The sequence below is a fragment of the Primulina huaijiensis genome, chromosome 2, assembly GCF_012295235.1.
Source record: "Primulina huaijiensis isolate GDHJ02 chromosome 2, ASM1229523v2, whole genome shotgun sequence".
Lineage (NCBI taxonomy): Eukaryota > Viridiplantae > Streptophyta > Magnoliopsida > Lamiales > Gesneriaceae > Primulina > Primulina huaijiensis.
In genome coordinates, this window is record NC_133307.1 from 27,042,923 (window position 1) to 27,103,870 (window position 60,948).

The 60,948-nt window shown below is 33.9% G+C and overlaps 11 protein-coding genes across 13 annotated transcripts; 7 read left to right on the plus strand and 4 right to left on the minus strand.

The window, feature by feature from the left end:
* Window positions 1-1,021: 1,021 nt before the first annotated feature.
* Window positions 1,022-2,871, plus strand: LOC140971148 (exocyst complex component EXO70H1-like). Its single transcript, XM_073433248.1, has one exon. The coding sequence runs from the start codon at window positions 1,231-1,233 to the stop codon at window positions 2,716-2,718; it is 1,488 nt and encodes a 495-aa protein (XP_073289349.1). The 5' UTR covers window positions 1,022-1,230; the 3' UTR covers window positions 2,719-2,871.
* A 1,655-nt stretch (window positions 2,872-4,526) lies between these two features.
* Window positions 4,527-6,702, minus strand: LOC140971149 (probable pectate lyase 4). The gene is made up of 5 exons (XM_073433249.1): window positions 6,493-6,702; window positions 5,461-5,812; window positions 5,167-5,377; window positions 4,944-5,012; window positions 4,527-4,862 (listed from the first exon to the last, which is right to left on the minus strand). Exons 1-5 carry the CDS (start codon window positions 6,620-6,622, stop codon window positions 4,629-4,631), a joined length of 996 nt encoding a protein of 331 aa, XP_073289350.1. The 5' UTR covers window positions 6,623-6,702; the 3' UTR covers window positions 4,527-4,628.
* Window positions 6,703-7,675: 973 nt separating this feature from the next.
* Window positions 7,676-14,736, minus strand: LOC140971150 (phosphatidate phosphatase PAH1-like). Of its 2 annotated transcripts, none has more exons than XM_073433251.1 (11): window positions 14,471-14,736; window positions 12,662-14,218; window positions 11,663-12,255; window positions 11,508-11,581; window positions 11,067-11,151; window positions 9,985-10,071; window positions 9,108-9,180; window positions 8,590-8,633; window positions 8,390-8,518; window positions 8,186-8,284; window positions 7,676-8,068 (listed from the first exon to the last, which is right to left on the minus strand). In XM_073433251.1, exons 2-11 carry the CDS (start codon window positions 14,091-14,093, stop codon window positions 8,009-8,011), a joined length of 2,676 nt encoding a protein of 891 aa, XP_073289352.1. In that variant the 5' UTR covers window positions 14,094-14,218; window positions 14,471-14,736; the 3' UTR covers window positions 7,676-8,008. The 2 variants fall into 2 exon arrangements, with proteins under 2 accessions (XP_073289352.1, XP_073289351.1); XM_073433250.1 differs by having other exon boundaries at window positions 12,662-14,259.
* Window positions 14,737-18,608: 3,872 nt separating this feature from the next.
* On the minus strand, window positions 18,609-19,052 carry LOC140958043 (uncharacterized). The gene has a single exon (XM_073415445.1). It carries the CDS (start codon window positions 19,050-19,052, stop codon window positions 18,609-18,611), a length of 444 nt encoding a protein of 147 aa, XP_073271546.1.
* A 2,421-nt stretch (window positions 19,053-21,473) lies between these two features.
* Window positions 21,474-21,911, plus strand: LOC140958049 (uncharacterized). Its single transcript, XM_073415450.1, has one exon. It carries the CDS (start codon window positions 21,474-21,476, stop codon window positions 21,909-21,911), a length of 438 nt encoding a protein of 145 aa, XP_073271551.1.
* A 4,381-nt stretch (window positions 21,912-26,292) lies between these two features.
* Window positions 26,293-28,826, plus strand: LOC140971151 (ABC transporter G family member 6-like). The gene has a single exon (XM_073433252.1). The coding sequence runs from the start codon at window positions 26,391-26,393 to the stop codon at window positions 28,617-28,619; it is 2,229 nt and encodes a 742-aa protein (XP_073289353.1). The 5' UTR covers window positions 26,293-26,390; the 3' UTR covers window positions 28,620-28,826.
* A 1,548-nt stretch (window positions 28,827-30,374) lies between these two features.
* LOC140971153 (uncharacterized) lies at window positions 30,375-32,619 on the minus strand. Of its 2 annotated transcripts, none has more exons than XM_073433254.1 (4): window positions 32,313-32,619; window positions 31,696-31,871; window positions 30,867-31,062; window positions 30,375-30,756 (listed from the first exon to the last, which is right to left on the minus strand). In XM_073433254.1, the coding sequence occupies exons 1-4, from the start codon at window positions 32,371-32,373 to the stop codon at window positions 30,530-30,532; spliced, it is 660 nt and encodes a 219-aa protein (XP_073289355.1). In that variant the 5' UTR covers window positions 32,374-32,619; the 3' UTR covers window positions 30,375-30,529. The 2 variants fall into 2 exon arrangements, with proteins under 2 accessions (XP_073289355.1, XP_073289354.1); XM_073433253.1 differs by having other exon boundaries at window positions 30,375-30,762; window positions 32,313-32,614.
* A 2,957-nt stretch (window positions 32,620-35,576) lies between these two features.
* Window positions 35,577-37,686, plus strand: LOC140971155 (uncharacterized). Its single transcript, XM_073433257.1, has 6 exons — window positions 35,577-35,859; window positions 36,302-36,437; window positions 36,831-36,915; window positions 37,000-37,047; window positions 37,165-37,265; window positions 37,391-37,686. Exons 1-6 carry the CDS (start codon window positions 35,691-35,693, stop codon window positions 37,521-37,523), a joined length of 672 nt encoding a protein of 223 aa, XP_073289358.1. The 5' UTR covers window positions 35,577-35,690; the 3' UTR covers window positions 37,524-37,686.
* Window positions 37,687-39,669: 1,983 nt separating this feature from the next.
* On the plus strand, window positions 39,670-42,439 carry LOC140971154 (probable protein phosphatase 2C 38). Its single transcript, XM_073433255.1, has 5 exons — window positions 39,670-39,876; window positions 39,968-40,813; window positions 40,955-41,322; window positions 41,615-41,851; window positions 41,966-42,439. Exons 2-5 carry the CDS (start codon window positions 40,516-40,518, stop codon window positions 42,200-42,202), a joined length of 1,140 nt encoding a protein of 379 aa, XP_073289356.1. The 5' UTR covers window positions 39,670-39,876; window positions 39,968-40,515; the 3' UTR covers window positions 42,203-42,439.
* A 2,589-nt stretch (window positions 42,440-45,028) lies between these two features.
* On the plus strand, window positions 45,029-48,732 carry LOC140971156 (glutathione S-transferase L1-like). Its single transcript, XM_073433258.1, has 10 exons — window positions 45,029-45,214; window positions 45,410-45,481; window positions 46,218-46,278; window positions 46,409-46,495; window positions 47,222-47,320; window positions 47,419-47,524; window positions 47,624-47,700; window positions 47,831-47,938; window positions 48,329-48,409; window positions 48,519-48,732. Exons 1-10 carry the CDS (start codon window positions 45,123-45,125, stop codon window positions 48,528-48,530), a joined length of 795 nt encoding a protein of 264 aa, XP_073289359.1. The 5' UTR covers window positions 45,029-45,122; the 3' UTR covers window positions 48,531-48,732.
* A 2,098-nt stretch (window positions 48,733-50,830) lies between these two features.
* On the plus strand, window positions 50,831-59,724 carry LOC140971157 (uncharacterized). The gene is made up of 18 exons (XM_073433259.1): window positions 50,831-51,046; window positions 51,785-51,854; window positions 52,276-52,944; window positions 53,036-53,221; window positions 53,661-53,774; window positions 54,338-54,396; window positions 55,791-55,857; window positions 55,934-55,985; window positions 56,072-56,164; window positions 56,268-56,351; window positions 56,428-56,843; window positions 57,076-57,137; window positions 57,333-57,402; window positions 57,577-57,657; window positions 57,748-57,849; window positions 58,494-58,618; window positions 58,708-58,795; window positions 59,272-59,724. The coding sequence occupies exons 1-18, from the start codon at window positions 51,000-51,002 to the stop codon at window positions 59,368-59,370; spliced, it is 2,484 nt and encodes an 827-aa protein (XP_073289360.1). The 5' UTR covers window positions 50,831-50,999; the 3' UTR covers window positions 59,371-59,724.
* Window positions 59,725-60,948: the final 1,224 nt, after the last annotated feature.

Below are 60,948 nucleotides of genomic sequence, written 5' to 3' on the forward strand. Positions count from 1 at the left end.
CGAATCATAACAGTGTATTACAAAATCAGATTCATCAAACAGTACTTATCAGAATTATGAGAGGACTCAGCAGATTCAAAGAACGTCGAGACCAGAAGAACATATCGTACATCGATCGAGATTTTATAATACATAATATAGCATTTTTCGAAAATGATTTGACACACATACAAGCATGTCATACTTATAGAAATTTTAAATTAGAAAGAAATACATAGCAAAAACCCACTTACCGAATTCGAAGGTGTAGTTTTCGAAATTGCCAAGTCCTGAAGTACAACTCCCGTTGAATTTCGGTCAGACGGTGACCGAAACCTTGCAGTATTTTGCCTAGATTTATGAAGCAAATCCAGCAGCATTTCGACGTATCTTCTGATCACTCGGACTGCACGAAGCCTTCCCCCTTTTTCTTCTTGCCTTAGACGTCGAAATGGAGAGTAGAGGAGAGAAGAGGAGAGGGATGAATTTTTGTGATGATTTTAGGTGTGGTCTCTTCAACATACAATGGTGTATTTATAGGTGAGATTTTGCCCTTTGAACTTCCTCATGGCCAACCCCTTGCATTCCAAGCAAGTATTAATTGTGTTCATTCATTCATCCATGCACACCAAGAGTCACTTTGGTATATCAAGGGTCATCTCTTTCATAATAAATTCATCCATGCACACCAAGAGTCACTTTGGTATATCAAGGGACATTTCATGCATAATGAATTTGTCTCATCCCTTTGATTGTATTCGAAAATTTCGGGTTCTCACAATATTAGCCAAATAAATCATATTGGATAAATTTTGTGTGAGATACTCGCTTGAAAATATATTGATAGAAAGAATGAAATCCATGATGTTTGATTAAATGCTCACATGTTTTGTCAATTCGAACACATCTTGAAAGAAAATTTGGATTCACTATTTTATACTAAGAGTTTCTCCAGGACACTCTAACTTAAAGTAAATAACAAAAACAAATTGAAATTCTGAACTTTAGATAATTGTTATATGATTGATTATTCATATTTATTTGATTATCGTTATAACAGATTTCCCACACGTACTATGATAATATGATATCTGTATTTGTCTTTTTAATACATAATAATGTACATAGATATTACACTCGTATCTTAGAAGTCAACAAGTTTGAAATTATTGCCTCTCTCCTGTATAAATACGTCGTCCGCGCACTAGCAATTCCATCAAATTCCATTTGCCACTTCCAGCTCAAGCTTCCATGGCGACAAAAACCGTGAGAACCTTACTATTTTCACCAAAATCTTTCTCTTCATCATCCTCCAACTCTCCATCTTCTACTTTGCGATACGGGTTCTCGCCATCTCGCCCGAGTTTCCACGAATCAGTCATGGAGCGGACTCTGGATATGGCGGAACCGTTCATCATGAAATGGAACACTGAGACACCAATAGTCTCAGGGAATGTTACTTCTCTGTTCCACGGCAACAGACGAGAGGCCAGAGATTTCCTCAAATGCGTCAACAATCTGCATCGGGAAATGCAGTTCTTGAATATAGAGAATTCCAGTTCCGAGAGGCTAACCCGCGCCCAGAATTTGATGCAAACTGCCATGAAGAGGCTGCAGAAGGAGTTCTACCAGATTTTATCCACGAATCGTGCTTCTCTCGACCCAGAATCCGTCTCGGCTCGATCTTCTTCCAGCAGCTCTATCGCATCCAGCTTGTCGGATTTCGAAGACAGTTACAGCGATGATGAAATCAGAGCTGCGGAGTTCTCGGAAGTTGAAGATGTCGCTGGTTTGGCAATGGAGGATCTGAGATTGATCGCCGAGTGCATGATTTCGTCTGGTTATGTGAGGGAATGCTTGAAAATATACATAATCATTCGGCAATCTGTTGTTGATGAAGGAATTTACAGGCTCGGAGTGGAGAAATTTACCCCTTCGCAAATTCATAAAATGGATCGGGAAGGTTTGGATATGAGAATCAACAATTGGCTCAATGCATTGAAAGTTTCTGTGAAGACCCTCTTCAACGGGGAGAGGATCCTCTGCGATCACGTCTTTGCCATCTCCGATTCGATCCGAGAATCGTGCTTCGCGGAGATCGCAAAAGGAGGAGCCATGATTCTGTTCGAGTTCCCAGAAAACATTGCGAAAAAGAGCAAAAGAAGTCCGGAGCAGATCTTCCGCCCACTCGAAATGTATGCCGCCATCTCCGATCACTGGGCGGAAATCGACTCGATCTTCTCCTCCAATCCGACGGCCAGCATCAAATCCCAGGCGATGACGTCGCTCATCCATCTCGCCGAATTCGTGCGCTCCTCATTCGACGACTTCGAGTCCGCAATATCGAAGGATTCATCCAAACCGCCGATCTCCTGCGCCGGGATTCACAGTCTGACGACCCAAGTGTTAAATCACTTGTCACTCCTCTCCGATTACAGCAACGTTCTGGCGGATATCTTCGCAGATTCTGCGAAGAGCTCGTTGCCGGGCTTTCAGGTCGGATTTCCCAACGAATCTCCGGCGGTTTCTCAGAGAGTAGCGAGGCTCATTTTAGCCCTCCTCTGCAAGCTAGATGCCAAAGCAAAGCAACGCAAAAGTGCGAATCTTGCTAACTTGTTCCTAGCCAAGAATCTCCAATACGTCGTCGAAAAAGTCCGGAGCTCCAATCTTAAATATCTTCTGGGAGAAGAGTGGTTGATAAAGCACGACTCTATGGTGAAACAGTTCTTGCCAAAGTAGCGATTTTCGGTAATTCACAACATTAGTATATCATGATTCATGCATCGATAGATTTTGTCTTTTAGTTGGATAAATAAATTTTACATAATATAAATATTTATATCACTTTTATGTATCAAATCAAATATAAATATCACACTTCAATTTGTGTTATGTACTATATTTTCTTTCATAAAATATATGAAGTAGATTGCTGATCAAACCTGCGGACTTGTCAGAAATATCTGATCGAACTCAAGTTTGTATTGTAAACATTTCATTATCAAAGAAATTTATTCTCAATTTTAGATAAAACCAAGTGTGTAGGATTATCCAAGTGTGTTTTTTTAAGAGATTGTTTTTGTTAATAAAAAAAATATTGGAAATTGAATTATCCACTCAAGAACTGCGCGAGTTGCTCGGTAATACAAAATTGTGCTTAAAACGAAGGCTAGGAACTTAACTACGCCAAAATCGTTGTGTTCCGAACATTCATGCAAAGTATGATAAATAAAACAAATGATAATGAAGTTCACATTATATTGATACCTTAATGATAATAAATTTCCAATATTTATTTGATATTAAAAATTCATGCTTACTTGGTTTTGAATTAATTAAATTTTGAGCAACAAATTTTAAATTTTGTCGAGTTTGAACTTTTCAATACTCATATTAATATTTAAATAAATTTAAATTCATATTCATAAAAAATTCAATACATCAATCAACAAAACTATTTATAAAATAAATTTGATAAAAATTACCATCTGTATACTATACATTGTTATATATATTTTTACTTTCTAATATTTCTATGTAATATATTTTAGTCTTGAAATTATGTTGGGATGGAGTAATTGTTAATGCTGGGAGAATAATCGACACGTGGAGCTGAGCTTTTGTACAATTTAAAATATTTGAGTTATACTGTTATCATTAGCTATAATTTTTGATAAAACGATATGCGTTACAAATTAGTTTACGAAGTGATATTTAACCATAAAATTTACCGTCATTACTAATTATGTCGTGATGATTTTTGATGCTAGCTACTAAGGAATTAATGTTAATTATGTCATGCTAATTTATAACGTTAGCTAACTACTAAGGTTATCTCCAACGCTTCGCTAAAAAACTCAATTTATCTCAGCTTTTCATTCTCCAACAGGGCACTATGTTTTTGCACTGAAATATGCCTCTTTCCTTGCACCAAATTTGGCTCAAGGCAATGTCCTGCCCAAATTTGGTATAATCAATTTTTTTAATACTGTTATTTGTTTTTAATAATTATAAAAAATGTATAGATAATAATTTAATACTTATTTTATTGTTTTAATAATTAAATATTTAAACATAGAAATTCAAATATAATTATTCATTTAATTTTATAATTAAATGTTTAATTATGAATTTATTTTAATTTTTATTTATTTATATAATTAAAGAATGAGTTGATTTAATTATTTATAAATAATATAATATCTATTACACTTGCAATAATTACTATAACAATACAATTCATAAACTAAATAATATAATAATTTAATACAAATACAAATAATTAATAGTAAAAAAATATTGAATAAAAGATAAAAATTAATATATGTAAAATAAAAAAAATATTTCGAAAAATTTGAAGTTAGAATTTGAGATGAATGTTGTATTTGGTATAAAAATCATACAATTCTAGTGTAAAACTTAAACCAAAATAAATTTTATGGTCGACGTAAGAGATTTAAAACATTAATTTAAACTGTTTAGGACCAAATGCGTTTTAGTATTAAGTACACGGACTTCTTCGCTAAAAACCCGATTTCTCGTGGTGATATTCAACATACGTGAGCATCATTCATTTGATGCATATAGCTAGAACCGATCGAGGACATTGTATACAATAATATACACACGTTTTACAACACATATCAAACTCAGGAACATGGTGTATCAACAGGTAAAGGGATGCGTTGCCACCCTGTGCAGTGTTGAAGAAAATGTTTGAGATCTTCTGTGGGAGCTTCCGCGGTCCAGGTCTGGTAGTGCTCGCAGGGACGAAACACGCAAGTTTCGGTCGGAAGGGGCTTTAAGCCAGACTGAGTTCCACAAACAAACAAGTCGCCTTCGGAAATGATCCACCCACTGCATTCGTCTGCCTTGTCCGTTGCCTGCGGAGGCCCACGAAGAGAGGGGGTTAAACTAAACATTAGTCACATTCCCAAATACACCACTTAAAGAAAACACCATACCTTCTCCGTGAGATATTTAAAGGCCACCTTCTTTTGTCCAGCTTCATATATGTTGCGTTGTGAGTATATCTAAAACCAACAAAAATGTAAAGAGACGCTAACTACGGAACCATAAGTTCAAATCCACCGTCTCCCTCGAATCACACTCAAAATACCAATAAATATATTTCAACTTAAAAAAAAAAAACTCAAGCGAAACAAAAAGATATGACACAATCATCACCTGTGAGTCAACACTTGCACAAACAGCATAAATTCCCCAACATCTGCTATAGTTATTGTACAAGTGTACTCTCCCGAATCGAACCCTTGGGTGCCTCTGCCGAGTCCCATCAAAGAAACAATGGTGAATTGTAACCCTCATACATCTGTCACAAGTGTTGGAAGGATCCGCCCCGATAAGTATCGTTTTATCATGATTCGAGAAGTGGCACCTGAATTCAAAGAGTTAAAACTTCAAGAATGCAAAGAAAGAAAAACAAGGATCAATTTTCAGCGTATACGAGCAGTGGCCAACCGAGAAACTGTAATATCGGTGCTTTCGAGTGTGATATCTATCAGTCCGTCAGAGTAATCGCTGAGGCTGCAACGATCTATCCATATGTGCTTGGATTTTGGCTTGATCTGAATCGCATCCACATCGTGTCCTCTGCCACCTTCGAGGATTAGATTGCATATTATCACATGCTCACACTCCTTTAATCTTAGGCCCTTTTCAGTGAGTTTAATCTTCTGGCCGCGCCCATCGATTGTTTTGTAGGATGATACACTTAAAGTTGAGGCGAGTTTGATGGTTCCCGAAATTTCAAAGATGATCCATAAAGGTTCTTTTTTGCGGCACCCATCACGTAGTGAACCTGGTCCATCATCTGAAAATCCACACAAAAGGGTTCATAAATCCGCCGTGCTGTGCGCTAGAAGTGCGTGCAAATCGGCTATGAATCACGTAAAGGCGGACACTAGAGCGATGGAGCAGGGCCTTGCATTAGTCAAAATGCACTATTAAACCATCAGAGTTTCTGATTTTGTCCCCAATTATGCGCACACGAGGTCGATAAAACTAGCTCGTTTATCAATCTAAAGCATATTTATGGGAACTTTTGAATTCTCTTTGGATATTGGTCAAAACATCAATCCTTCGGACAATATATTAATAGTATACAAACAGGTATATCAAAGTAAATACTTCAGAATCAGCAGCCTCAAGAATCTGAATTTTAAAATCTGACAAACGTGTAACAGCAAAAGTAAATAATCTAATAAAGATACTTCAAAATTGGCAAATCCTGTTAAACCATCAACGAGCTAAAACGAACTCGACAGGATAAAGTAATAAATAAATCATGCAATTCTTCATATCGGTTTTTGGGATGAAAGTTAAAGTTATTTCAGTCCAGTAAAAATCTCAGAGTTCGAAAGTAAAGTATTTAAAAGTACATTTCCTATGTGATTAACCGATCGAATGAGAAAATCTAACTAGCAGCTCTATCCAAGAAAGGAAAAATCCAATCTTTTGCAAGAAGAAATTAATAACGTAATTACATCTTACCGGCGAGGGTGGTGACACGATAAACGGCACCGTTCTGCCCTCCGACTGCGGAGCGGCCGAAGCCCTCTGCTTGTCCAGATAAAGCCCGCAAGCTGGAGTCGACATGGCCATAAGGCAAATTCAACCCCATGTTGAGTTATCCAAATGGGGTGGAGTTTTTTTATTGTGGAACATCCTGAGTACATACATACGCACACACATACATACACATATATACATATATTGAAATTGACCATACATGTAACGGCCGTTGGTAATTGATAACGTATTTATTAATGATTTTTAATGGTTTTAATTCGTGGAAGGCATGAAACCGACCGACACCTTTTTGCCAATGCAAGAAACAGGCTCCAAATGTACGGAGAAGAATTAGTTTGGGCAGGGCAGACAAATATCAATGAACTTTGGTCTTATCTTTATTTCAAGATTGCATGTCCGGAGTCACTGCATGTATATTTGTACACGTATTTCGCGACAAGAAACTCGAACCTCGTTTGGGAAAAAAAAATCTTCAACAATTTCTATCCTATTATTATTATTATTATTATTTATTTAGGCATTAGTTTGATTAAGTACTCAATTCTATGATATTATGTACACTTTAAAGCATTGTAATTTATATGTTGTGTTGTTTGTAGTTTATCATAGGTTTAATCGGGAATTTTTTGTTTCGAGGGATGAAATTAGCTTCGAAGTACTTTAAAAAAAATACTGAGAAAAACCATATAACAAATTGAATTAACTGAAAAGATAAAATAAAAATAATATCATGTGCTACGAAAAAGTTTTAATGAGTTTATTTTAGAAAAAGCTAAATTTTTCTAAAATTGGAAGAGTCGATACCAACCGATGGACCTATCCCATATAAAATATATGTATAATCAATAATTTATATTATCAATTATTTGACGGATCGAGTTTTATCCCATATAAAATATGTTACCCAAGTACATGTTCTCCGATTTTTCAAATCAAAATAATCAAACGCAAAATTCAGAAGTAACAATCCCAACTTGGCCATGATTTTGGAATTTTTTATGAATGTTATTCTCATGAGATAAAGCAAACAAAAATACAAAGGATTCGAGCAAGAACATCAACGATTGACTTAGGCAAATCGTTTTTACATTCCAATTATTGTTACTTTTATACACAAAATGTAGTAGTACAGACATTATTAAAGAGCTTTACGAACTCAGTGAAGTTTCATTATCCTGATCAATGTTTTACATGCTTACAGAAAAATGCGTTGTTTACACAGAACAAGTGAGCTTCAATATATTCTTCCGGCGAAGAAGAAGAATAAAACTACTCTGGTCATGAATAGAAGTCTACGGTTACCTTCGAAAAAGATACTGTTTAACATCTTTTACAACCGTATCTCATTTCGTATACCATATATTTAGATGAAGGATGCATCTAATTCATCTAAATATATGTGACACATGAGATTCAACGCTGATTGAAACGGATGATTCAAACCGAAAAATATTGTCCACCGTTTCTAACAAATCTTCTACAGTCCCTCAATATCGGGCAAAGGCGTTTTCCAGTAATTCCACGAGTTAAAATCTTCCTGCAAAACAAGGATAAATGGGCGTCTCTCAAAAAAAAAAAAAAAAAAAAAAAAAAAAAAAAAAAAAAAAAAAAAAAAAAGACATATTACCCTCCCTCCCAATGATGGAGATAATACCTGCTCGACGAGCGAAGTAGGCGGAAACATGTCATTCACTAATGTGTGCAATGAAGTGTATGATTTGACATCGATGCGATGGTTAATGGCCACTTCGCCCTGCAAGAATGTGAATAAAATTATCGGGGTAGAGGGAGAGAAGATGAATATGTACGTTGAGTTGGCGTATTATTTTGAAAAGAAATGAGCGGGGAAGGTTACTACCTTAGGGTTGATGATGAAAATCTTGCCCTTCGGAATACCTATTTTCCGGTAACTAAGCTCATCAGTGTCTCTATTTCCAAAACCCGCGTAAAACGGGTTGTAATCAGAAGGGAATAGAGCCTTAATATCCTGCAAAAATCGTGTTATTACAAGGGGAAAGCATATGCCAGCGAAGATACACCATAATTACTAATTCTTACCTCTAAACAGGCAATCTTGAATTCATGAGGAGCTCTTCTTATGACTGCCATCAAGTAAGTAGGTTTGTCAAATACACAGGACAATGAAAAGTTTACTCTAGGTGATAGCAGTCTTCCTCATTTGAGATAAGAAACATTTCCACATAAATTCTCTCGTCTTTGAGTTCTCTATTGTTTCGTTTGTTGTTTGTTTAACAAATCTCACCAATTCTAATATACTAGCAAGAAGACAGAACATAATAAGAAACCATGGAATATTATCAATCCCTTAATTTCAAATCAATAATAAAATATAGAGAATAAAATATGTCCTTTAGTAGATGATGGCATGGTTCCCAGATATACGAAGCCAATTAAATAAAAAAAGGCCACCAACCAAGAGATTCGGTTTTACTATCGTCTCACTTTCAAGGCATGCATTTAAAAAATTCTCACACAGAACATTTCCGTCGTTATATGCAGTCAAAGGATTTTGGTACAACATAACTAATAAGTGATTCTCACAAAAAGGATCCTACCTTCTCGATACAGTGAGGGAAATAAGCCATCTGGGGAAATAACAACAGGTCCATTTGGTAAGCTTTTGCCATCCTGCAAGCATTGAATGAAATTCGCTAGGTTAATTCCGTTACATCTATCGAGTGCAAAGATAGTAGCAATTGGAAAAGTAGTAATAAATTATACAAATGACAACATTGGGTCGATGAACTTGGATTTAACACACGAACTCTAAAATACCTAAGGCTGAGTTTAGATTTAGCGAGGGATATAGAGTGAAATGATATGAAAAGACAATAGATTCCAATGACACTGCTGTAAGGCTGTTCAGATTTAGCAAGGGATTTAGAATAAAAGGACATGAAAAACAATAGATTTCCAATGACTATGCTTGAATTAATGGATTTGAAATGATGGATTTGATCCATGATTTCAAATTCCTTGAATTGTTTGCATCGAAAAATTTAAGTGAATTTTAAAAACACTCTATATCAAGTTAAACAATTGTGTTGAATTTGAAATAAATCCAACACGAGTGTCGTTTGAAATCAATTCTTCGAATCCTTTCCCAATTCGAAAAGGAATTTCAAATAATCTCGAAGATAACCTGACAAGAAATTTCAAATTCTCTTTTTTCTTGTAGCCAAAAACACATTTGATAGATTTGGATAAAGGCTATTAGATCCATGAAGCTCAAATATGTCAAACCGATTACAGTCTCAAGTGTATCTTTTGTAGTCGTCAAAACTAAGTTTCAGGACTATTTTTAGGCAACATCATTATGTAATCCAAACCTGCTTAGCTAAAAAAACGGGTACCGACATCTTTTTTAAATATTCGTGTGATTAATAGTTAAAAGGAAAAGTACATAAAACTTGAAATCAGATCAGTCCATACCTGCTTAAGATTGAACAAAAAGCTTTTTGTCAAGTATGCTTGAACGATTGCACGGGCACTCAAAAATAAGAGCTGGTATCCATTCTCCTACACCGAATGAATTACACATTTATCATTTATCTATCACAATTTATTGATGGTCGCATTTGATTGCTTTGATTAGACATTAATAGATGTTTTATCAAGTCTTGTCAGTTGATTAGAAGCCACATAGAAACTAATTCTGGTACACCAAATATAGATATTCGAAAAAACCCACCTTAATTAAAGAAACAAAAAGAATACCTAGGGATATGTTGTAATTTGCAAAAGACATTCGGTTGTCCATTGGTTATGGATGGCAATGTGATAAATTCGATTTTGAAATCTTGGCAGTCGCATTCAAATTATGTCAAAAACTTCATAATAAACTAGTAAAAAATGCACACGCGCTACATGTGCTATTGTTATTTTTAATTTGATCAAATAATACTAAACAATTAACACGAAATTATTTTCAATTTAGAAGAGATGTTCGATTTAAAAGGAAAGTTTTGTTTAGATTTTTCTCGATGTAAAATATGGAGTGACTTGAGGAAGTTTTTAGTGGGGTAAAAAGGATAATTATGGAATTAAATATTTTGGTGTCCTCTAAGGTAGTTAATATGATGACGACATTTTTAATATATCAGTATAAATTATATTTTACTTAAAATCCCCATAGGTTATACACCTACATTGTGTTGTGGTCCTGCCATTAGCTTTAAAATAAACAAGAAATTCAGATGAACATAAAAACCAAAGAAATCTTGAAAAATGAAAAATATTCAGGTTGCATCAGATTCTAATAAAATTGCAACTTGTCGGAACTCGGGTTTTGACTCTTTTGCTCGAAATCCATAAAGGAATGTTTATACATGTATACATATTTCACACATCAGCATATGCATATCTTTATTGAACTTAAGGTCAATATTTTTAAGTATTGGGACATAAACTATGAGAATCATGGAGATGTTTTGGCATGGATTAAGGTCATTAAAAATAATATACGAATATATGATTGCCAATCAGCTTGAAAAAATAAAATTGGAAAACTTTACCTTTATAGCCGAAAAAAGACGAGCTATTCCAGAATGAGTCCAGTCCCTTCCCACTAACGGCATAAACTGACCAAGAACGTCAGACCTAGACACAAGGATACAAGACATAATAGGTCATATTAGAAATCTAATATAATCTAAAATCAAATTTGCTAGTATTATGATCGATAATATAGCCTTGATATGATTTACTGTGATATAGTCATTAGAAATATTTTCGATCATATCATCCTCAACTTATATTCAGCAATATAAAGAGACAATTACTTGTGGATATGAGCCTTCATGGTGGAACCACACACATAACAGAACTATAAACTACATAGAATTGAATTGGTAAACCATTTTCAAATTGTATTTTAGTAAATAGTAATGTTGCAAGAAAAATACTTCTAGGGCACATCACAAGTTAATTCATCGTAAGAATGATTTATAATTTACCTGGTAATTGTCCCATCAACATCAGAAATAACAATTCTTGTATTCCACTTCCACAGGTATATATGAGCTTCAACCTGTCCAGAAAGTATGAATAAAGATGAGTATTTCCCACTCTAAATAAGTAACCAATCTAAGCACAAATATCGACCAGGAACCTTTTGGGATCCAAGAACTCTTGTCGAGAAAATGAAATTAACCATATTCTGCCCCTCTTTGAGATTCAAAGATGCTATTTGGTCAATTGTGGGGACATTGGTCCTTATAATTTGCTTTCGTGGAGACTCTGTGTCTGAATGGACTATTGAACTTGGTTCTTCAGGTTGGCTGTGTGAGACTGATCCAGGATCAACAAATACTTCTTCCTTTGATGAGTTACTACCCGTATGCTCAAGTGTTTTGACTCTCCTAAATGGGATTGGCCAGAGCCTCCAACTTCGTGATGGAGTTGAAGTCATATCAGAATCATCTTCCTTCGATTCTGGCGTCTCTTTTTCCACAGGGATTACATCTTGTGGCTCAATTGGAAGACTCAAACCAAATGCGGCTATACCAAGAATGACATGTGCTGCTTTTTCCCACTTTAAGTACTTCCCTTGTATTCTTAGGATTAAGTTTTCATTCTTCAAAATCGAAGCGGCAGAAATCTTAAATTCCTCCATTGATATGTGGTTTGCATGAAAGGCATCTTCTGCTGCACTTGAACCCATTCCAGCATGAAGCAAGTTTCCGCAAAGAGATATCTCCAGCCCTGTCGATAAATAATAAACATGAGAAACAGTATTAATATCTCAGAAATCAAATAATATACTTTAGAATCAGATTGGATATTGTTAAAGATTAGGATAAAAAAATTTATATGATTTTATCCTGATCATGTTATAAGAAAGATTACATAACATTTTATCCCAATACATTTTCACTTACATAGAGAGACTATGACGTGGAATCTATGAGAGATTAATAGAGTTCTAGCCTTCTGGACATCGGGTCATGATGTTGACCTTCATGGCCGAGTCACGTAAATCATGTGTCATGTTGTGTTTCTCATAACTACATTCCTACTATTTCAAAATTCAAAAATAGCACATGAAATCCTGCTTTATTGTTAAAATCAAATAAAATAACATGCATTGCATATACATCTGTTTTAATACCTTTAATAGAAGCTCCAGTGTAATTTTCAAGGTGCTCACTTTTACTACATTCTTCTTCAGAAGCAGAAGCTCCCTCACCACTATGCATTCTTACGGATGCTAGATCTACATCCGCTTGTATCGGCGGTTCTGGATCATTGTCATCAGACTGAACCGCGAGGCTAACTGAACCATCATATTCTGTATCAGAAGTTTTTCTTTGGTGGGATTTAGGTTCGACCTTCAACTCTGGTGAAGGGGCACTGCTATGAAATCCAGAATCTCGAGGGAATACTCCATCCTTGTTTCTTGATATTTCTTTGTTTCCCTCTTCAGATTCATCATTTACCAGAGGACTTCGAGGAGACTTGTCAAGAACTTCTGACGAAGAATTCATATGTTCTTCATCCTCATCGGTAGGCTGGGTTGCCAATTCCAGAAGCTCCACACAGCTTTTAAAAACTTCATTCCTATTAAATGGTTTAGATGCAATATTGGAAGTGCTGTCAATGTTATGTTCTCTGTCCAGATGACTGGAGTCTGGAGTTCCTTGTTCACTATATGGATGCTCTTGATCTATCTTACAAGTTTCTAAATGTGGTAAAGAAGACGAAGACAAAGTCCCATTATTTGCTTCATGCATATTTATGGTGGTAACTTTATGAGAGGCATCAATTTCACTCAATAAATCAGCGGGCCAAGAAGCTTCACCTCCGTTGTAATCTTCAGTCCCCTCACCTGGGCCAAGGTGAAATTGAGGCGTGCTTAGTTGCACATTTTCGGCATTCCTCTCGGATGATGATATAGGCGCTGTCAATATATGCCCATCAACACTCACCAAAATGACCTCTGAATTTGAATCCTGTGACTCTAAAACATGTTCCATGTTCCCTAAATTGTCAAATCTACCAGAACCATATTCAGAAAACTCAACTGAATCCTCCAGTGAAAATTGGTCATCTTGAAACTCGTAAAATATTCTCCCCACATCAGAATCATCCCTCTCTAACCTGTCCATGCCAAGGGTAACACGTTCATCTCGCACCTCTACCTCACCATCATTGTACTCATTAGTCTCCGATCTGTGAAATTCACTTCCTTTTAGTTCTTCGTCATCATTAATGCTGGCTTCGAGTTTATCTGAGTCCTTGCAACCCTCATCACCATCCTTCTCTGGATCAACTTCTCGAACAAAATAAGCTTCACCAGAGTTATCGAGATACATATGGAAATTGGCTTCAACACCATTAACTTCTATTCGAACTACCTTCTCAGCCCCTTTAAGAACACCCTGAAACTTACCGAATCGCACGTACCAAGGCGTACTCCTAAAGGTCCCATCATGCTGCTTGACAACAATTATGTCCACCGCCCCACCAAATGGATGAAATGGGGTGGCAACAGAGTACATTCCTTGGGTAATAATACTGCCAAATTTACCCACCACATTCATTTTCCCTTTCCGAAAATGTAAAAAACAAAAACACAAAATTTCCAAACTATCACTTTGTATATCTCGTTATCCGATCAATTGAAGAACCTTAAAAAATCAACCCAAATCCATTCCATTGGACAACACTGCGAAAACCGAATTCTGATTTATTTTCACTTCAAGTAATCTGCAGGTAAAGATATTCACCGCAATAAATTAAATGATCGCCCAAAATTTCTCCCTAATGCTTCGAATTCTATCGACTAAAACGCATAAAGATCGCCACTTTACATCAAGAATTCACAAAATGAACCAAACCCAGACCAGAAATCAAATTCAAAATTCCAGAATCCATTTTAACATAATTAAAATGCAAGAAAACATTAAAATTTACATACCCAAATTTTCGAATGCCCAAGAAATATATTCGTGCTCGGAAGATTGAGAAATCAATTCAAACACGATTGAGAGACTCAAGAAACTGCATACAGTCGTTGGCCTTCAACACCCAAGGAAGATTCCCAGAATATTAATTTTCTCTCTCTGGAAGGTTGGTGATGGGTAGAAACTATACTTATTTTTGGGAATTATATACAGATGTCATTACTGATTAGAAGAAATTGTTTTCATATTTTTTTTAGTTGAAAACTTTGAAATTAACAGGACAGTGTCATAAATTCCTTTACTTCTCATCTCATCTCATCTCAACAAATAAATAGGTAATGCTTCATTGCCAGAAATTCGCATTTGCAACATACCCCTCATTTCTTGCGGAAATTACTTTTCTTCTCCAATAATTTTTTGTTGTTGGAGAAATTGGAACAATTTTCAATTCTAATTCTCTTTTTAGAACCAAAACCAAAAAACGATATCCACTTTGGTTTTTGAAAGACCATTATCCCTTTTTATTTAATTAAAATTTCTATAAAAATCCAATTCAACAAAATTATGAACTACTTAAATTTAAGTAAAATTATCTATTTCATAACTAATATATAATTAGAGGGAAGAAATCATTTTCTCGTGAAAAATAAATTGAGAAATCAATTCCTTATGTTTTTAAATGTATTAAAATTAGATATTAACTGAAGAGAAATGATCCATTCTTCTTTAAATTTATTTTATATCTGATATATAACATTAAAAATATTTTTCCTTACAAAATCTAAGAATTAATGATGATGTATGGTAAATTTATATAAATTAGTTTGGTGAGAATTATTTTAATATTAATTTATGAATTTGCTTCTATTATAAATAATTAATTGGTCATTCGTTGACTATAAAAAGAATTATAAATAGGCATTTTAATGCTCTATAAAAGTCATTATTTTCTCCGTGATAGATTATTCAAATAAATCACATGAGAAAAAGAATCTAATTTTTCGAGAAGAATTTATTTATTTTATCGATAAAAAAATTAGTAAATGTAACCGAGCAACAAAAACGTGGAGACATAAAATATAAAGGTGGAGACATAAAATATAAAGGTAGCGACGGCTAAAGAGTCACCGAGGGGCCACGAATGGTTGTACTATACTGTGAATTTAGTTTGTAATTATTATTTTATTAAAAATGAGTTTTTATAAATTTGATATAATTAATAAGAATAATATGATAATTAATTAGAGTATTATTATAATTATTTAAATTAGATATAATATCTAGCAACACCTCCTATACTATTTTTTATTCAATGATTTGGTTTGGTGATCGATTAAGACATTTTCAATATTATTATTTTATTCAGTATTTAGTTCGAGCTCTACTATACTTGTAATAAAAATAGTTATGATATATATCAACATCTCTCAATTCATAACTTCATATTATAAATTTTTTATTATCTCAGCTCATTTAGAAATATATCAAAAAATCAATCCCTAAATCGGAATATTAGTAAAAATAAATATTAAATTGTAAACAATTAGTAACACTAATTACCTGGAATGTGTGCATTTGTGTTATGTTTTCAATTATATGTACCTAGATTAGTTCAAAAAGGTGTAATATTTTGTACTTGAAAGTTTTAATTATGTACCTAGTTGAATTCAATTGATACTTAAAAATTATATTTTTGTTCAATAATTTTTACGATATGTATGTTTTTTTTTCCTTACTACTTTTTGTATCTTACATATATTATAAATATTAAACCAACTAAAGTTTATTGATACAAAAAAATCTATTAATTTATGCCACAATTTCAATGATAAATACGTATTTTAACCCAAAAAAAAATAGAGAGTTTAAATGATAAAATATGTGATATCAGATCAAGCTGAAAGCATGAAACTAATTATTTCTGACAATCGAGACTAATTCCTAAGTTGCCCTTTATTTGCTTTAGTTGACCGATCTTAACTTGTTTGGTGCCCTTGAGTGGGCTTGGTATACGGCCATTCTTCTAGTGAGGAATTTGGGTTGTGGAATGAAATAAATTATGGTTGAGGAAATGGACCCAATTATTTCATTAAAATTAAGTTGATAAAGTCTAGTTTAAGGAATGTAATTACACCACTGATATTGGAATTGCAAGGGCCATTGGTGTAGGCATTGCTGTAAATTCCCCATAAAGTAGAAAGAACATATAGAATCAGGTAGACACGAATGTTATTATAAATGGGAAAGTGGCAAAATGATACTCTAAGTTTGTCTATTTTGTATGAAGGGATTTGCCTGAAATCTTGAGTTTTCTTTTTTATATTGACGTTGTGCATTAGATGATGAAAACGTTATTCAATACTCAGTTGATTAGATATAATTAAATTGGTAGTTTGTTGTGTGATTAACCCTCGATTTACTCAACAATGGAGGCTCTGTCCTCGGCCATTTCAACACTTTGGGAACTTTGCCAAAAGGGTTCTCTTAGTTGGCATATTTTGGTTTTGATTTAGTAAGTAGTCATGTCGATATTTTTCTGCACCATTCCAATATTATAGTAAGATAGGATAAAAAATATTCAAGAAAAAAAAAACTCCAAGTTACAGGAACTATCCCTAATCTTACTAGTCAACGATCAAAACTCAAAATCGGCAAATTTATGTGACAAATTTGTATGTTGGTTCAGGCGATAATTAAGCTCTATCAACATATTTTTTTTTATGATTTTGAAGCTTAGAAAATACAGCAGTAATCACCTTTACCACATTTTCAAATTAAATTTTAAAATATTTATATATGATAGGGCAAAAATATCCAATAGTTCATAGAACCTTAATAAAAATATAAGCAATTTATAAAATAAGCTAAACAAATTACTTTAGAAGTATATAAATTTAAATCGAATTCAATTTTGTTATGTCATTTGGCTAGCTAACAATAGTATTGAGGGTGATATTTATTAGTATAATAATTAATGAATGTAGGGAAAAAATTTGTTGGAACCATTATTGTGGTTTGTTGAACTACTCGATTACGTATATTTTTCTATACAATTTTATAGTCAAATGTGGCAAAGATTTGTATGGACCATTGGTGCAACTAATTTTTGAAATTTAGATTGATGGGTATTAAAAATTGTTATTTTTTCCTCTCAAAGTCCATCATGATATTATTTGAAATTCGGATAATTTATTGGACAACAACACTCTTTTAAACTTGCAATTAATCACTACATTGCAATTTCACATTTGTAATAGTTGGGATAAAATTGAATTCACAATCATTGTGAAAAGCTAGTAGAGAGCATGGATAAAGACGAGCCAACTTTATCTATATTTTCAATAAAAAATAATATTTTGGGTATTAAAAAATAATATTTTTTCATGAATGATTGTCTCGCAAAATTGATCCGTGAAGCCGTCACACATAATTGTTTGTGATAAATTAATAGTCTCATGAAATCTTATGTTTTTAGATGACAAGAGTAAGTGTTACATTTTTTTACTTTCGAGGATTTGTATTTGTTATTCTAAAATATAAGGTTTGTAATACTATTTATTATCTCCGATTTCACGCTTTTTTTGATTTTTCTGAAAGACAGCGAAAGCAATTTACCTGTCACAACTCTTTGCATTTTACTCACCATTTATATACATATGCAAATTATTAAAAAAAAATTGAGTAATCTTTATCAAATTGGATGTTAGTTGTTCAAATATATATGCCGGATATTATCAAACAGTACGAATATCATGCGAGGCAAATTTTTTTTATTATTTTAAAAACATGGCTTTTAAATAGTTTTATATAAATTATGTTGATTTCTTTCATCGAGATTGAGAAGGGTGGGTGAAAAGATATAGTTAGGGAAAATAAAAATGATAGAACAAAAATAGTTGAATATATTACAATCATTATGTGAAAAAATATGGGTATGCAATTTATTGAACTAATCTTTATTTCTATATTTAGCTGTAATTTGCGGGAGTATTATAAGGTTTAGTGATACAATTATCAATGTATGAAAGGTAAACTATATATTATTTTATTTAATAAAAGAAATAAATAAATATTTATTATTTGCAAATNATAAGAAAAATAACACAAAATGAGAAATATTTTAACTATTTTAACCCAAACAAATATCACACATTAAACGGCATGTTCCATAACATCAACTGTAGCAGTGCAGGACAGAGCCCTCCGAAACATGGTACAAAGCGCCGCCGCACCAAAGAACTCCTTCACCTTCCTTACTGCCAAGCAGCGCCGCTGGCCAGTCCAACTCCGCCGGCTCTTGCCCTTGTTTTCCCTTCGGGCCGCCGCCACCATCTCTCTAAACTTCCTCAAACATTTCAAGATTTTTTCGTGCAGCGTCTCTTTTCTTGAAAATGTGTAGCTTTTGAGATACATTTGCCTGCATACAATACTTTCCACCACCCAACTATGCAACCGAGCTTCTCCATGGGCGGTGGTGGATTTCATGAACTCGGCGTCGGATTCAGGCCACTTATAGAGGTTGACATAAGTGGCCCGAATTGGAGTACTTCTAACTGTATCAATATTAACACAGTCTGATAAACAAATTTTGCTCATTAAGGAGGTTCTTTCTGTTACTCTTGATGGACGATGAATGAGAACTTTGATACATAAATAGAGAGAAGTCAAATCTTTCAACTAGTAGGAAATATTATGGCAATATTTTCTCAGAGTGAAGTTTGAATTATGTAATTAATTTAAAGACGAGTTTTATACTTGGTGCAGAGATAACTTTTCATACAAAAACTAGACAAAAATAATACAATGGATTGATGATGACGCTTTAGTTATAACTATTTTCAGTAGTTATATATGTTGCAGATGGACCTTTAATTTGTTTTACTAGTCTACAATTGAGGTTTTGTTATGTTCTTTTCAAGTCCTTGTTGATTCATGCTAGAATTAAGCCCCATCAGACTTTTTTTAATAAGATTTTAAAGGTTAGGGAGAGGAATTTTCAACGAAAAAAGTGCTCTCTGAACCGAACGTGAAAGTAGTTTTCCATCAGACGGCTATATATTCGAACCACTGGTGGTCATATTTCTCTTTATCGAGAAATCGAAGAAGCCATACATGGATTTTCAGGCCTGTTCATATGGTACCTAACTAAGCTAAGTAATTCTATGAGACGAGTAGGAATTCAGATCTTTTCACTCTCGGAAGAACGATCAAGCTCGGCATTCACTCAAGGTGTTCCGGCAGGTGGTAGTCATAAGAAGTTACCACAACTCTTTTGTTATAAATTAAATGGGAAAATGATTTTTTTAATCTATTAACTAGTCTAATTTTGACTTTTAATCTATTAAATTTTTTAAGTTTGATTTTGATATATGAAGTTTTAGTTTTTTACATTTCTGGTTCAATTACTATGTGACATCTAACAAATCGACATTTTTCAATGTCTTGTCTGCATTTTTCAGTGTCGTATTTCTTGTTGTCACATTAGAAATTGGATCAAATTACTCGAAAATTAGAAGTTATGGTAGCAAAACTAAAATTTGAAAATTTAATGGACCAAAACCCGAAATTAAACAAGCTAATGGACCAAAAAACTATTTTCCCAAACTATAATTTTAAAAATACTTCTCTTAATTATAGTTATCGAAGAGTTGAAAAAAATTTGGGGAGAAGTATATATGAACCAAGGTGGGTTCTACTTGATCAAACTACATATGATTCGACATGGAGCCAAACATATGGTGTGTGTGATTATGGCTCAAAATCTCAACCAAAAAGTTAATTTCCATTATTTTATTTTTAATAAAAGCTAAATTTAAATTTTAAACATTAAATATTTCATAATATAAAACTTTTAAACAAAAAACTTATGAAGGCACCGAAATAAAACCTACCCCAAACCATTGATCCAACGGTGACAACCAAAAGTTTTTCCTCACCATTTTAGCCACCACTCGAAAGTTTCACTCTAATTGATCAAAGTTTATAAAATTCACCCTTAATTAGAGGCTAGAACGTGTATGGATATATATAGGAGAGGTAAATTTCTATGGTCAAATATATGAAATGTTTGCATGAAAATTATTTAAATAATTTTATGATAAAAATAAAATTTTCTAAAAAAATATGATTTCACATACACACATGTCACGTACTTTATTAAATACTGTTAAAAAAATATATATATAGCATCATTTATTAAAAGAATATCATACAAATAATAAATTTTTTAAGGAATGATTTTAAATTTAGCGTACGTAGTACAACATGTAACACAAACATACTTGATCGATTTATTATTTTAATTTTTAAATAATATTTCTTATCAACATTTTTTACAAATATAAAAAGCAATGTAAAAATAAGTATATATTTTTACGTTTTAATTCGTGCAAATATTTTTATATTAAAACTTCAGTTCTAGATAGGTTTTAGAAAACTTAGAAAAAAATTATAAAAGAAACTATTATTGCGACATCTTCTTTAATAATTATTAGGTGAATATAAAGAAAATTTTCCTAGGATATTCTGAATGGGCCAATCATAGGCCCACTTAAAGTTTTGGAAATTGGGCGATTAGGTTGGATCGTTTCACATTTTTCAAGCCCACAATATTTCGTATTGGATCCATGCCATAGTAAACAAATCGAATCGAGTCAAATATAGAAAAAAGTTCGAATTATGCTCAAATAGGTATATTAAAACTCGAATTATATTTTGGAAGGGCCAGGTTTTTAAACAATTACTGAAACAGGTTCAAGGACGCACTACATTTGACATCTGTTTTTGGATGATGGAGCAATTAAGTAAATTTGAATTTGAAAGGTTTGCTTGCAGGACCTGGGGTGTGTGGCAAGATCGTCTTCGGATTACACATTGCACAGATGGTACAAGTAAATCTTTTTTGCAGCAATGGGATGATAGGTACATTGAAGAATATTCTGGGCTGCACAGCGTGATATTCATACTGGCAATCTCGGACTTGCATATAGCTCACCAAGGGTCTGGCACCCACCCCCGATGGGACAACTCCGACTTGATGTGGATGCCGCCTTCAGGGATCAACAGAATTCTTTTGGTGTTGCAGGAGTACTCCGGAACTCCGACGGGAACTTAATACTTGCGTTTGGGCGTCGAATTGAGAAACCACTATCTGTGGTACATGCGGAACTTATAGCTTTAAAGATGGGATTAGATCAGTTAAGGGAAAGCGGCTTCTCCAACGTCCAAGTTTTCTCTGACTCTCAGATGGCCGTGAAAGCAGTCATGGATCCATCGCTAGATTTTGGTTATATTGGCTCTTGTGCTCAGGAGATCAAAAATATGGTCGTGGAACAAAGAGTTCTTAGCCTCAAGCATATGCGACGCTCGACTAATCTTGTTGCACACACTTTAACACAATTTGTTTTTTCTTCTCCAACACCTTTCTGTTGGGTAAATGGAGATTTTCCTTCTTGATTGGTTAATATTGTATCCATGAATGATTATCCTTAATAAAAGTGATACAAGTTTTTCAGGCAAAAAAAAACTCGAATTATATTTGAAACTCGAACTTAAATTGTTTAGCTCGAAATCGGTTCGAATCAAAACTCGAGTTCAAGTTCTGCTCAAAAAATTCGAACATGTTTGTGAGCTATTCGAACTATTGTTTATAAATAAATATTCAAAAGGCTCTAAATATTTATTTAATATATTGTTATATTATAATAATGAAATATTAAAACTCGTGAAGCACTCACAAGATATCCAACAAAATAACTTAAGCTCGAGTTCAGATAGAAAAAAGTTCGAACATGTTATAATATGATAATTTGAATTCAAATCAAATATTTTTTCAACTACTCAAAAAGTCCACCTCGATTCTTTAACACCTGCTAATAATCACTTCATGCGTTGTGCGTAAAAACTAGTTCATGTAAGTTTTAATATTAATTAATTTTTGTCTAAAAAAATTAGATATTATATTTTAAGTTTAAAGTTTTAATATAGATTTTACAAAAAAAATTATAATTAATTGGAATAATTATTGAAGTAAGATAATATATTTTAGGTTATTTTGTAAAGTCTATGGTGTTTACACTCTTTTTATATTATTAGTTTGATAAAATATCGGTGAAAATATCAACTAAAAAAAATTCCCAAGAAGAATTTAAGGGGAAAAAAAATAAAAAGTAAAACACGTTTCTTGTCACGCAACCGCCACATGCATCTACATATGGGCAGCACATGACTAGTTTGACATTAAAATCGCGTTTTAATATAAGTGTTACATCACTACTGGATAATNAAACATACTCAAAAAAATTTTAAAAAATTATGCATAAAAGATCATACGTATGAGATATTGGAAAAAAATGGAACAATTCTAATAAGTATTATTAAAATTTTATACAATATGCGTAAAATTCGATTGATTTTGTTTTTTGTTTTTTTTTAAAAAAAAATTGATTTGTGTCGATACTACATTAATTGGGAAACTTGCTGAATTGCACTCCACCAAAAGATAAAAATAAAAAATGGAAAAGAAAATCGTTGAAGTGTTTTAGTGATAAAATGGACAAAGACAGCTAAGAACATCGCCACGATTATTTTTATTTATGATTGAGTGTAAAACATATATATACGTACGTAGTAAAAGATAGACTTTAAGGAACTTGACGTAAAGGGTAGTAATTAATTTGCCGGCGAAGGGTCTTTTACTATCTAAATTTTAAATAAATATTACCACGTATGTTCAAATTTTGCGACTTGAAATAATTTAAAAATATTACTAAGAAAGAAACAAAATTAGTCAAAAAGTTTGTACTTATAATTGCTAGGTTTAGGTTATAATTATTTGTTTTTTTATTCCTTTATATTAATTAGCATGATTTTCTCCATAGCATGCTAACATGACAATTAATATTGGTGACGTGACGATAAATATAATTGATATATCAATATGAAAATTAAAATTATGGAAAAAATTAAACCAATTGCACAAAAATAAAAATAACTTTATATACTAAGAACAACTTACTATAATCATTTTATTTTTTCCGAAATTGTAAAAAAAATTTAGCATAAACTAGATATATGGACATCAAATTGTAATATTGATGGCGGGGCAGGTCAAAGGGGAGTTTTTGATGGTTTAATTATGCTAAAGAGACCGATCGCTTTTACCAGAAAATGATGCATACTCACTATTTTGGAAAATTAACATTTTAATGTTATATATTATTCAGGTTAACTAAGTTCATAAGATTTGAAATAAAAACAAGTGATCTGGCATATATAGATTAATTCTGATCATGAATATAAACAGAGCATAGAAGATTTCCTTTGAATTTACAGATTTTGTTCCCATTGTCTTTCAAGATGTTGTAAATTTGGACACGTTTTCGATTTTAATATCAAACCTAGAGTATAAATGAATCGAACCGATTTGAATATTACCAAATTTTAACGACCGAATTCTATCAAGGTTCAACTTTAATCTCGGATCGAAATATTCAAATATGTTCGCGAGCTATAAAAATAAAATTTCATTTACTTCTACTTACTATACAAAATTAAAGACTTACAAAAATTTATTGCTATTTTGCCTATTTTCGCTTTTTTCTTATAAATCATAGAAAAATTGGTCTTAAAATCAATTGGTTTTAAAAAAAAAAAACTTGAATTATTATGTTATAACAACTAAATTTTGACGATTCACAAGACTTTAAAAAAAAAATAGACCAACTTATATGAAATTTTTGCAATTTTTCCTACATTAATGGTTGAACACGAGCGTAGAAACTTAGCTCAGAGAGTAATTAATTTTTAAAAAAGAAATTATGCATAGATTAACAGAAAAAATACATTAAAAAATTTAATCATTTTTTTTCATTTTAATGAAATAGTACAAATTTTATTGATATGAGGCATTGAGGTATAGGTTCCTACTACATATTAAGATATAATTAGGTAGCCCATACCAACAAAAAGCAAAAGGTGGACAGCAGATGAACATCCTACCTGCTGTAACTTCAAATCCACACGAAAACTATATACTGTTGTAAATTGAATAATATATTGAACTTAAATAAATAGACAACAAATTAGGAAACTTTGGTCACCACATTTTTGCACTTAGAAAAATCAACATATATATCTTAATTAGGCTACTTGGAACTCAAGTAAGCTAGGTTTTTTTTTTTTTTTTTTTTTGATAATAGAAAGCTAGGGTTTTAAGGTGTATTAGTATGGAAACTTCCTGAGAATTTTGGCTGGATAGGGCGTGTATATTAATATCCTTAGCATAATTTTTATTTTTTATTTTTGAAAATTTATATAATTGGATCTGTAAGTCTATTTGGTCATTTAGTTGGTCAAATTTTGATTATAATATGATAAATTGATTTTTTTTCCTTTATTTATTATTCTCTTTGCTAGAATTTTAAATTTAACTCGGAGGGTCAAAATTGTCGGACATATCAGCAATGTTAGACAACAAATCAAATAATTTTTTTACATTAGAACCAAAATTTGCCTAATGATTAGGAGACAAAAACCTTATCTAAAACAACGTACTCCCAGCACGATTTTTTTGAAAAAAATTTCCTTTTATATTTTATAATAAATCTTAATACATTTTACTAAATGGTGGAAGTACACATATGTGTATTGGCCCCGGCTTTTCGATATTGGAGTCGGCTTACGGCCAACAACATCGATAATACATGTAAATTAACATGTTGTAGTGACTAGAAAATTTTGGATATCATATATTTGTGTGTTTGTGTATGCATGCATGTATGTATATATTGATTTTTAAAGGTCTGCACCCATGCATCTGAAATTGTTATTTGTCCTTTATATTTTGCTTCTTTATGTTATTAAATTTTAGTTTTAATTCGTTATATCTGCGTTTGTAGTTTCAGTCATTAATTTTCTAATCACGTAATGTTAATGTGTCCAGTGACTATGCACATAAGCACTTTCACTAAAAACATACTAAAATTGCAAAATAAGAGACAAAATTTGTAAAAAAATAAAAATACAAGATTAAAACTCAATTATAATTACACAGCAAACGCAAATCGCAAAGAGCTAAACATAAATGACGAAAGAAGCAATTTCCCCCGACATCAAATATATAATTTGTTCCGTTCTACATTTTAGCTCAAGGGTTCACATAACGTCACAAAGTATGACAATGTAAACGGTTGGTTATTAGGTAAATTGTATTCCCATATTGTTGATGAAATATGCATGTTTGAAGAAACCTCCATGGTAGACTTGGTAGTAGCCAGAAAGGTGATGTTCGGTAGCTACCCTTTCAAAACTTGACCAATATATACAAAGACATGCATGCATGCATGTATGCATATGTATATTATATGTTTGTGTGTATATATATATATATATATGTTTATTTAAGAATTAAGTTTGTACCCTAGCCATTGCATAAGTTATTTTAGTATTTTACGATACCTTATAATTTTAATTCATACACGTAATTTATTCTATATGATATCACACCAAAAAAAAATATATTATACTTTAAAATGTTAGGGACTCCAAAGATGTTACCTGGCTAAAAGCTCGATTAAAAGTAAAAAAAGTTTCAGATTTTTTTGAAAGTTTATTGATGTACAAATTTAAGTTAGCAACCAATCAATATATGTATGTATGCATGTATGTGTGTGTGTGGAAACAGTGCAACTTCTCACCTAATATTGAGCCCACACAACTTTCAAAACTTCACGAAACAACCCACCAAAACTGAATCACTTATGCATACATATAAAACGTATGATTTTGACCCAAAACCTATGAATCATACATACAAAAGCAAACAGAGAATATATATGCTTAATAGTTTTCTTGTTACTGGGTACAAATGTGAATAGGGCAACACAATCCACTCTTTTTCCTATAATTGAGGCCAAATACAACAAGAAAGCTCTAATGCCTATAAATGAACATGATAATTGTTCTTCTGTGGCCAGTGACCAGCCATTTTTTTGCCCTAAACAAGCCATGGAGCTCCAAGAATTTTCAACCCGAAAACCGGAGCAAATCCGATCAAATAGGCTCGGCGAGCTTTTTCAGCATGTAGAAGACTCAACAATGGAGTCTTCACACCAAGTTCTTAATGTACAAGAACCTATTTTCCAGCCTGCTTCATTACCCTTCTTTCTTTCCTTTCATAACCTCACGTATAGCGTAAAAGAGCGTCGCCGAATCGTTCCCGAATTTTTTAGCAGGAGTGATCCTACGATTGCTCATGAATCTTTGTCTGGGAACTCGTTGGAGGACAAATCACGGATGAAAGTTTTACTAAACGAGATCTCCGGTGAGGCGAGGGAAGGCGAGATCATGGCGGTTCTTGGGGCGAGTGGGTCGGGGAAATCAACCCTGATCGATGCGTTGGCTGATCGTATAGCTCGAGAAAGCCTCAAAGGAACAATTACTTTGAATGGTGAAGTTTTGGAATCCAAGCTTCGGAAAGTAATATCAGCGTATGTTATGCAAGATGACTTGCTGTTTCCCATGTTGACTGTTGAAGAAACCCTAATGTTTTCAGCAGAATTCAGGCTTCCAGGAACCATTTCCAAGTCAAGAAAGAGAGCTAGAGTTGAAGCTCTGATCGATCAATTAGGCCTTCGTACCGCTGCGAGGACTGTGATCGGAGATGAGGGCCACCGAGGGGTGTCAGGAGGCGAGAGGCGTCGAGTTTCAATCGGAACGGACATAATTCATGACCCTATCCTCCTGTTTCTTGATGAGCCCACATCAGGTCTTGACTCCACAAGTGCTTACATGGTGGTGAAAGTACTGCAGAGAATCGCACAAAGTGGAAGCATCGTTATTATGTCGATTCATCAGCCAAGTTACAGGATTCTGAGTTTATTAGACCGTCTGATCATTCTGTCTTGTGGACAAACAGTGTATAGCGGATCTCCAAGGATTCTCCCTCAATTCTTTGAAGAATTTGGGAAACCGATCCCTTTAAATGATGATAAAACTGAATTTGCTCTTGATTACATCCGAGAGCTCGAAGGAATCTCAGGAGGAACCAAGAATCTGGTGGATTTCAATAAAGAATGGCAAAAGAAGAGGAACCCTCCATGCATGAACTCTAATTGGCCAAAAATATCACTCAAGGAAGCCATAAGTGCAAGCATTTCAATGGGGAAACTGGTTTCTGGAGCCACAAATGTGAGCTCAAACCTCTCATCCTCAGTCCCATTATTTGCAAACCCCATCTGGAAAGAAATAATCGTCATAGCAAAACGATCAATCACGAATTCTAGACGAGCTCCTGAGCTGTTCGGAGTTCGATTTGCTGCAGTTCTTGTCACTGGAATCATACTAGCCACCATTTTCTGGCGCCTCGATAATACACCAAAAGGTGTTCAAGAAAGATTAGGTTTTTTCGCCTTCGCCATGTCCACGACCTTCTACACATGCGCGGAAGCTATCCCGATCTTTCTCCTCGAAAGATACATTTTCATGAGAGAAACAGCTTACAATGCATACCGTCGTTCTTCCTACGTTCTTTCTCACGCAATAATCTCCATTCCAGCTCTGGTGCTCCTATCCCTGACGTTCGCTGTCACCACGTATTGGGCAGTGGGACTATCCGGTGGCATGCCCGGATTCCTCTTCTTCTTCACATTCATCTTAGCCTCCTTCTGGGCCGGAAGCTCATTCGTAACATTCCTTTCAGGAATCGTGACCAACGTGATGATGGCTTACACGGTTGTCGTAGCAATCTTAGCCTACTTCTTGCTATTCAGCGGCTTCTTCATATCGCGAGATCGAATTCCACCGTACTGGATTTGGTTCCACTATGCTTCTTTAGTGAAGTACCCGTATCAAGGAGTGCTGCAAAACGAATTCGCGGATCCGAACAAGTGTTTTGTGAGGGGCATTCAGGTTTTTGATAATTCACCATTGAAGAATCTTCCTGATTCTTTGAAGCTGAAGCTGCTGCAATCCATGAGCAAATCTCTGGGAATCAAGATCACGAGTTCAACATGCTTGACGACTGGTGCAGATATATTGAAACAAGCTGGAGTTACTGATATAAGCAAATGGAATTGCTTGTGGATTATTGTGGCTTTAGGATTCTTCTTCAGAGTTTTGTTTTACTTTGCTTTGTTGATTGGAAGCAAAAACAAGAGAAGGTAAAAAAAAAAATGGATCGAAGGTGCGTGGATTCAATTGCCTTCGATGTTAAATAATTTAATATTAAGTTGAGTAACTAGATTTTTTTAAAGATTTGTCGTTTTATAAATATAGTGAGAAAGTCAAATTTTGAGAACTCCATAAGTTCATAATATAGATTGTAAAATGTATAAATCTTCGTAATTTTTATGGCCATGAGAAATTTGTATCTATGATGAGTACAACTAACATTATATTTTGGGCTCATATAAAGTTGACCAAATTTCGCGTGTGTGTGTATGATTTTCTAAATTGACGAAATCTTGTGTGAGACGGTCTCATGGATCGTATTTGATGAGACAGATCTCTTATTTGAGTCATCCATGAAAAAATATTAATTTTTATGCTAAGATTATTACTTATTATATTTGTGAATATCGGTAGGGTTGATCCGTCTCATAGATAAAGATTTGTGAGACCGTCTCACAAGAGACCTGCTTTTTTATATATAAGTATGATCAAAATTAGGTTTTGATCCTGTAAATTGATTTTTTTTTTTACATATGTTGACGTACGTCGAAGACGTAAACATTTTCTAGTATCATCAACAATTTTCAGTATGATATCTACAGTTTCGGCTAACACATCAGCATTTAGACAAAATGGATCGAAAACAAAAAAAAAAGCTACGGTGTCAAAACAAAATTTTAACTATTTGAAGATTGAAATCTAAAATATGAGAACTTAGAGAGGATGAATTCGCTATTTTTCTTATATGATATATAAAGCATACGAGTCTTAGGGGGCGTTTGGTACGAGGGATTATGTGGGTTTATTGTTTTTTACTTAACCAAGTGAATCCCTCTTATAAATGATTAAGTTATATTTCCTCACTCTCTAGGATTATTTATCTTACTCTAATTCATCCTATTTTTCCAATTTTATATTTCTCCTATATTCAAACTCACCACCACTTTCCTCCACCGACCACCCCCGCCGCCGACAACCTCCGCAGCCGCCGGCCGACCACTCCTCCTCTGGTCAGCTGACCGCCGGCCGACCGACCAACCGCCCCCGCCGCCGACAACCGCCGCAGTCGCCGGCCGATCGACCGATCGCCCCTGTCGCCGGCCACCACACCGCCGGCCGACCGCTGCCGCAAAAGTAAAAGGGCAATTTTGTCAATTCATCAAAAGATTCTTAATTATTTCATTCTTAACAATCATACCAAATATAATATTATTTTATCATTATATATTATATTTCTACTTCAATCATTCTTTTTATCATTTATCTCTTAATTATTTCATAATTTTATCCTCAACCAAACGTAGCCTTATAGTTTAGAATTGATATCATCCATTGTATATATTTTTAGATGAACAAAATCGTTCTTTTTCATAATTATATATAATGTTTAATATTTTCCTGAAACCAATCTCTATTATGACATGTAGTTCACTTGGATACGGAGTCAAATTTATCTAGAAGAGAATTTGTTTCAATCTTATATATAGTTCAGTGAACATGCATATTACAAAATATTATTACCATAAAAATATCGTAAATATAAAATTGCTAAGCAGTGCGTGTGTATATTTGATCAAGAGGTTAGGAGTGTATAACGTACCGTACAATATCGAAATTAAATACCGCATATGGTACCAAAAATTACTGTATAAAAAAATTTATATCGATATTATAAAAAAAATTTCGTTACACCAAATTGTACGGCTTACTGAAATTTCGGTACGATATCGATATATAGCGTTATATATATATTCGTCTATGTAAAAACATATCAACAAAAAAAGGCCAAATTCATTATACATACCTATGCTCCCAAACTAAGTACAAGAAATGTTCCTCTGCAGTTGACTATATTACTCTTTACAAATGAACTGAGGTGCCAGAATGCGGGATTAAGTGTAATATCAGACAACATGGCTAAGAGGGCCGATACCCAATTCATCTTCGATATCATCTGTTTCTTCAAAAAGTCTGAGGAACCGTGCCTGCTCTTGCTGCCTCTTTCTTTTCTGCCAGTATTTGTATGCGGCTACCAAGCCAGCGACACTCACAGAAGAAACTACAGCAATAATAGCCGCAGTTACAGCCCAATGCATCCCAGTTGAATCTTCTTTCGGCCTGGAGGAATTATCTGAAACTGGCAGACAAACGTTCAAACCAACAATTTATTTGATTGCAAAATGATATATTGATATGATTGTGTCGATAACAGGTTAACTAAACATTTGATTCAAGACGCACCATTTCCATGAGGGGTACATTCTGGACACAGAAATGTTGCATTGAGTTCTTTGTCTTTGAAATGAGTATATTTGCCATCAGGCTTAGTGAAATCAGAAGCACAAAATTCCCACTCGTCGAATGTATCATCTGATAAAGCATCCTTCTCATAGAATCCACATCGTTTACACTTTATACCAGGAAGTTCTGTCAGAGGCTGGAAAGAAAAAAAGCATGTTCAATTTTGCATCCAAAGGTGCACATTCCATTTGCACCAGATAAACCATTTGATGATTGATACAACGTGCAAATTTCTAAACTTAGCGTCAGTAACCAAATTGGAGAAAATGAGGCATTGAGAGATACATGTACAATATAATCAAGGTCACCAAAACTCGGGAAGAAATTCTTTAGCAGAACTGCTTATTTCATGTGACTATCACAAAAGAGTAGATATTGGAAGCTTTAATTTATGGATAATGGAAGATGGAAAAGACCAAAAACATGAAAAGAACCGTTTGAGGACAAGATGCTTATTCTATTTAGCAAAAATAATAGATGAACCATCAGCAGTAATTCCATGAAAACAGAGAATGAGTCAAATTGACAGCTAAGAAAACATTATACTGTATGCACTACCTCTCCAGTTCTTCAACAAGAGCATTTTAACCGAGTTAACAATATGTCTAATTTTTTTTAAGATACTGCTACAGGTTTTTCCCGCATATAATTCACAACAAAACAATCATCAAACTGCAACCACAAGAGAGATCATGGACTAGAATTTTACACCTTCCCATTCCCTTAAACCTCGCAAACCATTTTTTAAGAATCATATTCATTACTTTACCTGCCAAGACTCCACACCTTTAAATGTGTAGACTACATGCTTTTCCTTCACGTCTGGTAAAACTGTCCTGTTCTCCCCATTGCACCGAAAGTAGACTGCTGGCTTCATGGGAAGCCATTCATGGGTTGTAAATATCTCGATAGAATCAAGTGTAACTACTGCAGCCGGTATCAACACTGAAGACAACCAACACAAAGCGAGAGAATGAAAAAATTACCATCAACTCACATGAATAACTTCATGATATCAACATAACACTAGTGAGAATCATCTCAAGAACTCTTGGTTGGTTACAAAAACAAGGATCGAAATTCAAAATCCAAAATATTCAGCTCTTTCGGTGGCTAACACTCAGCAATTCATTAAAAAAAAACTGGCAAACAAACTGTTCCCCGAATAGATCTTCACTCTCTGTGATTCCATCATAATCTCAAACATTTCAATCAGCTTTAGCACACAACTCGCAAATCCTAACAATCTATTGGACTCGTAAATTATTAATTTTTATTTCAAAGAACCACTCTTCACACAAATTACCACCTTCAAGCACAAAATTAAATCAATTTTTCTCACATTCAAATGCCGATTATCACATAAAAATTTCAAAATAAATTCACCTGGAAAGCAGCTGAGAATAATCGAACATAGAAAAAGCAACAGACGACGAACCCTAGCCATATGCACAGAATCTTCGCCGCCTCCGATCAAAGAGAAAGCAATCAATATCAATTATCAAACCGCTTTCGATCGGAGAAATTCGTATTTCCCCAGGCAGATCAAAAGCTAGCTTGAAGAACGAGTAATCGGGAGAGCACAGAATCTGGTTCGCGCGTTTTTCAACGGTCTTCGGCGTTTGTGCGGTTCGTTGTTAAGGTTGTACCAAACACAACGTAACATAGGTTTGGGTGTTTTGTTCTAAACAAACTGATCGCTTAAAAATACGGCCGAACTCTTCGCATATAAAAAAGTATTTTTATTAAAAAATCTTTATTATTTTAAATTTATTGTTTGTTTTTATATTGATCATCTACAAAAAATTATAAAAGTCTAAATATACATACAGAAATATTTTAGTAATTTTAAAAACTGAAAAATTGATTAAATTATGATAGTTATGACGAGTTACAAATTTACTATAAAATATTTTATGGAGTTTCTTATCAAATGAAAATGAAATAATTTTGTAATTTGAGGAGAATATTTTCGATAGTTAAAAAAGAGTATTTTTTGTGAGACTAAAGAAACACTCTCGCAGATATTACACGATGAGTACATTTCCTCGAATCTTCGTATTTATGAAACTTCAAGTTGCTTACTCAAATGTTCATTTACCATTTTTTTATGTTTCGTCTCGTCTCAGTTGGAAAAGTAGCGATGATATAATTCTATTTAGAAATTTTCCCAGAAAATGCACCATTGTATTACATATAATTTGTACGTACAATTCATGAAATCCAAGATACTACCGGAATATAACACACACACATTATAACTTACTATTATAACGAGTCTTACTCAACTAAGTTGAATTAGTTTCGATACGATCTGACTCTGAAAATGTCGGATTTTGTCACACTTCTTGTCCAGACCAAGCAAAAATAACCGTACAATAGAATCTTATAACTAAAAACATCCATTTATATTCAACGAAAATGACTAATAAGAAGTACATATAACCATTTATCAACCAATTCGACTGCTCCTACATCACATAGTGGAATGGGGTATCCACATATTGCTTGGGATATGTTGTGTAAACCGTTAGCAGATGGAGGGCTCGAACTTATTGAAAGCGTCGGATCGTGCGTTGATAGCTAAGACCTTATGGAAAATTCATGACAAGAATGATAGTCTTTGAATTAGATGGGTGAATTATAATTACAGTTGTTTTGAGATGTATGGAATTGGACATGGCACAAAGAAGACTCACCATTGATCAAACAAATCTTGTCCATTCGAGATGATTTGGTACACCGTAGTGGATCAGTGGAAGCTGCTATTGCTCAATTGGTTAGTTAGTTTGGTAATTTTGGAGGCTTGTCTCGAGCATACGATTTCTTCGTGCATGCTATAGAAAAGTGGCCATGGAAACCTCTATTGTCTAATACTTATGTTCTCTCCAAACATCGATTCATCTTGTGGTTACTTGCCCACAATAAACTTCTTACTTGAGACAGACTGGTTTTTGTGAATGACAAATGTTGTGTACTGTGTCGGCTGGCAGAAGAATCGGTGTTGCACTTATACTTTGTTTGCCATATTTCTAAGAGCATTTGGGATGGGATACAAAATTGGCTAGGGATGAGGAAGAACATGCGATCACCAACGACCATTCTCATGACATTTCGAAGTCTTTACGATGGAAACTCTACACTAGCAAGAATGAGATTAATGGCCTTGGCGGCNTATATATATGAAATCTTTGTTACATCGTATTGTTTAGTACGGTTTTCGACAAATATTTATTGGAAAATAGCTTTCTCATAACAAAACAAATAAAACCGAACATACCTCTACTTTTCCCATCGTAATTAAAACATGCTTATGCGAAGCATATATGGGGTTTTTTTTAAAAATAATTTAATTTTAAATTTTTTTTCCAAAATAATGTGGAAAAAAAACATTTTCAAAACTATCATAATCCGCGCTTACGGAACGCAGACGCTGCTCACGTGGAGCAGTGTCCGCGCTTCGTAAGTACGGGCGCTGGTCCACGTATCGACAGAAATTTTAGGGACGGAATATATATAAAAATCGTCGTTACTTAGCGACGGTTATTTAAACCGTCGGTAAAATTGAATCAGCGACGGATTATACACCGTCGCTGTAAGGAATCAGCGACAGTTCATAAACCGTCGCTGATTAGCGACGTTTTTTGAACCGTCGCTAAATGCCAAAATACATGCCCCTTCACACGCCACGCATAATTGTATCAACAGTGTGCACATGTACGCCGCAGATAATTTTGAACTTTCAATGGCTTGCAACTTTGCAGCGTGCAATATACGCTGCAAAAAGCTATTTTTGTTGTAGTGAAGACAGAGAAAAAACAAACAAGAAATTCATCAAGACTGGGATATCTCAATTGAATGTTCATTTTCCTCAACATAATTATGTGGTTGAATGTCATGTATAAGATGCTGCGGACCAACATTAAGCAAATTTGTAAAACTGTGTATGTTCGACCAAGACGGAGTCTTAAAATCCTGCTGACCAAACAAACCAAAGTCAGCCATCCCCGAGTCACTGAAAAAACTAGGTTGAATAGTAGAGGTTCCTGAAAAACTTATTTTTTGATGAACTTTTTATCTCTTTTTTTCTCTATCTTCACTACAACAAAAATGACTTTTACGCTGCAAAGTTGCAAGCCGTTGAAAATTCAAAATTATCCGCGACGTACATGTGCACGCTGTTGATACAATTATGCGTGGCGTGTGAAGGGGCATGTATTTTGGCATTCAGCGACGGTTCAAAAACCGTCGCTAAAATTAGTAACGGTTTATAATCCGTCGCTGATTCAATTTTACCGACGGTTTAAGAAACCGTCGCTAATTAGCGACGGTTTTTATATATATTCCGTCGCTAAAATATTCCGTCGATAACGTGGACCGACGTCCGTGCTTACGAAGCCCGGACACTGCTCCACGTGAGTAGCGTCCGCGCTCCGTAAGCGCGGATTACAGTAGTTTTGAAAATGTTTTTTTTTACATTATTTTTGAAATTTTTTTTAAAATTAAATTATTTTTTTAAAAAAAAACCCAGCATATATGTGATTATTGAAATTCTTAAATCCCAGTTCTGAATTGACGAAGATCCGGTAGCGGTAACCATCCTGTCCACAAATCAATTTATAAGAAAAATAAGGGATAGATTATAATTACCAATGTTTTAGGGGTCAGATTGTAATTCATTTTTCAGGCGTGCTGGACATTTTTCAAAACCCCAGCTTTCTTCGTGTATTTTCAGTGCTCGTTGCTCCAAAAATTCGAACAAAAATGAGTTTACTCAGACAAGCCGCCGCGAAATGGATCCGTGTGATCAATGTGGCTCGTCAAATCCGAGCTGCGCCGCAGATTTTTTCCATCTCGCCGAAGCTTTTCTCCACCGATTCCACCGAGCCGAGCCAGGGTCCCTCTATTGATCAGTTTCTAAATCCACCCCGAGGTCCAATTTTTTTCATTTTATTTTTATGTCACCCCCAATAGTTAATGTGTTGTGATGTTATACTCTTTCTGAATTTGGGGTTTAGGGTTTTACGATTGCTCGATGTTGGATGTTTTTCTTTTAACTTATTGCTGGATATAGTTTCCCTGATAAACCAATCATCGATTCATTAGTCTAATTGTGCTTATTGGGTCACAAATTAATGTAGTAGGAAAGGGATAAAAATTTGAAGTGATTGGTGGTAAGAAGAGGTTAGATGAACTTTAGTTGAGCTGTAAATTTATGTTAAGCTGCGTCTGATTGACTTGCAGCTAAAAATTGATGTCATTGTACAAACAAATTACCAACAATTTCTTTGATTCGCATTTGGATATGCTAAATTATCTTTTGAGTTGATTTGTCTTGGTTGACGTGTTGATGACATAATAGCTGCTTTTTTCAGGTTTGATTTATGGGAGAATAACTAGTATCACAAAGTATACAACCAAGAATGATATTATCAATATGCTCGATGAAAGTGACTTGAGTCCTGACAAGCTCAAAGTTGAATACAATCGCAGTTATCTTCCATTGTCAATGTAAATATTCTCCTTTCCTTGTTCTGCGAGAAAAGATTTGAACTTTGAAACGAAGAAAGATGGTAAAGTTCTTCATAGATTTTTATGTCTGTTGAGTGTACAATGCATTATCCTTGTTCTTGTCTTTTGTTTTGTTTGAAAAATAAATATCTAGTTCCATTTAGACTTTGTAGCTGGGCCCTTGAGTAGCAGCTTTACACTATTTTCTCACCCACAATTGGCAATTCCCAACAAAGGCGCTAAGAATTTTTTCTCAAACATGGTTTCTTGATTTAAGTGCGCTTGTAAAATTTAATATATGTCCTCTTAGGAAACACATCTTTACATAAAAATCATTTTATGAACGAAGGGATTGAAATAATAAGTTACCGCTATACTATTGGCCTGTTGTAGGATGGTTGAGTTCTCCTCTCCATCAGCTTATGACTCTGCTATAAGGGCAATCAATCGGAAGGGTCATTTGTTTACTCTGGCAAGGGTAAATGCTTTCATATTTTTGCAACTTCATCTATTGCATTCTATATTTCTTCGATTTTTTATTCCTTTGTGAACCTGGTTCCAGGGCGACAGAGCTCAATGGGATGCTATTGCTCCTTATGATGGAAAAGCGGTATGATACATTTTAAAAAGATCAACCAAATTCCATGACTAAATATATAACTCAATTACTGTTACTATGACAAGATACTCACACAACTGATGATTAATTTAAAAACAAAAACAAAAGATTTTGCTTCAGGGAATCCCTAGCACTGCACTGCCTGATGATGTCGAACGCTTCCTTTCTGGTTGCCAGTGTGATTCATCTTCCATTTCAATGCCTCCCAGGTTAATACTGGAATCTCAATCTTGTTCCATGAGGAGAAAAACACATAAAAATTTGTTACTTCATTGGCTGCACATCTCTCCTTTTCAAACTTTTCTTGGATATAATTTTCTTGTTATTGCTGCAGATCAACACTCCGAGGCCTTGTTAAAACAGTACTTGTGCGCTTCTCGTCTCAGACATTAGCTGCGCATGCGTATATCACAAAGAACCGAGGGTTTTGTCTCAATAATCAAATCTCGGTGAAAGTTCTTCATTAGCTTTTTTTCCTCTGATTGTTTTCATGTTTTTAGAAGTTCAAATTCCAGTGTGTTGGCAATGCTTTGAGATGATAGCTTTTCCTTGAGGCAGAAAGCAAAAGGAGTTGATACACTTTGGTGTTAGAAAAATACACGCTCATGTATGAACTTTCCTTTTCCATTATTTGATTTTGTTGAGTAGAGCAAGTTACTTTTTCTAGATCATATTTCTGAAGCGTGTAAGGTATATATTGCCTTAAATTTTACTCTAGAAATATGCTATTATCAGGGGCGTAAATAATAAATGTGGCGCTATGCCCGAAATTACATGGTTTTCAAATCGAAACAGATAAACATAGTTTGACTCGTGGTATGAAAGTTCTAATCTATCGTCAAACCGAAGCCAAATTTTGATTTGCCCAGGCTATTGTTTAATCGAATCATGTATCTACACTTTAATGGTGTTATTTATACTCTATTTTTTCATTTTTTACACACGCTCCATTTTTATGAGTAAATTTTATATATTAATTGGAGTGTAATTTATGAGTAACATAAATGGGAGTGTTATAAATATTAACCATCTTGTTTATGTTATTTATGTGATTACCCTGCAAGGGCACATATTTATGGACTTGTGTGGAATATGGCAGAGTTCATTTTTGTGATTTCTCTGCAAGTTTGTTCATTTTTGTAGAGACAAAATTAAAAGTGGAAATAATTGATCTACGGATATTATGGATTTGGATGATACCAAACCTACAAAAAAATTGAGGTTTGACCAAGATAATTCGACATATGATCACAACCTTATGATCATGGTAAAGTAGGGAACCATATGCATCACAAGAATTAGTATGTTGCCGGACTTGCATTCAAACCATTTATCCTTCTTTCTTTATATGCTTGCCCTCAATATCATTTTCATCTCCATCAACGATGCTCACAACTACCTCTCAAAGTGGTGATCAGTCCTTTTGCACTAGAGCTCAGCACATGGAGTACTAGAAAAAGCCTTTGTTCCTCGTTCCTCTGCTCGTACTGCAACCTTCCTGGAAATGGATTAAGTTATTATGATTTGATCAAAATTAGAGATATTGAATGCTTATCCATCAAACATGAGTCACACAGGCAGCATGTTCTATACCATTTCAAGTTCACATTCGGATATCTTCATAGCAGAACCTTGAATTGTTGTTCTGTTACTCTTGGCCGTTTTCAGTAGGTTTACACTTGTGTCCATTGTGATTTCACAATAGATGCACTTTCATTGTGCTTTGCTACCGAAACAGGTGAAGCACAAATTTGACATACATCCGCTCCATTTGATCACTGCTAGTATCATTATGGACACGACCAACTCTTCTGACAACTACTTATGTGAATTTACACTATGGTTGCAAAGAATGCGACAATTTATTTCTGATCAAATTCATCCCCTCCGTTTGATCTCTCTCAAAAGTCAAGTTTGGGAATTCCATCACAGTTGGATGCCACCCTCACCGAGTGAACTTTGGCCGAATGCTTGGTTATGGAAGCCAAACCTGTGGGTATTGCAAGAAAACGATACATGGGTTCGTAGATGCATGATATGGCTTTTCATTGCTAAAAAAGTGAATTTTTGAACTATGCGGAGATATGTACTGCGAGAGAGACTGACACTGAAGGGAAGTGATTTGTAAATATTTGTTGAACATTTAAATATGTATTTATATAATTACCCTTGGACTCGATTTCTGTTGGCTGTGTTATTATATATTAAAATATGTTATCTATATTATTATTATTATCATTATTATTATTATTAAATACTTAGACATACCCAAAATAAACTTCAATTGCCTAAAATGATGGTCGGTCATTCAGTGAAAATAACCAAATCTATATACCAGCACTGTATTTATTATTATATTGTAATACATAATATGCAAGTATAATTATTTGTATATTGACGACAAAATTAACAATATTAAAATACAAATTTTTTTTATTAATAATTAAAGATTCTTGTAAAATTATTTTTTAGAATTATTAATTTTAATATAAGGTTTTAAATTTTGCACACTTAAAAAAAGAATTGCTTAATAGACAAAAAAATATTTATTGCCAAATTTGTAAATAAAGCCTGAGAACCTCTTGTGCAACTATACATTGATAATCCAGAGAGAGCGACGCGCACTGAAAACGAGAGGCATTAAATAAACAAATGGTGGGGAAATAAATTGTTTCTTTCTTTAATTATTCAAATAAATAAAAATATCCTGCAGCACCTTGAATTTTTATTTATTTTTAAAATATTTATTTATTTTCTCTGTGTCTTGGCTCTCATGGAGATCATGATCCGGATCTGAGACAGGCAGCAGTCTGATTCTCTGTATACAATTTCTTCTTGTCATGAAATTCAAATACTGGATTTTGTTTTTTTTTTTTTTATCCTTAGTTTTTGATCCCTCCGTTTGTTGCAGGAACAAACTCTGTCACCATCAAATCTTTAATGGGTTTTTACAGCTAAGCTAGTTGTTTTGAGGTGACACAATACTATGAAAGGTCCACATATTTGAACCCCGGGTACAAGGTGAATCCCTCCATATTCACAAGATAAGGCTTTCGTTCTTGTTTGGAGACAAGTTTTCTGGGTATAATTTGCCCATACCCCTTTGCTTTCCTTTTGTTTTCCGTCTTTTGTTTGTTTTGTTTGGTGGATATTGATGGTGTCCAGAGCTTGTAGTGCTGGTGGGTATACATATTTGAGGATTGGGATTGTGCGTTTGGAACATAAGCGAGAGTTGGAGTTAAGATTGGGATGGATGGGCATGTTAGCTGGTTCTTTTGGATGATATTGATGTATTAAAGGTGTTTGAGGATATGTTTGTGTGAGTATATCAAGTGTAAGTGCTGTGAAAGTTGTGTTTTGTTGGGGAGAATCTTGAAATTTTTTTTCTTTTCTTAGTGGATCATCTGGACTTAAGTTTGTGTGAAGTGATATTTTGTATCAAGATATTGGTGTATAAAAATGGTGAAGCCTTGTTGGAAGCCTTTAGTTGAGGGCGATGGAGGTAGGAGAGGAGATCCAAACGGCAGGGCCGATGGGCTTTTGTGGTATAAAGATTTGGGACGTCATGTAAATGGTGAATTTTCAATGGCAAGCATTCAGGCTAATGGTTTGATGGAGGATCAAAGCCAACTTGAATCTGGGCCGTTGAGTTCACTTGATTTAGGACCTTATGGAACTTTTGTTGGAATCTATGATGGACATGGAGGTCCAGAGACATCTCGATTTGTAAACGAAAGGCTATTCCCCAATCTCAAGAGTATGTCTCTCGTGCTTTGATTCCTACAACAACGTTCATGAATCTTGACAATTATTTGTATAGTTATTTATCTTTCCAGTTTATTGTTTAGAATTTGCTTTTCCCTGAGAATAAAATTAGCTCAATACATTCTTATGACAGAATACATAACCGAGCATAAACAGATTACTGCAAATGTTATCAAAAAGGCTTTCTTGGAAACCGAGGAAGAGTTTATTTCTCTAGTGAGGCAGCAATGGCCTATTAAACCACAAATTGCTTCGGTGGGATCATGTTGTCTGGTAGGGGTGATATGTAATGGGCTCCTACATATAGCAAATGCTGGCGACTCCCGTGTCGTGTTAGGCAGGGCAGATAATACTGCTCAAGCTGTGACAGCTATTCAATTATCAACAGAGCACAATGCGAAATTTGAATCTGTTAGGAACGAGTTACAAGCATTGCATCCTGAAGATCCCAGTATCGTGGTTCTGAAGCACAAAGTTTGGCGTGTGAAGGGTATCATACAGGTAATCTCTTTGAATTTTCTTGCCTTTCCAGTACGTTCTCGCAGTCGTAAACTAAAAGCGCATAGGATTTTATCAAAAAATATTTAAGGTCAAATCTCATCATCTTGCACTCGTGTCGGGAGCTAAAATTACTCAGATTGTTCCATCTGTTTGTCTATATAACACGATGATCAAAATAAAACACATGGGCTGCTATCTTGTTATAAAACTTAAGTTTCAGCGTTACCATCACTTATGATAATGGCAATTGTTCGATTCTACAAATCATTTGACTAAACTGTTGTCATTCCAGGTATCAAGATCCATAGGAGACGCCTATCTTAAGAATGCAGAATTCAACAAAGAACCACTCTTGGCAAGATTTAGGATACCTGGATCCTTCACCAAGCCGATTCTTAATCCAGAGCCATCAATATTTGTACACAGCCTAAGTCCTAAGGATCAGTTTCTCATATTTGCGTCAGACGGCTTGTGGGAGCATCTTAGTAACCAGGAAGCCGTCGATATTGTCAATAGTTCCAACCGTAACGTAAGCCCTTTTCCTGATATGCATATACAGTAAAAAATCTCTATAATCATGCAGTTAGAACAAAGTGATTTCAACAGCTTTAACATTTTCTTGGTTGTGTTTATTCATCACCAGGGTATTGCCAAAAGACTTGTTAAGGCCGCACTTCGTGTTGCAGCCAAGAAAAGGGAGATGCGTTACTCAGACTTGAAGAAGATTGATCGAGGTGTGCGGAGACATTTCCATGATGATATTACCGTCGTCGTGGTTTTTTTAGATTCTACTGAAAAGCGAACGCCATCTCGGTGTTCTAGTGTTTCAATAAGGGGAGGAGGGAGAGATGTTTCCTCCGTTAACTCTAAATTTGTGTGATTTTAAGCGTTTCTCATCAAATTTTTTTGGATGTTGGGTGCAGACCAAATATAAAGGTTAGTAGCAGTCATCCTTTGGAAAATTTTACATTTATAAAGTTTGGTTTCGAATGAATATATGAAATTTTCACCCCAACTGTAGTACCTTAGATTTGATTCTTCGACGTATCCATATTGGGAATGTACAGGTTTTTGTAGTCATGAGCATTTCGCAGTTCGGGTTACTTTTGTTCTTTTACCTCTGATTCCTTTCATCACATCAACACTATTGTTTTATCTTTTAAATTTTCAATGTCTCCTTAAAAAAAAAAATCAATAGTGTTGATTCCTTTCATTAAATAGTTCGGGTTACTTTTGTTCTTTTACCTCTGATTCCTTTCATCACATCAACACTATTGTTTTATCTTTTAAATTTTCAATATTTACAGTATATTTATCATTCATACACTCTATCAAAGATTGTACATTGCTAGTATTACTTACTAGTATAATTTATAATTTAGGTTTCTTTTCCTCTTGTTCATCAATCTTGCTTTAGAAAAAATTCGCATTTAAGTGTTATTTAGCACGATTGTACGTTGCTAGCATCACTTACTAATAAAATTGCAAATTTGTGTTTCATCTTCTTATTCATCGATTTTGTTTTTGTTTCAAAAAGTCGAACTTAACTGTATTTAATTATGTTTAATACGGTCAACCTATGTTTGACATATTTTACAACATTTAGCCAAAGCAAAGCGTTTTAGACAAGCTTCAAACTTAAATACGCTTAAGCGAGACATATTTAAGTTTTTTAGAACACTGATAAATATAATGTAAACAAAGAGTTTTAAAAAACAAACACAAATAAAATGTGTGCCATATTCCGAACTTTTTAAATTGAACTTGCATTATTTTAAATAATGGGAACTCAAAAAAAATAGTTTGGCTCAAGATTTGGATTGTAAAATTTAAATCAAACTCAATTGTTAATATATTTATTATAAAATTAAAAAAAATGTGAATCAAACTATCTACAGGCTACGATACACATGAATAATGAGAAATAAAAATTTCGAGAGTGTAAAATTATAAATTGGTTTTCTTAGCGCAAAAAAAAAAAGTTACATATGAAAAGCCTGGTTTGGATTTCAAATCCATAATACAAATCTATGCGAGCAATATTCAAATCCATTATCTTCAATTTAACATATTCTCAGACTTAACGAAGAAAGATAACATAAATGACCAATTATGGAAGGATGTACATCCTTTCATTCAAAGACCACCCGTGTCGATGTATCTCAGAAGACCAAAATATAGAAACTTGGAAGCCTTATTTAAGAAAAGTGAATATTGCATTTTGCTTTTATATATTTGTATTTTTGCGTTTTTGATCATCTATATTATCAAATTTCAATCTTAGTAATGTAACTTTCATTTTTTAGCAATTTAAATCATTTTTTCATGAAAAATACCGACGTGTCACTATGTATATCATTGCCTGATCGGTATCGCATTGGTGCAACAACATCAGTGTTATGTCGAAAAAAAAATTAAAAATACTAAAAATAATATAACGAACTAAAATTAAAATTTGACAATGTAATTATACTCCCCAAGCCTTTGGACGTCAGAAGATATGTGAACCTTCATATGTCAATTGTACGTATGGGATCGTGTACACTTAAAATGTATGTTTGGACACAGTATCAAAAAATATATTTAGAACATAGAAACGTCGTGTACATGCATATTAAAGATTGTTTCTAATTGACTAAATGTATTTCAGTCAATTTAATTGTATCATCTTTTGTTTACTTATTATTAAAATGTTATTATAATTTGTATGTAATTTTGATTATTGTATTGATAATTGAATTTTTTTATTATGTATTTACTAAAATTAAGAATGTTTCTAATGCTCAACGAGTTATGGATCTAATCCAAATTGGACACGTCAGATTTTAAAGTGAGTGAGAGTAGACGGATCCAAGATTTTCTTGCAAGACAAATCCTATAATTGATCAAACTCGTCCTGCACCCGCATGTTGCCTTCCCTACTAAAAATTCAAAGCAACCACAGTAACATTGTTTCGATGTAATGTGGACTTGATACCATTCAAAGAATTGTGAAATCATACATAAAAAATTGTGCTTATTTAAAACTGGTAAACTCTTAATATAAAGTATTCCATTATTTGTAGTTATGTAAGTTTTCCTGCTATTTTTTTAAGGTTTCCCTAGTTTAAATTCCTAGGAACGAGGATTCCCTTATGCACACAATAATGTCTAAATACACACCTTATCTAATGTCAAAGGGACACGATTTAAAAAAATATATCAACTTGCAATATTGTAAAATAATTTGGAGCCATGCAAGAGTGAATTATGTAATGAGCTTTAGTAATATTTAATAATTCAAGTTTTCTTTTATCAAATATTTTTTGGAAACCGATAAGTTATTCGTAAACACTTGTATGTTCAGATAAATCGTGCAAAAAGATTACGTTCTTGTGATTTTGATCATTTTAATATGTATTTTATTTAGATAATTCCATTATAATTCGTCATTAAAAAGATGTAACGACTACTCTAAGTTTGTTGTCCGATCAATTGAACAATAAAATAAATATATCACAAATGATGGAGCTATTGTTGGGTGGATTGAGCCACAGGCTAAAGAAAAATTCGATATTTATTTCCAATTTTTTAATATAAATTTTTTTCTATCAAATTCACCCGTTGAATAATTGTAAATGATTTCAAAATATAGAAGTTCGACCAACTTTTGATTTTCTCATTTGATATTACTTCATATAATTATTTTAGTGTGTTTTAAATGTTTTTTTCTTGGAACAAAGATTTATAATGGCGTGAATAATGTGAATTCAGAGAGAGCTCCACTATCTCGAGCTTCAAGCGGAGAATATGAATATAAAATGAGGAATACGTTGACAAAATCCACACAGCTCGCAAGATTCTTCAGGAGCAAACTACCTTCTCGCCGATCTCCCGTGACTATGGCTTCCTTGTAAGCTCCCTCAACTCCCCATCCACTTCCCCATGAGTTGAAATTAATTAAAAAAATAATTAAGTATTCCACTTAAAATTACGCTTTTTTTTTTGGTAAGTTCGTGTGTTGTTAGCTCAGAGATTTCTGGGGTGTTGCTATTTTGGTGTTTGTATATTGGATATGTTGCTAAAAGGGTTGTGAAAATTGCAATAGCGTTCCAGAGATTCTTCCTCCAATCTTGGAACCAACTGCTGAACCGCCACCACTCTTTGATGGAACCATTAGGTACTGTTTTAACTCTGCCTTTCTCTGTTGTGTATTTGTGTGTAAAGTTTTGTTCTTGTTTGTGGATTTTCGAGCTAATGGAATTTTCGATTTGGTGAAAAGGGTCTTCGTGTTGTCCCGGCATCATTCTTGTTCTTGATTTACTGTTTGTTTCTCTTTTGGTTTAAATGCATTATTTTTACTCGTGTGAAATCAGCGATTCATTGATATACTAATATACCTCTTTGTTCATGTGTATAATTTACAAAAAATAAAAGAGTCAACGCTTAAATGTGCCAAAATAGTTGGGCATTCGATCACATCATTGAACGAGTTGGAGCTTCTGGTATCCCGGTTTTGCGGACATAATTTTTTACTAGTTGTAGAATCAGAGAGGAAAAAAATGCATTCTGACTTGTATTAATCAATGAAGAAGGTCTATATGCTTGTTAACAGCTGTGTATAACTTACCTACGGATAACCGACTAGCGAGCTAATTATCACACTAAATAATGGGAATTCTAAAGCTTTCTTTAAGATGGACTATAAAGGTCTTCATAGCCATCTTGGAAAGTAAAGGAAACAACATTGGCGAAGGTAATGGTTAGTGAATATGTCGGCTAACTGGTGTTGGGAACGAATATGTATGATTTTTTATGTGTATGCATTTTATACATAAGTTTGTTGATGAATTTTGCGAGTTCTGATTTTTTACTTTATGATCTTGATATTTTTGAGATTGGTTTTATGATGTAAGGTTGTATGTCAATTACGAGTGCCCATTTTGCCAGCGTGTGTGGATTGTCAGGAATATCAAGGTCAGCTGATCAATCTTACTTTGTTGTGTCCTCGTTCTCAATTATCTGTTGTTCCTTTTCTTGATGTGCTGAAGATATAACAAGCTTTGCGGAAAATAATAATCATTTGTGGGCTGATTTTGTTTTTCAGGGTTTACAAGACAAGATTAAATTGGTCGCTATTCATCTTCAAGACAAACCCGCTTGGTTCAAGGAGAAAGTATATCCTGAAAATAAGGTAATTTTGTCTTCTTTTTAATGCTATATATATAGAATAAGCTAGCACTAAACACCATAAACAACTAATAATATATGTAAGATGATTATATTTTAGGTTTTATTATTTACAGTTGCAATGCTCCATGTTGTACGAGTAACAGAATTGATCCCTCATCTTATCAATGCTGGATAATTTCTATCTCACTATGTTTCTTTTTTAAAATCCTGATGGTGATATATTTTCAGGGTTGAATTTGATCATTTTAAATGTGGTTGGACTTTTTCTATGAAAGTAAATTTCGGGCAGTTTTCTCCTGTTCAACTGGATTTATAACAATTATCTCAAGTAAGACCAAAAAATAATTTTGCTGTTTGTCAAATATAACAGGCTGAATTCATCTAACTTGTAAACATTAAGGAGCAAAATCGGATCCATGAATCCAAATTATCGGTCAGCAACGTTCATATGTACAAAATGTGGATGTTACCGCTATAAATTAAAATTGTGATGTATAATGCTCACTACAGTAGGAATCAAACTTGTTCCCCTCATAGAATTGAGGATCAAATTTGTTTTACTAGTGAACTTTAGGGATCAGAAATATATTTATTCCAGTGTTTTAATATGAGAGTGCTCCATGAAACATTATTGTCTTCTACCAACCAAAGGGTATATTCAAAGGTTAAACTTTGGTTGTTGAAAGTTGTATTTGCCTTTATCTTGTTCTTCACTTGTCTTTTTTAGGTTCCGGCACTGGAGCACAATGGCAAAGTCCTCGGGGAAAGCTTGGATCTGATCAAATACATAGATTCTAGCTTTGAAGGACCATCCTTATTACCCGATGTATGTTCAAATTTAACGTGCCTTCTGTATTGCAATCTCTTCTACTTCCTTTTCTTGTTCCAATTCGGTTTATGAAAACGTGATGTTATACGTTATAGGATCCCAACAAGCTGAACTTAGCTGAAGAGATGATTAGTTACTTGGACACTTTCTTGAAAAAAGTGTTCGGGTCATTCAGAGGAATCCAGCCTGCGGAAGAAGCTGGTGAGCTCTAGGTTAAAATTTCCCTTCACGGCATGATATCTTACTTTGGTAATCGGAACTCGGAGGATATAATTTTACCATATCTATCATGATTTTCAGGTGGTGAATTCGATTATTTGGAGAAGTCTCTTGAAAAATTTGATGATGGACCATTCTTTCTTGGTCAATTCAGTCAGGTTAGTGAGTTATTGGCATACGAATTGCCACTCTTAGTTTTGCTCATTCTAGATCTTGGATTCCTCGCAGTTTATAGAAGCATGATTTCGGAGTTAATCCTCAACGTGTTTGTTTCTCGGTATGTTTCAGGTGGATGCTGCTTATGTTCCATTTATCGAAAGGTTTCAGATCTTTTTGCTTGAAGTGTGGAACTATGATATTACATCAGGCCGGCCAAAACTAGCAGCATACATACAGGTACTTGATTATATATCATAGTCATATTGAGCTCCAGTAATGTTTTACTCGAGCTTTGCTCAACTTGCAACCCTTCGATCGAACTCAAATTACTAGAGATGTGGCATGAGCTATTTGTATAGCTTATGATATTTGAGTAGCATAGTACTGCCTATTATAATGTTTGGTACAACAACAAACACTCGATATTAGGAGAAATAAATAATAAATGTTGCTCCAAGTTAAGTCCAAGAAGCAGTTGAGCTTTAGTTAGTGAATTGTATATACTCGAGGCCACCTGTAGTCACAAATAGGTTGGTTTGTTGCCACGCCGTCTGCACATATATCCGTAGGAGTGCAAAGTGATTCTTGTTTTCAAACTCTCATAATTGGCAGCAAATTCTTGTGCAGGAGCTAAACAAGATTGGTGCTTATAAACACACAAAGTGTGATCCTGAATATCTTGTTAAGCTTTACAAAAGCAGATACATGGTACTCAATCTTTTTACCTAAACAGCATATCGCTAACATTTCCTTCTAGCTTTTGATGATTTTGGATGAAAGAATAGAGGCTCACCTGTACACTTTTCCTCCTTTGTAGGTTTCGAGTTAAATAAGTATGGCGCCGGTTCAGTCAAAATCTGTAAAATGTTGTCTGAGCGTTATTACTCATTAAGCCTTTCAGTAGCGTGGACTCGTTTGCGATGGACGATATGTAGATTCAATGTGTTCAGTGTGTTGCTATTCGTCTGTGTATGATTGCTCTTAATGAGATGTTGGATAGTCCGCAATATTTTTATTTGCTCTTTATGTTTTCCTTTTCTGAAAACAATCGTACCTCGTCTATTATTGAGATTAATCTTATTTAAAATATTCAATCACTAGTACAGTATATATATTGAAAATGTATTGATTCAATTATTGATGAGATTGAAATTATGAAAAATATTCAAGGACAACTTAAAATGGTTAACATGGTAAATAAGTTAATAAATAGTAGTTTTATATCTAATTTTTATATTTCTAATTGGATTTAAAATTATTGAAGAATATATTATTATTGTTGTTGTTGTTGTTCGTTCAAAAAACTGCAAATATGGGGCGGAAAAAAATCTATACAGTACACCCTACCAATAATTGAGTACAACCGGGGTAGATCTCGTTTTTAAAGCCATACAAACTTTTGTGAGAAAATTTCGTAAGTCAATTATGTGAGACGGATTTTTATTTGGTTTATTTATAAAAAATATTATTTTTTATGTCGAAAATATTAATTATTGCGAAAAATAAATTCAAATGAATTTCAAATATATTAGTATCAAGGTAAGTTATTATATAATATAATTATGTTGAATTTCAAATAGACTCAAGACAATTGTTATATGAATCACATCGCTCTAATTTTTTCCAAATCAAATCGATCAATGCAAGTGCAAATATGTTAAGATTAGAACTTGAACCTAACTTAACCCCAAAAGCTAGCTAAAAGAGAGATAATTCTCAAAGTCCATATATACAACTCTCAATAAATTTATCTAACCGATGTGGAATAACTAACACATCTCTCTCACGCTCAAAAATTAACATCCGGAGGCTGAAGCTTGAAATTTACAAATAATCAAATTATAAAAAAAAACAGGTGGCCTGACTATACAGACAGAACAAATCCCAATCTTAACAAAAATACAATATGTCTGTGGCTGATAAATTATATCACATCATATTATCAAACGCGTAAAGAAACAGGGACCTCGAGTAATTTTTTAGAAATAGGGACTTCGAGTAATAATGCGGTACATGCATCCATACCTCGTGGCAATTAATTATTAGGTACCTTTTTTCTACTGAGTCATAAAGTGTAATTATACAAAAAAATACTTTTATCATAAAAAATGTAAAATATAAAGTTAATAATTTCTCTCTTATAAACTTTTTATTTTTATTTTTACTTAAAAACACTTCTCACAGATAATTTTATCATTTTAAATATACTGTGTAACACCAATTGTACACCGAACTAATAAAATANGAAAAAATATTACTTTTTATGCTAAGAATATTACTTTTTATTGTGACTATCAATAGGATTTATCCGTATCACAGATGAAAATTCGTGAGACTGTCTCACAAGAGACCTATTCTAAATAAATATATTAACAAAAACGATACTTAAAATAATATAGTTTTTTACATGATAATCAACACGTATAATTATATCTTTTGCACCACATATTTCTATTGCTTCCTCTTAACGATCAGATATTCATATTTTATCGCTATAACAAGAAATGTTCCAACATTTGTAGTAAAAGACTTTAACCCAATTAACTTTACAACGTAACCAGAAAGTAAATTTATTAAAAGTCATAGATTATAATAATTAGTATCGCATAAAAAAATTTATTATATAAAAAATAATTGATTCAAACAATTGTATAGATTGTTTTTATATGATTTGGTTTTTTATAATTATTTTTAAATGAAAGATATCATGATTATTTGAATTTTGGTGTTGAATGAAAAGACAGATGATGACATCGAATAAATTTTAGCATAAAAATCTCAAGTTTAATAATATATTTTATCCGTCTTTTATATAAAAATTTGTTTGATTTTTTCACATAGAATAATAAATCATTATACTTTTTTACTTAACCTAATTTTAAAATGAATCCAAATCATGATTAACTAACTTAATATCAGTTTGGTTAAAATCGTCAGTACCAATGATTAAATTTAAGACAAACAAATTTTAATGTTGGCCCATCTGTCCAAGCAATATGGTCCATCTCATTTATTACATGATTAATCCACCGACACGATCACATGCCACTCGCTCATCGCTCGGCAACTCTTGCATTTACCCTACCGGGGCAAGCCCGAAACCCCGCTAAGCAACATGCACGTGACCCCCGGTTCTCGGTCAACTATCATGCACGTGACCAAATCTATGCATAGGGAGAGAAAATTCTGCTCAAATCAGCTGCGGAGATTATGGAAAATTCAGCTATCTGTTGAGCTACGATCGAGGAGAGGCCATTCGATTCTCCGATAAACGCTGTAAGAGTCTCCGCCGCCGCAGATGACGCTCAAACGCTCCCAAGTTTTCCTCAACTACGAGCCTAAACGGTAATAACTGTACACACTGTGACACCTGCGCATATACTCGAATACGTGTCGTCCGTTTGTATGCGATCGAGATTTCGCTAGTGTGTGTGTGTGTGTGTGTTTGGCTGTTATTGTTTCTCACGACGGCTGATTGTGCGATTTCTGAGCTTAACACGTGTAGATATGTTAGATGTTTTGTCGAATTCAGTGAGCGAGAGTATGGATTTTGACGCTAGGATCCGAAATTCAAGGAATTTTTTGTTTTCTGAGAGATGTTTTTATGATTAATGAGGTAGCGAGTTAACTCATTATGCCATATCTACTAACGAATCGGGATACATTGTTGATTGGAGGAATCCCGCTTTAAATCGATTCACACCATTAGATCGCCTTCCTTTGTGGATTTTGTGATAGCTATAGTGACAGAAGTATTTTAGTATCTTAGTATTGAGGTGTATGCTGAATGTTTGACACAAAAAAAAAATGATTGGAATCTGATTTAACCGAAAAGAACATAGATATGGGAGGTGTAATTGGGTATCTTATGAAGTATGTTGTTGTCCTTGTTGAGTAAGCGTACATTGCAAGATGATTCCAGGTAATCTCAGTAAGCAAGATCTTGTTTAGCAAATAATAGCTTTTCGTTCAAATTTGTTGTCTGTTTATAGAAGTTTCATCAATGAAGATACAGTATAACTGCATTTCAGTGACTGAATAGATTTGTGATTCTTTGTGATGCATAATCTGAAATGTTTACAGGGATACATATGGCTTTACTGTGAGACCTCAACATCTTCATAGATATCGAGAGTACACTGATATTTACCAGGTAATTGCTACTTGTACACCATCTTCAATTATACATTTACATACTTTATAAAATAATAGGGTCTCTTGCTTGTCCTTTTTCCTTTTATTTGATCTCTTCTCTGATGACTGTCTTATTTATGATGGTCGGACCACTTTGTTGAAGCCAATTTCATGATATTCACAATTTTCGCAAATCTCAATTCTCGCAGCCAAATTTAGTATGAATCTGAAAATTTATAGTTACCAAACTTTTGTTGCCTATCTCTCAATGTTTCAATGATGTGATTCTCTTCTTTCTACGTCAGAAAAGAACTAAATTTTGGCTTTTGTGAAAAACAGAAGAGGGTTGGGCGGGCATATATACTTTTTCTGGCAATAAGAAAGACGAATTGTAAGTAAGTGTATGCCTACCTGGTTTAGATTGACTCAAAAAATTTCAGGAAGAAGAAGAAGAGAGACTCCAAAAGTGGAGGGATTTTCTCAAGCAGCTACCACAAACTACTGGTGCACAAGATCCTGACCAAGATAGTAATAAGCTAGTGGTTTCGGTGGTTACAAAGCTACCATATGAACCTGCTCATACCCAGTCATTGGATGAAGAAAGGAAAGATTTAACTGAAGAAAGGTTTGGGGGTTATGAAGCACAGCAAACTAAGCCTGGTGAAGGGTTGAGTGGTGAAGGGGATGATTCAAGTGAAAAGAGGTCTATTTCTTGCACTCAGGAGGAAAGTGTTGGCACCAATGAAGCTCCAACTACCCGACACCCAAAATCTCGTGATGTGCAGACATGGTCTAACATTAACCAGTCTCTGAGTTCTATCGAACAAATGACTAACATACGTATAAAAAAGAGAAAAACCATCAAGGATAAAAATATAAAATCCCATGATAAGCTTCCATCAATTGCTGAGCCTCGGTTCTCAAGAGAAGATTCTGAAGATAATGAAGATGATGTATTCTATGACAATGAGATAGTTGAAGATAGTCCAAATGCTTCTGAAGTAAACAGTATAGCTATTGATAAAATATCCTCAGAACCTGTCTTCCCTTGGAAAGAAGAGCTAGAGTTTCTTGTTCGTGGAGGAGTGCCAAAGGATCTTCGAGGAGAGGTGTGGTCCTGGATTTTACCTATGAAGGAAATTGTTTCAATTCCATGTCCAGCATTGAAGTTTCTTCTATATTTTCTTTTTAATATGGCAGGTGTGGCAAGCCTTTGTTGGTGTCAGAACACGTCGAGTGGAAAGATATTATCAGGATTTGCTGGCTAATGATATTGAAGCTAATGATGACCAAGAGCACAACAAGTGTTTGTCTGGCGACGATAATACGCAACAAAATGGGAAGAGATTTGATTCGCCAGATAAATGGAAAAAGCAGATTGAGAAGGTCATTAGATGCATGGCTTCAATCTTTTTTATTTGTAGGTGCTACTTCTTTTAGGGTTCATCTTGGATGGTTGTCTAAAATGTTGTGTTAAATAATTGTCATTCAGTTGTGATTTTTATCTTGCACAATTAAATGCATGTATCAAGAATGGCACTGAGCTTCTTGATATTCCATTCAATACACAATCTTCATATTGCTGTCACATTGTTGATAAAACCTTTCACTATGAATGACCATCTGCCTGATCGATAGTTGTACTTTTTTACTTGTTGTATGACTCTTCTTTTGTCATCTCCTGGTTTTTGCCATTGATTTCCTTCCTCTCATTATGTTCACATTTACTCAAACGCCCCTTCATGTCATCTTATATCCAAGGATATTCGGTTTTGAAATTTATCCAGACTTCTCAATAAACTAAATTATCATCGCCTTGTTGCAGGATCTGCCCAGAACATTTCCAGGGCATCCTGCATTAAATGAAAAAGGAAGAAATTCACTTAGGCGAGTTCTTTCGGCATATGCGCGGCATAACCCCTCTGTTGGATATTGCCAGGTAAAGAATTTCTTTGTTTTCCTTTTCATTTTTTGGTATTTCATCCCTCCGGTTTAGTCTTGGATGTTGCAGTTTAATATGAAGCTTGAAGCATTGAGGATAAACTACAAACCAGGATCCTTTTTTATTCAATCTGAAAATTTTTCCATTGGAATCAAGAATATCCAGCAGTTAGACTAATGGCTTAGAAAGCTAAATTTGCATCAATTATGCACCAATTGTTTAAGAATGCATTGACTATTCATGGATAGTGACAAAGGAAGTTGCAAACTATAGGGAGACTATAGTTTATTAATTTGGTAATGAAAAGTTTCACATTGCTGGAAGCTGGGAAATATAAGGAAATTGTCCAGACAATATTATTTTTTGAAACTTAAATGGAAAGAAAGGATAATTTAGCTATATAAGCAAATGCAATTTTGCAGCTGCGTAGGACACTGGACTCTTACTTCAACATGCATTTGATGACATCAGTTCATGCCATCTCATGCTCTCTTGTCGAACTATATCGATACATAAATTCCTAACATTTTACCTTTATTTTTTTATCAATCTGCATGCAGGCAATGAATTTCTTTGCTGGTTTGTTACTTCTAATGATGCCCGAGGAAAATGCCTTTTGGTAAGTTTCAAGCCTCACCTATCAACCCCTTGTCTGAACCCATATTGCGCTTGATAATTTTGGGAGGATTATCAGTAGAAGGGAAACATCAATTATTGTCAAGTTTTGTGTGTAATTTATTGGCGTTCTTACTTCTGAATTGTCCTTTATTTCAACCATGAATTCAATTTTGGTATTTGTTGTGTCGGAAGTCATTTATTTTAGGAAACATAAAATATGGAATATAACTTGAATCACTTTTCTTCGAGTCCCTGACTCGTATAGCTATACTTTTACAATATAAATTCAACTTCTAGCCATTGACTCATTGTCATGCAAAAAGGATTGTTAATTCTGTTCTTTTATATTAATGTAATTCAGATCCACATATTCGGGTGATATGATGCACTCTGTTTTGCTCTTTTCCCTTGGACAGCACGCCATTGTTCGCCTGGAAACTCAAAACCAAAGCCAACTTTCTTGCAAAATTATTTCGACAGATCTTTTGTCATATAGTTTATGAAATAATGTCTTTTCTATGGCTATAAAAACCAGCGTATTTAGTATAATTTGTTTTATTTATTTCTTTTTCTTTTACAATAATCCATCCAGCAATTCTTTCTAGAAGTTGGCAGATGATATGTCCTAGATTTTTAAATGGAAATTGTGGTCAATAAAGTTTTTATTAATTCCATGTTCCTACGAGAATTCTCACAAATCTGCCTGCCCTTTAGACTACATGGCCACAGGGGCTGGAGCTTTATTGCTTTGTGATTTTGTACGCATTTTGTTGTGTCACATTATCCTTAGGGACGCTGACAGTTAGTTGTCACCATGTTTGGCTCAAACATTCAGTGCATCAGATTTTGCTGACATATTTCATGATTATCTCTGTCTTTTACTTGTTGACTCGTGTTCTCTACCTTTTTTTGTCTCTACTTGATTACATTAGACAACGATATACTGTTAGTCGTCAGCTATATTAAATTTCAAATTCATATCCGTGACGCTAAACTTTGTCATATTCTATTTGGAAAAATAAGAGCAGCTGCATTGCTGTTTAAATGAATATCTCTGCAGAGGTGTGGGTAGCTTGAATACTTTCTTGTGTTGATTATTGAGTATAAATGTGATATCAGTTGTCGTATTTTGGTTGCTCTATATTTTGTTATCCAAATGCTATATTGACTAGATTCAGAAATTTGTTTCCTATGTAATTATTAAAATGCTGTTTAAATGATAAAGTGACTGAAAGCAAAACCAAACCATGTCTTCCACGTAAAACTAAACGTATTGCCTTTGAATCCCTACACCAATATATAAATGCAAACATTCTTTTTGCAAACATGATTATTTATGAAGCAAACAGTAACAAATTAGCTAACTTATAAACTAGCTTGTTCCAAACCTTTCAGGACTTTGGTTGGTCTAATAGATGACTATTTTGAAGATTATTTCTCACAAGAAATGATTGAATCACAGGTCGGTATTTCAATCCTACGTTGGAAATATTTTATGCTTATCCGAACCTGGCATTTCTAATGATTTGTCATTTTAGGTTGACCAGCTTGTTTTTGAGGACTTGATGCGTGAAAAGTTTCCCAAACTAGGTCTGTCTGATGCTATAATTTTCTCTGCTTTGTCGCTCTAATTGTTCTGAATTTATAAAGTACTCCATTGTTGTCGTACTTTGCAGTCAATCATCTTGATTACTTGGGAGTGCAGGTTGCTTGGATATCAGGGCCCTGGTTCCTTTCAATTTTCGTAAATATGCTTCCCTGGGAAAGTGGTTCGGTCTTATGCAAATGATTACATTATTCAATTAAGTTGTACTTTGCATGCCTCATTGGTATTTTTGAATAATTAACAATTACCCATTTTCTTGAATATAGTTCTTCGAGTGTGGGATGTACTTCTATTTGAAGGAAACCGGGTCATGCTATTTCGGACAGCACTTGCTTTGATGGACTTATATGGTAATAACCCCAGCCTTCCATCAACCAAAGCTTCCATTTGGAGAACATGTTAAATTATTTGTACCGTGTTTTGCAGGTCCTGCTGTTGTTACAACCAAGGATGCAGGTGATGCTATCACGTTATTGCAAACTCTTACTGGTTCTACATTTGATAGCAGCCAACTTGTCTTGACTGCTTGCATGGGTTTCTTAACCGTAACTGAAGATAGACTGCAAGAACTTAGAGAGAAGCATCGACCAGCTATAGTTTCAGCTGTTGAGGAAAGGACTAAAGGCGGTCGAATTTTTAAAGATCCTAAAGGTCTCGCGACAAAGTTATATAGTTTCAAGCACAATCCTGAATTGATTGTGAAAGAAAGCAAGAGGCCCAGTGCCAATACAGTGGTAGGTGAAATGTCAGATCTAGAATCCCATGCTAGAAACCTGGATGCTTTTCTAAAGGGCATAACCGTTGATTCTGAAATAGATTCTCTTCCGGATCATCAAGAACAGGTAGCTTACCATCCATTTGACTGTCCAATTAGAATCATATTTAGTTGTTAAATAATACTTTTTTTTCAACATCTTATCCCTTTTTTAATTTAAGGTCATCCATGTGCAAATTTGAAAGTCTTGGTATCTTGTGGAAATCAAACAATTCCACAATTGAATGATTATATTAGCAATTACTAGACTTGATCAGGTCGCCCTTCTAGAGATTCAATTATTAACAGATTCTTTTCAGGTGGTCTGGTTAAAGGCTGAGCTGTGTAGATTGCTGGAGGAGAAGAGAACTGCTATGCTCAGGTTATTGACAGAAAAAATATACATCCAAGACCTTCAAACAGAAATCCTCCAATTGAAATTTTAATTTCCATCAGACTTGATTTTGATTTCATGATGAATCTGAACAGTTTGGTTGATATGAACTCCTTCAAAATTGCCTCTTCGAATAATACATAGATCTTTATTTATCAATATAATGATGGTCATCTTTTTTAGGGCGGAAGAATTGGAAGCTGCTCTTATGGAGATGGTCAAACAAGATAACAGAAGGGAACTGAGCGCAAGGGTATTTTAGAACTTTTTGTTTTTTGCCTAGTAGCAATTTTAGCCATTTTTCTGATTCACCAGTACACATCACCTTGGTTAATTGAGAATCATCTACTATTTTTTTTCCTATTTCTGGTTTGATATTTTGCCGCAGTTTCAAACATCACCTGAATGTTGAATATATACCCTGAAGGTTGAACAATTGGAGCAAGAGGTTGCTGAACTACGGCGAGCTCTGGCTGATAAGAAAGAAGAGGAGCAAGCGATGCTTCAGGTTTTTTTCCCACTTTTTAGTCTCAATATATAGCTGGGTAGAATTGTTTGATCTCTTTTTCAATTTATATTTCCGAGCAATTTGTTTTAGGTTTTAATGAAAGTTGAGCAAGAACAGAAGGTGACTGAAGATGCTCGGCTATTTGCGGAACAAGATTCAGCTGCTCAGAAATATGCAGTGCATGTCCTTCAGGTTCTATTCCTTATAGTTCATGAAAGTACTTGAATTTCAAATCATCTTATTTTAACAGGTTAGAACTGTCATGGGTCAGTAACCCTGTTTGACTCTACTTACTGCCCAGTTTTCCGAACTCCCACGATGCGGACAAAGTTCTCTTGCAAAACATCAGGCTTGTGCCATTCTCTTTTTCCATAAATCTTGTACCATGTGGCATGTAGAGCCACAGTAAAAAAGTTGCAAATGCAGGAAACATAATCATGCGTATAGGTTTCCTAAATGAAGTGCGACAAAGAAGTTGTTTCAAAGTATTTTCTAGTGTAAGATAACCTAAGCCTGGCGATTTATCAGTGAAACTAAAATTAAATGAAATATGCTTCATGGATTTTGTGTTCCATTTAATTAACTTTTGTCTACGTATTTCTGATTAGCGGGATGTGGCTACACTGGTATGGTGGGTACTGGGGCTTGCTGTGGACCTGTCAACTGATCTAATATTTCAAATATGTATTAAGCTTGATCTCTTTTAACCATAAGTTAGTATCTGCTGCCGGCACAAGGCTACACATAGAATAATACATTGTGGTTAAATGGTTCGGGGTTGATATTTGGAAATGTTGAATGTTGAATGTTGAATGTTTTTTATTTTGTTTATGCAGGAAAAGTATGAGACAACCATGAATACCCTTGCTGAGATGGAGAGGAGGGCTGTTATGGCAGAATCGATGCTGGAAGCTACGTTGCAGTACGAATCAGGGCAAAGTAAAGCCTCGTCTTCCCCAAGGTGAGTAAGCTACATAATTCGGCAACATTCTTCCATGAAGTTTGACCTTTTTGGAAAGATTTATTTATTCCATGGTGAAATTATTGTAGGCTTAGTCGTACAGAATCTCCACATGATGTATCCACAAGGAAGACAGGTTTGCTCCCCTTTGGCCTTGGTTGGCGAGATCGGAATAAGGTAATAACTAGTTCTCGAATGACATGTAACTCTTCCATTTACACTTTTTTTCCTAAAGACATGACAATGGGACAAATATAGTCATAATGTTGAATACTCGATCAAATTTGAACCGCAGAGGCCCATGAGCATACCATAAATCCACAAGAAATTCACAAGTCAATTTAATCAGAATTGGTTAGCAACAGGAATTTTAATGGGAAAGCAGTTGAATTTTAAGGAGAAAGAAGTTGAACTTAGCATCTATGTCTGACTTGCTCAACTTTAAAAAAATGGTGGGGAAAAAACTAAAACATTTCTAAAAATTCAAAAAAATGCGAGGGTTGTTTTTTGTCTTGTGGTTCATGTATTATAACTAAACCTTGCAACATCAATGGCATCATGTGTTCACATCTCGGGTTTATCTCCTTGTTTATGCTGAATTGTTCGGATGTACTCGATGCTTAAAGAGAAAATGAATGAGACTACTTTGACAGGGGAAACCCAGTAATGCTGTTGCACCTACTGAAAACAAAACAAGAGATGAGGGTACTGATTCGAGCAATGCAGACGACCACGCTAATGTACACCAATAATCGCGAAAAATAAGAAATTTTCTGGACAAAAGAGTATGGCCTCGGCTGCCAAAGTGCCGCGGTGCTTGTGCTGCTCCATGTTCCTTTCCACTTGTATGTTGCAAAAAGAGGCGGCATGTTCTCCGATTCAACCTCAATTGTTATTTTGAATTATAATTGTTGATGTGCATAATTTACTTTGTAAACAGAAGATGATTACTTATATGAATTGTTAATGATATGATCTTTTTTACCTTGAAACGACCTTAAGTATTATTAATGCTCAAACGTGAGTAATGGATGTTATCTCTATTGAAACACTGAAGTATGATCATCATCTATAAAATTTTCCAGTTGATCTATTATTTATCCGTAGTAATGCGAAATTTTGCTTTGGGTAATTTTTAAATTAGTTGTAAGATGTTTGTTACATTTAGGTCACAAACTTAAGATATCGATTTGTGACTTTTGTACCATTTATAACCAATGGCACTATGCATACAGGTTTACTATAAAATCTGAAACAAGATGGGTTTCGGGTGCGTTATCGAGTATGAGTTTGTGTTCGAAGATTTTTTCAAATTCTCGTAGCACATCATTCCCGAACTTGTCTCGATGATGATGACGATAATAACAATTTATTTTATATTTTAAATGCAAGATTTTTGCATATCAACAGCTATTATTTTATATTTTAAAATTTCTCATATTTTATTGATAAAATAGAAAATAACCAAAAAAATCTTACTTTTAACATTAAAGTTTAATATTATACATATTTCATCCAAACTTCTTATGAGTATTACAACAGCGGTCATTACTCATTAATTTTTACCAAATACACGTGTGTGCAAAATTTATATTTTATTAAAAAAATGGGATATGATACAAAATAAGACTGTTTTATTATTTTCACTTCCTCTGATGATTAATTGTATACTTTTTGTTACAAAAATATTCTTTTGAACTCTTCAATTTTATGTAAACAGATTTAGATATCAAAATTAATATATATCTGTTTTTACTGTTAAGAATTTTTATATGCAAATATTTTAACTATAAAATTGATAATAATATTTTTCTAAAATAAAAAGTTTGTTAGTATTCATGTTTCTTTTATACAAGATTTTTTTATTATTTAAAAAAATAATCCTTTTAGAATTACAGTGGAAAAAGTAATAAGATATTTAATAAAATATTGGAAAATTCACTTGATAGTTTTAATATTTGTTTTGTGTATTTTCTATGTTTAAAATTATTTTATTTAACCCTAATTTTTTAGTAATTAAAGTTTTTAGTTAATTTATTTTAAGAATTTAAACTATTAATGGATTTACTACAATCAATTAAAGTGTATTATTGTCAATTTATTACATAAAATCAAATTTGGCCAACTCAATGAGTATTTGAAGTACTATAACAAAAACTTGTGAGACAGTTTCACGAGTCAATTTTGTAACACAGATATTTTATTTGGATCACCAATGAAAAAATATTAATTTTTAAGCCAAAAATATTAATTTTATTGTGAATATGGAAAGGGTTGACAAGTCTAATGAATAAAGAGCTGTGAGACTGTCTCACAATAGATCTATTATA

Excerpts from the sequence above, each read along its gene's own strand:
- LOC140971153 (XM_073433253.1), bottom strand. The coding sequence starts at position 32,373 with ATGGCTAGGGTTCGTCGTCTGTTGCTTTTTCTATGTTCGATTATTCTC. Across the intron at positions 31,872-32,312 it reads TATTCTCAGCTGCTTTCCAG|TGTTGATACCGGCTGCAGTA; the intron begins GTGAATTTATTT and ends GGTTGTCTTCAG. Across the intron at positions 31,063-31,695 it reads AAGGTGTGGAGTCTTGGCAG|CCTCTGACAGAACTTCCTGG; the intron begins GTAAAGTAATGA and ends TTTTCTTTCCAG.
- LOC140958043 (XM_073415445.1), bottom strand. The coding sequence starts at position 19,052 with ATGAGCAAAATTTGTTTATCAGACTGTGTTAATATTGATACAGTTAGA.
- LOC140971156 (XM_073433258.1), top strand. The coding sequence starts at position 45,123 with ATGAGGAATACGTTGACAAAATCCACACAGCTCGCAAGATTCTTCAGG. Across the intron at positions 45,482-46,217 it reads CTCTTTGATGGAACCATTAG|GTTGTATGTCAATTACGAGT; the intron begins GTACTGTTTTAA and ends TTATGATGTAAG. Across the intron at positions 47,939-48,328 it reads AACTAGCAGCATACATACAG|GAGCTAAACAAGATTGGTGC; the intron begins GTACTTGATTAT and ends ATTCTTGTGCAG.
- LOC140971151 (XM_073433252.1), top strand. The coding sequence starts at position 26,391 with ATGCCTATAAATGAACATGATAATTGTTCTTCTGTGGCCAGTGACCAG.
- LOC140971149 (XM_073433249.1), bottom strand. The coding sequence starts at position 6,622 with ATGGGGTTGAATTTGCCTTATGGCCATGTCGACTCCAGCTTGCGGGCT. Across the intron at positions 5,813-6,492 it reads TCGTGTCACCACCCTCGCCG|ATGATGGACCAGGTTCACTA; the intron begins GTAAGATGTAAT and ends GTGGATTTTCAG. Across the intron at positions 5,378-5,460 it reads ACCGATATTACAGTTTCTCG|GTGCCACTTCTCGAATCATG; the intron begins GTTGGCCACTGC and ends CTTTGAATTCAG.
- LOC140971155 (XM_073433257.1), top strand. The coding sequence starts at position 35,691 with ATGAGTTTACTCAGACAAGCCGCCGCGAAATGGATCCGTGTGATCAAT. Across the intron at positions 37,048-37,164 it reads CTCCTTATGATGGAAAAGCG|ATTTTGCTTCAGGGAATCCC; the intron begins GTATGATACATT and ends CAAAAACAAAAG. Across the intron at positions 37,266-37,390 it reads TCCATTTCAATGCCTCCCAG|ATCAACACTCCGAGGCCTTG; the intron begins GTTAATACTGGA and ends TTATTGCTGCAG.
- LOC140971154 (XM_073433255.1), top strand. The coding sequence starts at position 40,516 with ATGGTGAAGCCTTGTTGGAAGCCTTTAGTTGAGGGCGATGGAGGTAGG. Across the intron at positions 40,814-40,954 it reads GCTATTCCCCAATCTCAAGA|AATACATAACCGAGCATAAA; the intron begins GTATGTCTCTCG and ends TTCTTATGACAG. Across the intron at positions 41,323-41,614 it reads GTGTGAAGGGTATCATACAG|GTATCAAGATCCATAGGAGA; the intron begins GTAATCTCTTTG and ends TTGTCATTCCAG.
- LOC140971157 (XM_073433259.1), top strand. The coding sequence starts at position 51,000 with ATGACGCTCAAACGCTCCCAAGTTTTCCTCAACTACGAGCCTAAACG. Across the intron at positions 51,855-52,275 it reads AGTACACTGATATTTACCAG|GAAGAAGAAGAAGAGAGACT; the intron begins GTAATTGCTACT and ends AAAAAATTTCAG. Across the intron at positions 52,945-53,035 it reads CAAAGGATCTTCGAGGAGAG|GTGTGGCAAGCCTTTGTTGG; the intron begins GTGTGGTCCTGG and ends TTAATATGGCAG.
- LOC140971150 (XM_073433251.1), bottom strand. The coding sequence starts at position 14,093 with ATGAATGTGGTGGGTAAATTTGGCAGTATTATTACCCAAGGAATGTAC. Across the intron at positions 11,152-11,507 it reads GTTGATGGGACAATTACCAG|GTCTGACGTTCTTGGTCAGT; the intron begins GTAAATTATAAA and ends CCTTGTGTCTAG. Across the intron at positions 9,181-9,984 it reads TTTTGTTCAATCTTAAGCAG|GATGGCAAAAGCTTACCAAA; the intron begins GTATGGACTGAT and ends CAATGCTTGCAG.
- LOC140958049 (XM_073415450.1), top strand. The coding sequence starts at position 21,474 with ATGGGACAACTCCGACTTGATGTGGATGCCGCCTTCAGGGATCAACAG.
- LOC140971148 (XM_073433248.1), top strand. The coding sequence starts at position 1,231 with ATGGCGACAAAAACCGTGAGAACCTTACTATTTTCACCAAAATCTTTC.